Source organism: Lycium ferocissimum, chromosome 11 (genome assembly GCF_029784015.1).
Source record: "Lycium ferocissimum isolate CSIRO_LF1 chromosome 11, AGI_CSIRO_Lferr_CH_V1, whole genome shotgun sequence".
NCBI lineage: Eukaryota > Viridiplantae > Streptophyta > Magnoliopsida > Solanales > Solanaceae > Lycium > Lycium ferocissimum.
In genome coordinates, this window is record NC_081352.1 from 28,878,543 (window position 1) to 28,950,631 (window position 72,089).

The 72,089-nt window shown below is 35.6% G+C and overlaps 4 protein-coding genes and 1 long non-coding RNA gene across 10 annotated transcripts; 1 reads left to right on the forward strand and 4 right to left on the reverse strand.

The window, feature by feature from the left end:
• Nucleotides 1–12,735: 12,735 nt before the first annotated feature.
• On the reverse strand, nt 12,736–16,059 carry LOC132035884 (uncharacterized). Of its 3 annotated transcripts, none has more exons than XR_009409459.1 (2): nt 15,328–16,059; nt 12,736–13,854 (listed from the first exon to the last, which is right to left on the reverse strand). It is a non-coding gene; the product is annotated as an uncharacterized LOC132035884 (long non-coding RNA). The 3 variants fall into 3 exon arrangements; XR_009409461.1 differs by having other exon boundaries at nt 12,736–13,944; XR_009409460.1 differs by having other exon boundaries at nt 12,736–13,950.
• A 3,252-nt stretch (nt 16,060–19,311) lies between these two features.
• Nucleotides 19,312–23,902, reverse strand: LOC132035880 (G-type lectin S-receptor-like serine/threonine-protein kinase At1g61370). Of its 3 annotated transcripts, none has more exons than XM_059426030.1 (7): nt 22,217–23,902; nt 22,019–22,129; nt 21,014–21,238; nt 20,732–20,929; nt 20,130–20,364; nt 19,863–20,013; nt 19,312–19,769 (listed from the first exon to the last, which is right to left on the reverse strand). In XM_059426030.1, exons 1-7 carry the CDS (start codon nt 23,517–23,519, stop codon nt 19,476–19,478), a joined length of 2,517 nt encoding a protein of 838 aa, XP_059282013.1. In that variant the 5' UTR covers nt 23,520–23,902; the 3' UTR covers nt 19,312–19,475. The 3 variants fall into 3 exon arrangements, with proteins under 3 accessions (XP_059282013.1, XP_059282012.1, XP_059282011.1); XM_059426029.1 differs by having other exon boundaries at nt 19,312–19,778; nt 22,019–22,123; nt 22,217–23,901; XM_059426028.1 differs by having other exon boundaries at nt 19,312–19,778; nt 22,217–23,900.
• Nucleotides 23,903–23,935: 33 nt separating this feature from the next.
• On the reverse strand, nt 23,936–29,999 carry LOC132035883 (G-type lectin S-receptor-like serine/threonine-protein kinase SD1-29). Of its 2 annotated transcripts, XM_059426032.1 has the most exons (8): nt 29,549–29,999; nt 27,801–28,985; nt 27,595–27,705; nt 26,670–26,881; nt 26,386–26,596; nt 25,857–26,094; nt 25,589–25,739; nt 23,936–25,499 (listed from the first exon to the last, which is right to left on the reverse strand). In XM_059426032.1, exons 2-8 carry the CDS (start codon nt 28,261–28,263, stop codon nt 25,197–25,199), a joined length of 1,689 nt encoding a protein of 562 aa, XP_059282015.1. In that variant the 5' UTR covers nt 28,264–28,985; nt 29,549–29,999; the 3' UTR covers nt 23,936–25,196. The 2 variants fall into 2 exon arrangements, with proteins under 2 accessions (XP_059282015.1, XP_059282016.1); XM_059426033.1 differs by lacking the exon at nt 29,549–29,999 and having other exon boundaries at nt 23,936–25,490; nt 27,801–29,537.
• Nucleotides 30,000–32,836: 2,837 nt separating this feature from the next.
• Nucleotides 32,837–33,891, forward strand: LOC132036238 (calcium-binding protein KRP1-like). Its single transcript, XM_059426517.1, has one exon. The coding sequence runs from the start codon at nt 33,479–33,481 to the stop codon at nt 33,818–33,820; it is 342 nt and encodes a 113-aa protein (XP_059282500.1). The 5' UTR covers nt 32,837–33,478; the 3' UTR covers nt 33,821–33,891.
• Nucleotides 33,892–48,520: 14,629 nt separating this feature from the next.
• On the reverse strand, nt 48,521–51,381 carry LOC132037512 (uncharacterized). Its single transcript, XM_059428043.1, has 2 exons — nt 49,887–51,381; nt 48,521–49,565 (listed from the first exon to the last, which is right to left on the reverse strand). The coding sequence occupies exons 1-2, from the start codon at nt 50,653–50,655 to the stop codon at nt 49,555–49,557; spliced, it is 780 nt and encodes a 259-aa protein (XP_059284026.1). The 5' UTR covers nt 50,656–51,381; the 3' UTR covers nt 48,521–49,554.
• Nucleotides 51,382–72,089: the final 20,708 nt, after the last annotated feature.

A 72,089-nucleotide genomic window follows, 5' to 3' on the forward strand; every position in this document is an offset into this window, starting at 1 on the left:
GTTAGTTTTAGGCCCGGGCTTAGCATGAGCCAAATACCACTAGTTAGGGGTTACAAAGTAAATTGACAAACCGCACCAAACCGAGAAAACAACCCGACTAGCGGTTTGGTTTGACTTGGTTTGGTGTTGAAAAAAAAAAAAGTTTTATATTGACATTTCTTAAAATTTTTTCGTAGTTTTTTTTGTCTATTATCATATTATTTCAAGCTTGAACTTAGAATTTTGAATGTCAATAAGTTTTATATCCCATGGATATTAGTAACTCAAAGAAAGTCCAAACCAAAACCAACTCAACACTAATGCTAACAAAATAAATTCAATTTTACGACTAGGAATGACAATAATATTGAATATCTATTATTTAGTTTTGCATAATTGGTTTAGAGAGTGAAAATACATAACTTAATTTTTTCCTTTGTCTTGTAATTAAAACTTATTAGCTATACTTATTTTAGCATGACTTAGTATTTTTAGATTATGGTCATTTCCTTTATGGCTTATTAATTAGCAATATTTATTTTAACCGATTTTTTTTTTTTGTTGAATATTTTAATACAATGTCATCACTCATCTCACATTTTGTGTTATTTTCTTAAGAAACACCTTAATTATATAGTTGTATCTTACTAGAACTAAAGAAATATTTGAAGTAAAAGTTATATGTTTTGTATGAAGATTTTTATGGGAAAAAACCCGAAAAACCCGAGAAAATCCGAAGTTGAAAAACCCGAATTTTATTGGTTTGGTTTGGTGTATAAATTTAAAAACCCGACGCAATTGGTTTGATTTGGTATTTTAATTATGCGAACCAACCCGATCCATGTACACCCCTGCCACTAGTGTGTGTGTGTATATATATATATATATATATACACACACAAAATATATATACAAAATTTAAAAGTTCCGGTCAAAAGTTTTCCACACCGCTATTGCCATCATGGGAACTTTCAGGCCATAATGATCAAAGCTACCACCCGTAACCCACGAAAAAAGATTTAAGTTAGCGTAATTGTTTTTAATTATTAGTGCATTTTAATTTACAATAATAAGTTAGTTATTCCCTTCGTGTTTTATTCAGGTAGCATATTTGTTTTTTATAGTATGTTTCAGGAAAAAAATCACACTACTTCATTTAAAAATAATTTAGTTTAAACTTTTATTTTAAATCATAAAAAAATATTTATAAAATATTCTATACCACAAGTTTGAAAAACTTTTTCTGTCTATATATCTTAAATTCAGTATCCAATCAAACACTATTACAAAAAATAAGACGAGAGATCAGCATTCCTCTATTTTATGAATTACTTTAGTTATAATTACCTAATAAATATACTTAAGAAGTATCTACACCATCAATACAAAAATTAAAATCCCCAAAACTAGTAATTTTACATATATGGACTTTTCTGGGGAAGTTATCCGAAAGAAGTATAGTTCGCATGTATACACAAGACAAGAAAGATACAAAAAAGAAAATGAATTTTGCTATGAAGTTCATCGCAAATATGTCGCTAAATCGCTCATTGCCAACAGAAATCCGCCGCTAATAGGATTAGTGACGAATTTTACTTAACTACAAAATTTGTCAATTGTTAATTCCATTTTTTAGTAGTGGTATGAGGATGATTATATTGAAATTTTCAAAAAAATCTTTATAGATACTTTAAAATAAAATTAAAAAAATCTAGAAACATTCAAAAGTTTGTGGCTTATTGCGTATGTAAGATTGGTTTAGTTTTGTTTGATATAAAACAGAAAATAACCTCTCTTCTTTTTAAATTCTTGGAATTGTTTTAATTTAGAAGAAAATTAATGAATTTGGTAACCAAACATTTAATTTTAATGTTTTTAAAGATTCATTTTTTGAATGGAAAAAAAAAAGATCTTGTGGGCCAAAGATGACTTGGTCTTCTTCTTGATTTGTTTCTTGCTTGGGTATTAAACCATGTGCTATTTGATTACTCTCTTCTATGGCGTGTCTTAGCGGTGGTTTGTCAATTTTGAGATACGATGTTTAAAATTTCTTTCTACTATTTGAAATTGCTCATTATTATCGTGCGTTATAATATATTCTTGTTATTAACTTAATTCTAAGATAAAAGTGAGTGGACTCTGCATGTCAGAATACTTCAAGAAAAGTGCTCTAAATTTACCCCATTTATTTTTTACTATAGTTTAAAATTATACTCCAATCCGTTATACTTTAGATTGGAGCTTCACCAGAGGTCAAGTTAAAAAACGAGAATTTTTCCTAACGGCTGGGTGAGATAGACTCCACACGTATAATCGAGGACTAAGTTGCTCAATTTCAAATAATATAAGAACAAATTTAGCATTTCTCCCTTTTTATAATGTCTAGATAAAATTCATTTCAGTTACAATGTTGATTTCTACCTGTATAACTTTGTGTTGGTTAATCGTTCTTGAAGGATCAGATAAATTTAAAATAAGCCAACTCAACAAAGGCTTTAAAATATATGCCGGCTGTTAGCTAACTTTGTCTTTTAACAAGGTTAAGGCGTGATTTAGAAAACGAAAAAACGAGACTCGAGGTCTCATCAAATGAGAAGTTCAAAAATGAAGATCAGGTTCGACGCGAAATCATAAAAGCTTAAGGACCCTTTGGTCAAGGGAAAGGAAAGATACTACTTTCTATACGGAGTCGTATGACGCGAGAGTGTTGCGTACGATTCTTTTGAGATGGGATCACTTATCAGGCCCGACAGACTATCTAGGAAATTGCATTCCTACTCACATGGTCTATGCACATCAAACATCACTCTCTCCAAATAATTGTCTGTCTATGCTAGATCTTCCCAATTTCAAGAAAATAATTAGTGGTATTCTACCGTTTCTTTAATCCCTATAATCCAACTCCGATTGCTATTTCTAACAGTTCCATCAATTTTTCCTGGTCCAGAATTTGAATTAGCTGTTTGACATATGTTAGCTTAAAGTGGAGGCGACAAAATCAATTTATCATTGACTATATTTTTAAATACATATTGAGCATGGACCATAGAAGAATGAGCTGAAATTAGTTAAATTGCCATTAGTGGCACGTAGTATGAGCAGAACGCTGCGACTTTGACAATACGATTTCACAATTAGAAATTTACTGCAGTGATTTTGAATTTGTTTGACATATTTGATGTTTTTTTAAAAATGACGAGTCATTTATTAATTATTTATTTTTTGAATTTACTCTCACTACTTTCTAGTGAATTATTAAAGAATAGTTTAGACAAATATTCTTATAACTAAATCAATAAATTTAATTTCCTTTTTATACGTACAATAACCTTAAAAGACATAAAACTGACCAAGAAACCTATATTGCACGAAGGTAAACATACATTTTAACACCTTTTAAAGAAGGGGACGTGGTGAGAATCATGAATTGGTGAAGGTTCGGCCTTAATCAATACTCCTGTGGTCCCACAATAAGTGTCATCTTAAAAAAAAAAAATTCCAAAATAAGTGTCATATTAAGAATTTAAAAAAAAAAATTCCAACTATATCCTTAGCATTAAAGAAGTAGTTCTCTTTAATATTACTCAATTCTAAAAAAAAAAAAAAAATCAAATAAATAGGAGTAGTTTATTAAACTCCACATTATATTTATTAATTTCTTAATCAACGTGATTTTTCCTAAGGTGACACTTATTTTGGGCGGAGGGAGTAGCTTATCTAAAGCACAACCTACGGATTCACGAGCTCTATAATTTTTGCCACACCCTGAACTATTATTTTATACTCTCTCCATCCTAATTTAAGTATCTTGCTTTGCTTTTTGGTCTATCCCAAAAAAAGTGTCTTTTTCTATATTTAGTAGGTTGACAATGAAATATCTACATGACAAATTTATCACCACAAGATTCAAAAGACATTTTAGTACATTATACACATCTTTAATTTTAGGACCACAATATTCAAAAGTCTCTCTAAATTTCTTAAACTCCGTGTCTAGTCAAACTAAGAAACTTAAATTGGGACGGAGTGAGTATTAATTAACTTGAGATCGTTGTAATAACACATAAACTTCAAATTGTGGATTCACACCGGGCTTAACCCACGAACGCTTCAACCCCCTGTGCCTCGCAACCGGCCCCATTTAAGATGTCTTTAATTTGTTTCCTTTTTCATTTTAAGGAGTCGTTGTTCTTTTTCATGAGTTTGATTAAAATTTCACTTTAATTTATCAACAGTTTTGTTTCCTTTTAGCGACGGCAACTTTTATTTAAATAAAGGTCAACTTATTATCCATGAGTTTGGTGAGGCTTGCGTGGCCCTGTTTTCAAAGTCAGCTCAGTTTCCCAAGGAAACCTTTTTCTTTATTATGATTCTTGTGTTAAATGACACAAAAGTTGGGGATAGCTATCATTTGGGAGTTTGTTTGAGTTCATTTCTTAATTAGATGAATGTTTGGGCTGCCTTAAAATCCGAACGACTATTTGTATAAAAATTCCTATAATATATGGTGGTGGTTTATGTCCATCTTAATATTAGCCAACTTGACACTTCATGGAGACTGAATAATCCACTACATTATATCGTGGATGCTAATAATCCATTAACTACATCCTCATGCCTTTTGAAATACGTATTTAATGATGTACAATAAATCCTTGATTAGATAGGATATTAACTCTACTTTAGTGCAAACATGGAACACTCTGCTCAATTTGGGGAGAGGAGGGGAGGGGAGTTGAGATATCAGCTTTATACAAGTAAAATAAGAGTAATACAAAGTCTTCCTAATTAATATAAAATGATAAATTAAAATTTGTAAAATTTCATTATTTTCATGAACATGTAAGATTATTGTATCTAGAAAATGATTAGGTGAACAAGACGAGAAGTAATTTCATACGGTATCCATATAATCAGTGTTGTCAAACTTCAGACAAAAGCCTCATTCTCTTGGGAATGTTTTTCATATGCAATTCTTTATATACATAATGGTAAAATATTCCGCGCTTCGAGCGCATGTGAAAAAATACATTTGTTTTATTAAATAAAATACTTTGATTAATTTCTGATCTTGAACACACTAATTCTCACAAATAAAAATAGTTAAATAATTATTTGTCATATCCTGAAAAGCTAAACTTTGCGGAATGAAATACAAAATTTATTAGCAAAGGAAAAGTCATTAGGAAGACCAGCTCCTCATACTCTTATAAGATGAATTTTAAAGCTTTTATGTTGAAATCTTTTTTAGTTCTTTTGGGTCAAGTTGTGTTGAAATCATAATCTTGAATGATGTATAGCCTTGTATTTTAGATAAACAAAATCAAAATACGAAGATAAAAAATAGATTATGCTTGTATTTTTTTAAATGTAAAACTAATTGAATGATGGTGTTACGGTCACCAAACCTATCTCTCACGATGACTCTCCAATTAAGCTTCTTCTCTTGATTGAATTATACATCTTTTGCTACATGTGACAAAGTTAAAACGAAAGCCCTTTTTTTCTTTTTCTTTTTTTGGGTTTCTTGCGTATAAATAATAGTGAGAATGTGTGACAATATGCACCATCACAAAAGTAAACACACTCACCATGATTTGTCAGCTTCCTTAATTATTCGGAAAGAGGGAAGACATGAAGTAAAAGCCTTTTTCTCTTCTTTTACTAATGTAAAAGATCCTCTTGAATTCAAAAAGTATCACAGGTTAGAAAGAACAGACTGTTGAAATTCTTAAAATAAGATAATGAAAAAAATAAAAAAAAATAAAAATGAGAAAAAAGATAAATGTGTAGTAAATAAAGAAAATAAAGAATCGTTAATAATATATTGCATGATATATGTGTTACAAAGTGCAATTTTTAGAAATCTAGTAAGTTTAACAATTTGAGATAAGTTTACAATGTTGCACAAGTTATGTGCAAATTTGTTGCAACCTTTATACTTTTTTTCTTTTTCTTTTTCCTTTCTACTTTCTTGAATCAGTTTATAAATTTTTTTATATATTACAACTTGCAAATAATTAAACAAAGTTAAAGCTGCATAAGCTACTTATAATTAAGTTTTGCAATGACTTTTTTCGGATGGAATAATTGATGCTCCAGAAGGATAACTAAAGTCTAGCTCATTACTTCAGCTCGATGGAAGTCCTTTTTTTTTTTGCGCGGATTGGCCTTCATTTGGGGTGGTCTTTAATTTTTGTCCTTCAAATTGGTGGTCTTTAAGTTTTGCCCTTCACCTAACACCCCGAGGTTGTGGGTTCGAACCCCAGCTCAGTAAAAAAAAAAAAAAAAATAGCAAGGCAAAATTTCGCGAGACAGAGTTTTGCAAATCTACCCCTGCAATTTGGGCCTTAAGGCAGAATTTGCATGGACATAAATTTTGTTTATGCCTATGCAAATTCTGCTTAAAGGGCAAAATTTAAAGACCACCATTTTGAGGGGTAAAAATTAGGGTCAACTACGTATATGTACATCTTAAGGAGAAATATTTACGAAACGTGACAATAGTTTTATATTTACAAAACAAAACATTACAAACCCTATACAAAATATGCTTTTTTTTCTTTTCTTTTTTAAAATTATTTTTTTTTTTTTTTTAAAAATTATTTTTTTATTTTTTTAAAAAATTATTTTTTATAAAATATTTTTTATTTTTTTAAAAAAAAAAATTTAATATTTTTTTTTGCTCAAAAATTTATGTATGAAAGTTGTATGAAATGTGTATATCTCTCTCGAGGCTTAAAAAGTTCGCTCAAAATTTAGTGTATGAAAACGGTATAAAAAATGTATGAAATGTGTATATCTCGTTCAAGGCTTAAAAAATCCACTCAAAATTATGTGTATGAAAATAGTATGAAATTTGTATCTCGCTCAAGTCTTAAAATTTCGCTCATATTTTTGTATATAAAGTTCATGTTAGATTTCTGTAAAATAAATACAACTACAACAACATTGTATACAACATTCAAGACTTAAAATAATCGCTCAAATTTTTGTGTATGAAATGTGTATATTTTGCTCAAGGCTTAAAAAGTTCGCTCAAATTTTATGTATGAAGAACGTATGAAATGTGTATATCTCGAGCAAGGCTTAAACATTACGCTCAAAATTTTATGCATGAGAATGGTATGAAATGTGTATATCTCGCTCAAGACTTAGAATTTCATTCACATTTTTTGTATATAAAGTTCATATTAGGTTTCTGGAAAATTCATACAACTACAACAACATTGTAACAACTTTCATACAATATTCAAGGCGTAAAGTTTTCGCTCACAATTTTATGTATGAAAATTATATTAAAAATTTCGCTCACATATACACTTTCATACAGCTTTCATACACAAAAAATTGAGGTATTTTTTTAAGCCTTTGAGCAAAAAAAAAAAAATTTAATTTAAAAAATATATATATAAAAAAAATTTTAAAAAAAAAAACGAAATATATATGAAAATCTGTCATGTTTCGTAATATATCATTATGTTTTGTAAATAAGGAAAACTATCGCCACGTTTTGTAAATATTTCTCCTTAACATATATATAAATGTAGTTTTCCCTAAAAATTAAAGACCACCCCCAGCGAAGGGCAATCCTACAAATTGCCCGATGGAAGTCTGAACCCGAATAATTCAGATTTTGGTCCATCAAGTGTGTTTTTATCAATTATTTACTCTCGATAAGTCTGAAGCATTCAGATCTTTCACAACTTCAATTAAATTGCAAAAAGATCCTTCGCCCAAAGAGCATAGATATTTGGATTTCACTCATCTAGAGCCAAATTAACATGGGCAATACATTTCACGACTTCATGTAAACCTTGACGTGACTCGTGAGGTGCTCATTCTTAACTTAAACTAAGTTGTTGATTACGTTCACAAATCAAGACAAGAAAACAAAGTCCAGCGCCTAAATGACACCTTTTTTAAGCAAAAATTTCAAAAGGGGTCGTGGACTACACGATAAACCGAAACGGGTTTATCGTGTAGCTATCCTCGAGTTACTAATCTTAACGGTTAACTTACCGTCCGTCTATTGAGTCTTATATTTAAAAAAAGAAAAAAAAAAATCTTTTACAAATCGTGGAGCTATACACGATCTACAAAAGAAAGAATTTTCTTTTGCAAATCGTATACCTCTCCACGTTTTGCTATTTCAATTTTAAGAAAGGAATAATTATAGAGGTGGAAACAAGATCCGATTTTAATCGAAAACGTACCAACACTTAACACCAAATTTTACTGCTAGTGCAAATACTAAACCACTTATTCTTTTCCTCGTGGCATTTGCACAAATAATCTTTTTTTGAGGCCACTGTTTATATTCTGTCTTCATTAGTCAAATGGATATAAAAGCCGATGGATTTTTTTTTTTTTTTTAAATTGAAATAAAAAAATTTGTGTATTGTCCCGCTACACTTTTTGCTATTAATTTTTTTAAAAAAAATCTTTGCAAATCGTGTATAGCTCCACGATTTGCAAAGATTTTATTTTTTATTTTTTATAAATGTAAGACTCAATAGATGAATGGTAAGTTAATTGTAAATATTATTCGTGACTCATTGGAGAGCTACACGATAAACCCGTTTTGATTTATCGTGTGACCCACAACCCCTTTTGAAATTCTTGCTTAAAAAAGGTATCATTTAGGCGCCGGAAAAGAAAAGCATCAGCCCCGTGAAACATATTATTGGGCCGGAGAAGCAAATTAAGAAGGGCAAAGGACATACAATGGCCAACAGGCCAAAGTAATCCCACATTGGGCCTAATATCGTGAGCTAGCCGGCCGGCCCAAACTATTCCCAAGTGTTGGCCGGCCCAGCAGCCCAAGCGCCTTTAAAAAAAAAAAAAAGACTTTCTGCGGAAACTTTTTTTGTCGCCACTAAAGATCATTTTTTTTTTTTAGTGGCAATTCAAAAAGTCTCCGCTAAAGGTTAAAATTCATATTGGCCTTCAACAAATATTCCAAAACATGTATAATTTATGTATACTTATACAGTGATTGGTCTTTCAAAAAATATTCCAAAACATGTATAATATGTGTATATTTATACGTTGATTGAGCCTTCAAAAAATATCTCAAAACACTTTTGTGGCGACTTTAAGGTTCGCTGCAAACTTCCGTTTATTTTCTATCTTCTACTAGGGATTAAAAAGGAAGAACTAAATAAATAAACTAAAGTAACCATCATCGAAAACTTAACAAACTAAAATATATCAACTGCAAACTAATAAAATTAATAATTATACATTAATTATACATTTATTAAACATAAATTATACGTTAATTATACATTTATTAAACATAAATTATATGTTAATTATATATTTATTATACACATATTATACAATAATGATACAATTTCTATACGTATGATACATTTTCTATACATATACAGTAGTGATACATATTCTATACAACAACGATACAGTTTCTATACATATATGTATGATATATTTTTTATACGTATGATACACTTTCTATACAAGAATGATACAATTTATATACATATGCTGGAATTATATATACACTTTCTATACAAGAATGATACAGTTTATATACACTTTCTATACAAGAATGATACAATTTATATACATATCTTTGGAATTATATATACACTTTCTATACAAGAATGATACAGTTTATATATTGTATATGTATGATACATTGTCTAGACGTACGATACACTTTCTATACAAGAATGATACAGTTTATACATAAATTATACAACAGTGATACATTTTCTATACTTATGTATGATATGTGAATCATTAGTGTATAATCAATGTATAACTATTGTATAATATATGTACGATTAGTGAGTATACATTGATGATAGATTTATTATACACAAATTACACAACAATGATACAAACCTATGATACATTTTCTATAGATATACATTTTCGATACATATGTGAATCATTAGTGTATAATCAATGTATAATGTACATACTAATGTATAATATATGTATGATTAGTGAGTATACGTTGATGATACATATTATGTATGGAATATGTATAATATGTGAATCATTAGTGTATAATCAATGTATAATGTACATGCTAATGCATAATATATGCATGATTCGGGAGTATACGTTGATGATACATTTATTGTACACAAATTACACAACAATTATAAAAACCTATGATACATGTTCTATACATATACGGTAGGGATACATATTCTATACAACAATGATATATTTTTTATACGTATGATACATTTTCTATAGATAGTTGATCTTCAGTGGTTTTACCAAAAAAAAAAAAAAAGATCTTTAGTGGTGACTAAAGCCGCCACAAATAATCCTTTTTTTGCAGCGGACTTTTAGTGGCGACTAAAGTCGCCACAAAAGGCCGCACTGGCTACACTTTAGGGTTGGAGAAGCATGGGCCATCCGGTGGGAATAGTTTGGGCCGGACGGCCCTTTATGTTCTTTTCCCAATTAAGAAAAGTTAAGCAACAGGAAAACAATGCAAACGAAGAATATTTGAAGTAAATAAGTAGAGCCCTTAAACTTTGCGTAGGTAAGCATATTAACCTTTTAACTATTTGTAGCAAATTCTTACATTCCCTCTATTTATAGGATTATAATATGGATCTCCAAATGATACCATGAACATGGCTATCAATAATTTAGGGGTTATGACCAAAAGTTGCGAGGATAGTGGAAAGAAAGACCCTTAAGTTTTTACATTAAAAATATGAATAAATGGAGGAGTAGTAATTGACTCATTTATTTTCATACAATAACAAATGCGAAAAAAGATAAATATGATCCTTGGCCAAAGAGAGATGCCACATCACTCTTCTTTTGTCTAGCTTTATAATATATTGATACCCACACACATTTATATGACTGTCGCATATGTATAAGTTTCACACATATACATAGTATACACGATATGTCATTGGTTATATATGAAGCTTTATGAATCTGTTGAATATGATTGTTCAATTTTCTTTATGGGAAAATGACATAGAATTGCTTAAGACTCTTTATTACAAAATATAACGATACTTTTCTATTTACAAAATATAACGGATCTCCATTTTTCATACTTCAAAATATATATATATATATATATATATATATATATATTTTTTTTTAAAATAAATTCGCTCAATGCTTAAAAGATTCAATCAATTTTCTGTGTATAAAAACTATATGAAACATGTATGAAATGTGTATACGTGTGCAAATTTTTTAATACAATTTTTATAGACAAATTTTGAGTGAACTTTTTAAGCCTTAAGCGAGATATACACATTTCATACACAAAAATTTGAGCAATTTTTTTAAGTCTTAAATATTGTATGGATGTTGTATACAGTGTTGTTATAATTGTATTAATTTTCTAGAAACCTAACATGAACGTTATATACAAAATATGTGAGCGAAATTCTAAGCCTTGAGCAAGATATACATAACTCATGTTGTTTTTATACATAAAATGAGCGAAAGCTTTAAGCCTTGAACCAGATATACACATTTCTTATATTTTTCATATACAAAATTTTGAGCCAACTTTTTAAGCTTTGAGCGAGATATACACATTTCATACACAAAATTTTGAGCGATTTTTTTAAGCCTTGAGCAGAATTTAAAAAAAAAAAAAAATTAAAAAATGTTTTAATTTTTTTTTTAATTTCGTATATATTTTGTAAGAAATCTATTGCCATGTTTTGTAAACTGAAAAATTTCGTTATATTTTGTAAATACTTTTCTTATTATGTATATATACGTTAATCTTCCTTTCTTTATTGAGAGTTCTTTTTTTTCTTTTAAAAAGCATAGAATTTAAATCTTCATTTACATGGAGTATTGAGGTAATTGAGCTCCAATGTTATAACTTACGCCAACACTTGGAAAGTTGATAGTGAAAATTCCAGAGCTCTGCTTGGACTCTTAGCAACAATTAGTTCCAAGCAGCCATTTTTATTTGAAGCTAGATTCAGGAGTTCAAACTTCAAATAAAATATCTGAAATTTGGGACTGCCTGTTAAACTTAGATAAAAATGTTTGAAGTTTGCTTGTTTCTCAATTGTTTGAATTGGGACCCAAGTTGAGGCATATTTATTTATGTATGGAACCAAAAGAGGAATGAAACACCTTTAGGGCCTAATTAGCCCTTGAAAGCATGACCCGCTCAAGTTTGAGCTGATCATTGACCCGCCCAATTATTAGCTAAGCCCATTTCAGCATAACCCATTTCTGTCCATAAAAAGTTGGGGTGATACGCAACCCAAATTGAACCACGAGAAATTTTGTCAAAATATTTTCATAAGAACATAATTTTTATTTGATAGGTTATATATAATCATAATAACGTAAGAAAATATTTTTTAGGTACTAAAAAAATTATAAAAGAACAAATTGGGGGGGTTGAGTTATGACCCGCTTTTAACCCATTTTAGCCCAAGTAACTTTTGGACGGGTCAATAATCGGCCCATTTATTAACTCAACTAATTGAACCGCCCAAATTCAGCCCAACCCGCACATTTGACACCCCTAGTTAGGCCTATCTTGACGACCACAAGCAACTATCAATGGGTTTGGCCTAAATTTTATATATTTTACATAGGGGAGAAGGAAGGGAAATGGGGAGAGTTACTAGGTGGAGAACCAAACCTTCACCAACAAGGTGAAAGTTCAATACTCAATGTCAACTTCATTGCATATAGGGTTTCGGGGCAGAAAAAAAAATGTTTAAAAGGGTGATTACCTCAGAGACCTCTTAAAACTTGAAGTGAGATATGAACATTTACTTCAACAGAATTAAAATGACTATCTAGAACAATTGTTTTCTCAGTGTTGCATGTTAGTACTGTTTTTTGGCACAATATACCCTGTGTGGAAGAAATAGAATGTTGAAACACCAAGATCTTCTGAAAACTAAGCAATTAACCAGTGGCTTTAGAATGCTTCTTTAACTAAAATTTATGTTCTAGATATTATAGAAGAATTTCATGAGCCCCTAACCACCTTTGCACCATCTCCACAATATATATTCTCAATAGAACATAAAAGATCATCTAAGACTGTAACAACGCGAGGATATGACAGTAAGAATAAGAGGTAGTACTTCAGGTGAATGTGATCAGCCTTCGGCGACAAGAAGTTGGTGAAAAGGGCACTTGCTTCAGATTCAATATTTTCCTCGTATCATGTGATCAGCCTCAAGCTCAAGAGCATCAATCAATTAGTGTTAACTATATATGCAAGAGAAGAAGATTTGGAGTCCCATTTAGGAGGCTATATATATAGTGGCTCCTATTGTCATTCAGTAACAAGTAGTAATAGTATCACTAGCCATCAGAAACTAGAAAGTTCCAATGTCATTCTTTTCATTAAGGAGGAGGAAAGAAGCCGAGTTCTTCCTAGATTCATGATGAACATAATAGGCTTTAAGGTACATGTTGTGAATCGAAACGAGCAGTTTTCTCAAACTCACATAAACTGCTCGTGGTGATTCACTACATTTACCTTTTAAGCCTATTATGTTCATCTTGAATCTACAAGAACTCGGCCTCTTTCGTCCTCCTTATGAAAAGAATGATATTGGAACTTTCTGGTTTCTAATGGCTAGTGATACTATTACTACTTGCTACTCAATGATAATAGGAGTCACGAGATATATAACCTTCTAAATGGGACTCCAAGTCTTCTTCTCTTGCACATATAGTTTACACTATTGCTTGATGTTCTTGATCTTAAGGCTGATCGCATGCTATAAGGATTAATGTTGAATCTGAAGCAAGTTCCCTTTTCATCAATAGAGTACTATTTCCAATGAACTTTTTGACGAATGCTTGCTCATTCCACAAGTTGTCTGTGGATGTCTCGCTTGAATTCAGAAACCTACCAGCCTGAAAACCTATAAAGTTACCTTCACATTTTGCGTACACAAAAGTTGTAGTAGCGTGATTGGAGCTAGAGAAAATCCATCAGAATTCATTCTGTGTCTTTCATCACAGGGCCATTTCAATGTGGCGGAACAAACAATAAGTTAAAAGTGTTTTCCATCAAAGATGGGGAGATGCACTGTCTTGCAATGAAAATATATGATAAACCAAAAGAATAAATCAATGGCAGTGAGGACACTTGTAAAACTGTTAGATAATTTGTGAAATCATAAGGCAAAATAGAAGCTTCAAGCCATGATCTATAAGATAGTCTTTAAACTCTCATATTATAGTGATAACTACATAAGAAAAGAGGATTTTTGTATTCATTTAACCATGACATATTTGTAGGACTTCAAGTTTAATTCATCAAGGCACAAGATTTCAGACTGCATTGTACCATATAACCATCGCACAAAGATATTAAACCTTGTGCGATCAAACCAACTCTTGTTTCACACATTCCTTTCAACCCTCCATCTACTCTTCCAAATCCCTATCCACTCACAATCAACACATGTTAGAATCCTTGTCCACTTTATCTGAACCTAACTGTTTTTATGAAGCTGCAGCAGATCCAGGATGGCAAGCAGCCATGGATGCTGAGATAGAGGCACTCCAACTAAATCAGACATGGGGCATAGTTGAAATGCCTCAAGGAAAGAAAGCTTTTCCTTGTAAATGGTTGTACAAGGTGAAGCATAATTCAGATGGTACAATAGAGAGACTTAAATCTAGGTTGGTTGTGAGGGGGGACATTCAAAAGTAAGGAATAGACTATAATGAGAGATTTTAACCTGTTGTGAAAATGACAACAACAAGGTGTTTGTTAACAGTTGCAGCTAAGAAGGACTGGTCAGTTTCATAACTAGATGTGAACAATGCCTTTTTACATGGCACTTTGGATGAGGAGGTTTTTATGAAATTTCCTCCAGGTCTTGTCCCTCCACTCCTAAATCATGTTTGCATTTTGAATAAATCTCTCTATGGTTTGAAGCAGGCTTCAAGACAGTGGTATTCTAGACTTGCTGGTGCTCTAAGTTACAAAGGATACACTTCATCTCTAAATGATTACTCTTTGTTATTTAAGAGGAATGGGGATCTTATTTCTATCCTAGCAGTATATGTTGATGACATTTTGCTTACAGGAAATGATCTATGTGAAATTGCTGCAGTCAAACAGTTCCTCAATTCAGAATTCAAGGTTAAAGATTTAGGGGAAATTCATTATTTTCTTGGTATGGAGGTTATCAGGGAAAAACATGGTTTCATTGCCGGTCAACACAAGTTTACTTTAGACTTGCTCAAGGAATCCGATTGCTCACATATTTCCAAAGTCATCCCCCACTAGATCCTTCATTTATACTACAAGCAGAAATAGAGAGACCTATGTTTAATCCTACAGTTTTTAGGTATTTAGTGGGAAAATTGAATTACCTGACCCATACTCATCCGGATTTGGCTTTTCCAGTGTTGAAACTCAGTCAATTTATGCAGAATCTCAGCTCTTCTCATTTCTCTGCTGCTTTACGAGTCTTGAAGTACCTTCAATTGGACCCAGGACAGGGTATTCTCCTTTCTTCTAACCCATCTTTTTCCCTCTTGGCCTTTTGCGATGCTGACTGGGCATCTTGTTCGGATTTTCGCCAATCTCTTACTGTGATTGGGTTTTACATAACTCTTGGGGGTGCTCCTATATCATGGAAATCGTAGAAGCAAGCTTCGATTTCCCTTTCTTCTGCAGAAGTCGAGTATATATCGATGAGGAAGTTACTTCAGAGCTTACTTGGCTCATCAGATTACTCGAGGATCTCCAAGTACCACCATCGTTGCCGGTTCCCATTCACTCCGATAGTCAAGCTTCCATTCATATTACTCGTAACCCCGTCTTCCATGAAAGAACGAAACACATAGAGCTTGACTGTCACTTTGTTCGACAGTTATACCTCTCCGGCCTGATAACTTTGTGATTTGTTCCTTCGGAACACCAACTCGCTGATCTTTTCACTAAGTCTCTCTCTGGGGCTTCTCATCATGGAATACTTTCTAAGTTGGGGTTTCTATTAGCTCTTAAGTTTATCAGACAAAGATTGGGTTCGATTGGGTTCTTCGATCAATCCTAGGACCCGATTTTATAGTATTTGGAGCGGAGACACTTGGAGGCCATTAGACCATGGATTAAATGATAGACATCTGATGGCCACAGATCACAGCTGTACAACAGCATGTGTTCAGAATAGAAGGGAATAAGTTTGTTGATATTGTTAGGCTAGATTGTACAGATTTGGCACAAGTGTACAGAAAGTATAATTTTACTCAGTATTTTTCTTTTAATATTTTTGTACAAATACCTGTATAAATACATGCAGTGTTGATCAATAAAAATTACACCGAAATTTCCCAAACATTTCTCTTATTTTCCTACATATATGCAATTCATCAAGCAATTTTAACAATACTTAAGTAAGAAAATCCCAAAATAGAAGTTACATCCTTGCTAAGTACTGCATCATATGTAACTTCTAACATTACTAATATATCATATTCCGTACTATTCTTATACACCCTACCAAATGACTCCTAAAGGCATAACAGACCTCAGGCAACACAAAGCATGAATTAAAGATTTTTATTCTTACCTTTTCCAAATTGATTACTTTGATAGTACCTTCCTCAGAAACACGAACACCTATACCAGCCTACTCATTAATCTTATTAATCCTCAAGACACCCTGTTAGATTCACACATACACGAGAAGTTTTGTAAACTTCGTAAGAGAAGGCAATGTATAGATTAAGAGAATCCGTGAGATGAATTGAAGACTTGATAGCACCCAACAACATCTAAACAAATTTTGTTATTACTTTGCTTAAGATTCACTGAACCTACTTTAGATATAATTAAGAGGCAATGAATGTAAATCATTATTCCTAAACGCTATGTTTTGCTAAAAATCTGTTGGTTGCAAATAAAGTTAATGCTTGATGATTGGATGCCTATTAATGGTTTTACCTAATATTATTTGATAAAATATGATATTACATTATTGTGCATCAATGCCAAAAGAGTAATGCATGTCAAAGGGTTAAAAATGTCTGTCAAAGTTACAAGGGTCTTTTGCCTATCAACATTTGAACTTGGTCCTTCATGCTTATATAATAGTATGATGATAATATGACGATGACATGATGATGATATGACATACACATACACACACTCACACACAAATATATACATATATATTTGATCAATTAAGAGAGACAGATATCATGACAACAAAGTCCTGAAATGTCATGTGGAAAAAGTAGCAAAAGAATTTCCAGTCATGCATACACACAGTAGAAATCCAGAACATTGTAACTTAAATAAAACTGAATGATCTTGCAACTTCCATCCTTTATTTCTTCTGAAATTCATCCATGAATATTTTTCATCACATATAAACCTTCATAGAATGAAGTGATATTTGAATAAAAGGTCTGTCAAGAACAGAGAAAAACTAAAGAATGACTGTCTCAATTACTTGATTCAAATTTATCAGAATACATTGGTACTTATATACAAGAGAAATAAGAGATGAAAGGAAGTAATATCCTACACTAAAAGTAAATCCTACAAAATATTCTTCATAACATTCTACAACTAATGCTACACAATATTCTACACTAAATGTAGAATATCCCTAATAATTTCATATATCTAGAGTATCTCTTACATATTTACCATATCTAAAATATCTTAATGTACATCCTACAAGATATTCTACTATCTTTTCATCATACTAACAAGGTCAACATCAAGAAACCTTGATTTTCAGAATACTGGTAAGGGTAGAGGCTGATGGAGCATATAATCAACAGAGGAGGTCCATGATTTAAACTACTGGTCTACATATTAATTACAGTCTACAGTATAATCCAGAATTTAGAAGCATATTTACCACTTTGATTTGCTATCCTCCGGCAGAAAATGCCTGCAAAGATGGCCACTAGGAAACCGCTTGAAGTTATTATGACTACGATGATGAGGGATAACGCCTGTGTGTTGATGATGAGATGGATGATAAACTCAAAATATTGTTCAAAACAAGACATCTACTATATATGTGGTTCAGCTCAAAATGTTGTTCAATAAAATATCAAGTCAACATGACTTGATCAACCGCCTGTCCAATCACAAAGCAGAAAGCATGTCATCATATTCTCAATGCTAATACAAGAGATTACTTGAATGCTCAAATTTGCACCACCTGTCTCTTTTAAGGGTATAGTTAAAACAAACATTCAAAGGAAGACTTGATAAAAATAATTGGTGATAGAAACCAAGAAGCATAAAGAATTATTTACAATATTCAGATAAGAGCTTAGACCAAGACTAGTATAACCTGTACGGAATGGGCCAATATAAACCAACATCAAACATCAGTTTCACAAGAATTAAGGAAGAAAATGCAGATTACAATTAGGGAAGGAACTCTAACTGAACTTTGATTTCAATAGTAAAACTGAATTTTACAACTGATCCAATATGGTCATTTAACAAGGATTCTTCCTATATCTATGGCAGCAAAGCACATGTACAACTGCACAAGCTACAAGTATTTTTAAGTCCCACATTCCCAAGAGCTATATCTTCGCAAGGTATCAGAACCAGACCTATCAATCACTGTTGTGTTTCAATGTTGGAATCCCGTGATCCAAGTTCTAGATGAGTACGTCCTGGGGGTGTGGGGGACTGTTAAGTCCCACATTGAGGGAAATGGTATGCGATCTCCTTATATGGTATTGGGCAATCCTCCCCTCATAAGCTGTCTTTTGTGGTAGAGTTAGGTCTAAGAGCAATTTCTTCACAAAGTACGACCAACCATTACATCCCTCCCCCTTCCGTGCACCTTGACCTCAAGGTGTAAAGTCTTGGAATAGTGATTTGAGAAAGAGGTTGTCTTCACAGGTGACTTCTGCAAGTTTTACACAAGAACATGTACTGCAGGAAATTTCTCCTATCCAGTAAAGAATTGGCTACATTCGGAACAAATTTAAAGGCTCAACTTAAAGAACAACCTTATCTCCCACCTTATTCCGGAGCAGTGAAATGTTGGAATACATTATGAATCCCTTTGTCAATTGTAGCTTATAAGAAAGAAAATAAGCTCGTTAACATTCAAATCATGCCGTACAGGGACAGCATTACTATGGTTGATCCTGTAAAAATGGTTATTGCTTTTCTGATTAGATGCTTCTTTTCTGCAGATCATCTGCATGAAGCATCCTAAACTTGTTTGCTTAGGAAGGGAACTGTGACATATAAATCAAGTAAAGATCAAAGTTTTCACGTTATTATTGAATGCAGTGAGACTCAGAGTAAGCATATTTCTCTCCCCAAGTGAAGTTACATTTTGGCTTATACTGATAGACCGAATATACTGAAATAGATTACCTTGACCAAGTGCAGTGTTTATGTCTGAGTTCTATTGATAAAAATAACTATGTGATAAAACATAAACAAAGAAAATATCAGATGATAATAATAGCTTAGAAAAGCTGTATACACATATTAAAATGGTACATGCAACATATTGAATTGGTTATCGGCCTTCTGCCACAGAGACAGTAATATCATTAACTGACGGAACTTTGCTGATTTGTGATTGGGTAGAAGAATTCAACCGTCTTTGAAATATAAATGTAGGTTGCTTTGGTTGAGGCAGATCCATCTCACTACTTAGCATAAGAACTACAGATGACATTAATGGTCTATCCGCTGCATGGTCCTGGACACAGAGCAGGCCAATATGTATACATCTCAACACTGTTGTAGAGGAACGTGAGTCCGAAATTGATTTATCCATTAAGTCTAGTCCTTTGCTTTCAGTCCATAGCTGCCATGCCTAAATTGTTTCAAAATGGTAACGAGGAAATAAGTAGATGACATAGAATAACTGAATTCATCGCAAGAGGTACTGCTAACTTACATAACTAAGAAGGTTCAAATGCCTTTCATGGTCATAAATTCCTCTATTTCTCCTGCCACTGACAATCTCTAGTAGCAAAACGCCAAAGCTGTAGACATCAGATTTCTCAGAGAATACTCCTCCCATGGCGTATTCAGGTGACATATAACCGCTGCAACATATTTGTATAAAAAATGTGTCAGTATTTGCTATATGAACTATTCATAGTCTGAAGCTGCAAGAACGGCTAATAGAATATGTTTTGCTTGCAGAAAGAAAGGAATTTACAATGTTCCCGCAATTCTCTGAGTGTTTAGTTCGTGAGTCACTTGAAACGTTCTGGCCAAGCCGAAATCTGAGATTTTGGGAGTCATATCATCGTCCAAGAGGACATTGCTTGCCTTTAGATCTCGGTGAATGAGCAGTAAACAAGAATCGCGGTGCAGGTAAAGAAGTCCTCTAGCAATGCCATGAATCATGTCGAAACGTTTTGGCCAAGGCAGCTGATGGCTTTGTTTAGGATCTGACAGTGTGATTGACAACACATCAAAAATGGTTAAACAAATAAAGTTCTATGTCAATTTTTTTCAATGATGTTTATGTTAGCATACTAGCCTTATCTGTAAGAAACTTAAATGTTCAAACAGCAAGATTCTGTGAACACTAAGCAACTAGCCAGTGTCTTAATTTAGCATGCATCGTTTTCTAAAATTTCCATCCTAAGATTGTATAGAAGAATTGCATGAGCTCCTAACCAGGGCATGGTAATAAATTATAATTTTGAAGCAGGGCACAGTTTCCATTTCCAATATATACAAACTGTTAATGGGGAATCTGAGGATAAGAAGTAAATTATGTTCGTTGGTGAAATTACAGTTGGAACCACTTACCAAACAACAAAGTATCTAAGCTTCTTTTAGCCATGTACTCATAAACTCGTAACTTCTCTTTCCCGTGAACGCAATAGGCCAATATTCTAACGAGATTCCTGTGCTGCAGTTTGGAGATTAGCAAGACTTCATTCTTGAACTCTTCAATTCCTTGTCCAGAGTAACTAGATAATCTTTTCACAGCTATTAATTGTCCATCTTCCAGTTTTTCTTGTATGATATCCATAATGATGGCTTTAGTTTTCGCATCTGCAATAGTAATTTATCGGTAATTCAATCGACAGATTGGTATTACCTTGTAAACAGGGCCAAATCCTCCCGCTCCAATCTTATTTATTTCACTGAAGTTATCAGTTGCAGTAGCCAGTTTAGCAAAGTCAAGAAGCGGTAGTTCTGATGAATCGTTTGGCAATGCTTGTCCTTCCCACAAATTGTCTGTGGACATTTCCCTTGAACTCTGACCCTTATCAGCCAAAATGAGGTCTTTAATCCTATTTTTTCTGTATCCTAGTTTTATATTGGATCCACATGTGAGAAGCATGAGCACAAATTGTATGTCAAACACTAATATAAGAAAGCAATTTAAAAGTTTTACAATGAAAATCAGTCATGTCAAAGAAGAAATTTGGAATGTTAAACTTGTGTAAAAATGATGATCTTTAGACAGAAAAATGTGACATAGCTATGCTGTGGATAGTATCTGATTACTTGGTGATTAATGCAATATTTAGCTACCAAAAGAAATGGATCATCTTGCCAATAAGAAGCTTTATTACTTCTGAAATTCATTCATGAATCATATAGTATTTCCAATTTGATTTGATATATTACACTAAAGAATTGTAGAGATAGAAAGGTAAATATATAATTTTGTTAGAAAGTTTGCTGATAAATTTGCATTTTGGTCTCACTTATCAAAAGCAATCTTAATACTTCATCTTTTCCATGTGAATATATCTACAGAAGCCAGCCTAATAATTTTCAGTTTTTGCAATGATTTGAACAGAAAGCTTGATAGGAATGGAATGAGATTTGAACAAGTCAACATTATGTTTTAAAATACAAACTCAGCATCAAAATTAGGAAAAAAATAGTTTTAAAGTACCTTTAAGGGGAATGGCCATGAAGGTTGAACGGTTAATGACAAACTCACTTCAATGAAGAAAAGAAAGGGAAAAGGCTTTTCAGTTATGCCAATCAAAAGGATTTTACAGTGAAGCTCAACACTACTGGTGTACATAATTACTATGCTGACGATAAAATCTTGAAATCAGGGGAATAGTTTGCCTCTTTGATTTGCTTTCCACCTGCAGAAGATGCATCCAAATATGCCCAATATGAGAATGCTTGAAACGGTTGTGAAGCCGATGACAAGTTTTTTCTTCCTTTTATCTTCATCTAAAAATATGTTATGTTATAATACAGAAAGGTGACAACATAAAACAATTTTAATCATCTAAGCATAATGGTGAGAACTAAATTTACCTAGTTCAGAATAAGGAAGACGAAGAAACAAATCCATGCCATCAGATGGAAACTGCTGAACATCCATTAGTTCTGAAGTCCAAACCATGCAGTTAATTGTATCTGGATACGCATAGGCTACACAGGAACAGTTATTTAGGCACCACTCTTTGCAGTTCTGAACGCTGTATTGATCACGCAAATATGTGTAGTGATCTGGAAGTTTCATCTCAGTTAGTTGCAAGAACGTGTCATTTTTCAATGCCTTTGGGGCTATGCCACTTGTACTGATTTCGCAAAGAAGTTTAGTTTGCCTCACACAGCCATCGGTCCAATTTCCTCTGTTCCATTCCTTAGTTGGCTTTAGTGCAAATCCTCTCAAGCAATCACAGACTGGAGACTTATTCTTATCGCAAACACCGTTAGGACCACAAGTTCTATAAACATCGCATGGATTCTCTGGTGCCACCCAACTTCCCTTCCATGCATTCAGTTCTTCTACCCATACCATCATTTGCAATAGCCCTGATGGTTTTAGGACCATGATTACTAAATCAGAATCATAGAAATTATTGAAACTGAGAAAGGCAGATTCCTGTTGCTTATTTGATATTACATCTATACCACTTGCAAACCCCTTGTCATCATCGGGTATGCCTATGAAGTCCCCTCCGTCCCATGGGCCACCTCTCCAGTAAGGCCTCGAGTAATTAGTCCAAGTGAAGCCTTGAGGTGGCATTTCTACCGAAAGTCCAGTAGCAAACTTTCCAGGCGACGGGTCATCTTCAGCCTGCCAGGATGATAAGACAAACTTCTCCCCGGTCCTGGTGCTGTATCCAATATTCATTCCTGATAACAAGGTATCACAAGGATACTTAAAACTATCCCATAAAGATATTCCTGACACACTGTCTTTCAGAATGAATTCCCATTTATCTGTAAGTACAACAATCGTGTTATTAGACTGGAGAGAGGCACTGGTTGACCAAATAGTATTTAGGTTACCATTCACAATTTTGAGGTTCCCATCAGTTGCAATCTTCAAGATTACAGCAGAGTCAGAAGCTGGGAGTGGATCTTCTCTGTTTGCTACCCATAAAATCCTCTGACTAGGAATATTCTTGAACCACAAACCGAGATATAGTCTGCTCGAATTACCTAGACTGAAAAAGCCTAGCTTAAATATTTTTCCAGCAGAGACAAGCGTCTGATTCAATGAAAGTTGTTGTGATTGAGTTAAGGTATCAGTTTCAGCATTCACTTGTGGTAAGAGCATCATTCTGAACATCAGAAAAAGAAAAGTTTCCCATCTTGGCCACACCATTTTAGTTTTTTTTTTTTTTGGTTCATTCCCAGCCTGAGCTTCTCTAGAAATTCAACCAATTAGGTTTTCTAACAGCTCCCTCTAAACAACTCTTTTGGGTGTACACTCCCATTTCTTTTCTTCAGGAAGCATGAATCCTTGGACAAATTCTATTATAGGAAATAGTTTAAGTTATTTGTTCAACGGTATACCTTGTCGTTTGACATTGTCCTTGTTTCAGTTGTCACAGAACCTCCTACTCTTAGTACTTATTTCATTATTGTTTATTCAAGATCCATCAATGACCCTCATTGATGTGTTAATAAAAATAAAGGATGAAAATGACATTTTTTCCCTTGACTTCAAAATCTCTAGCATTTTCTAAAGCTATTGTAGCTTTGACAAGAGTTTCTTTTTTTATTTGTTTTATTATTATTATTTTTTTTTTTGAAAAAACTCCCTCAGAGTAAGAATTAATACAAAGACAACATGTTCCAGTAATCAGAACCAATAAGTTTTGCTTGCAGATAATGAAAAATGAGATTAAAAACTATCCGGGTGGGGTAATTCTAAACTAAAGAATAAACATCTTATATGTTTGTCAATTACTAAAGCACTATTATATTAAATATCAAAGTCAACATAACTTGATTATCAACTCATCCAGTAGCAGAGTAGAAAACACATCCTTGTGTTCGTCATCGCTGATCACTCCACTTAAAATCAAAGGTTTAATCCTTCAAAATTGCTGCCAACCCATCTCTTTTCAAGAGATTTGACAAATTTAGGTTGATTGCAGTTTACACCATCATATTTGCTTGGAAACTCTGATGTGGGGAAAAGTTTACCTTTCTTTAAGAAAAATATAAGCCACAGGTAGACCATAGAGTTCAGAGTTTACTCCTTTTTCTTTATTGTTTCATATTCTTGTTTCATCCACAAGTAACTTTAAGAGATGTCCATAGTTCCCCATGTAGAGTTTCTCAAGGTTAATCTCTTTATACTCCTAACTTTATTCGCGGTTATTAAGAAAAACAAAATCACATTTTATCACATTAATGTAATACAACTTTACCAGCTATAACAGTAAATTAAAACAGCTATACCTCAATCTCAAACAAGTTGGGGTGGCTATGTAAACCCTCACTTCTCCATTAAGCTCAACTCATGTCATCATCATATCAAATAAAACTAAATGTGAAAAATAATTTAAATATATATATAAACAATACTCCCATCAAGTGATGAAAATAACAAAAAGAGAAAAGAAGTATTGGATCCTTTATATCATGCTATACATATACTACACTTGATGCGGAAGATCATCTTAAAATGGGATTATTTGTGCACCGGGCTACCCTTTTTTAATCTTCAGGCCTTCCACAAATCATCTGTCCCCTAAACTTGTCTACATAGCAGGACCTATTATCTAAGGAAGACTTACAAGTAAGCAGATTGCTTTCTGGGAGAAATCATATTTAGGCTAAATCTGACAAACCAAGCGTAGGGAAATCATCCATTTTGAGAAAGTGCATTTGTTTATTTCTGAAACCTACTGACAAAGAATAGTGAAAACGAAAAGAGAAACAACAGATCAGATTAATAGAATAGCTCAGACAAGCTGTGTACACATATTAAAACAGAAGAGCTAAAATATTGAAACTCAATCACATAATTCTTAGTATTTTTTTCAATTGGTTATCGCCCTTCTGCCGAAGATATAGTAATACCATTAATGGACCGTGCTTTGCTGCTTTGTGATTGGGCATCAGAATTCAACCATCTCTTAAATATAAATTTAGGTTGTTTTGGTTGACGCAGATCCATCTCACTACTTAGCATAAGAACTACAGATGACATTAATGGTCTATCCGCTGCATGGTCCTGGACACAGAGCAGGCCAATATGTATGCATTTCAACACTGTTGCAGAGGAACGTGAGTCGAAAATTGATTTATCCATTAAGTCTAGTCCTTTGCTCTCAGTCCATAGCTGCCATGCCTAAAATTGTTTCAGAATTAAAATATGGAAATAAGTGGATACCGTTGTTATGAAGTTGTGGCAAGAGATCATGCTGATTTTGCACTTACATAACTCAAAAGGCTGAAATGCCTGTCATTGTCATAAAATTCGTTGTTTTTCCTGCCACTGACAATATCTAATAGCAAAACGCCAAAGCTGTAGACATCACATTTCTCAGAGAACAGTCCTCCCATTGCGTACTCAGGTGACATATAGCCGCTGCAATATATTTGAATAAGAAAGAGTCAGATTTATTATTATGAACATATTTATTGTCAGAAACTTTAAGAACAACTTAAATGACAATATTTGTCTTGCAGAAGTAGAGGTATTTACAATGTTCCCACTATCCTGTGAGTGTTTGCTAGCTCCTGAGTCACTTGAAAGGTTCTGGCCAAGCCGAAATCTGAGATTTTTGGATTCAAATCACCATCCAAAAGAACATTGCTTGCCTTCAGATCTCGGTGAATGACCCTTAAACAAGAATCATGGTGAAGGTAAAGAAGTCCTCTAGCAATGCCATGAATCATGTCAAAACATTTTGACCAAGGAAGCTGATGACTTTTTCTTGGATCTAACAGTGTGATTAACAGTAAATCAAGAAAATTTCAGAATTGAAGATAACAATGAAGCTTCTTAGCATAATATATACATTGGTTTTTAAGTATTAAATGTTACCATGTTTGCGTGGTATACCCTATCTTGAAGAAACTAGAATGTTCAAACAGCAAGATTTTCTGAAACCTAAGCAACTAGACAGTGGCTTTAGCATGCTTCCTTTGAAGAAAAAAATATCCTAGTTCATATAGAAGAATTGTATGAGCTCCTCAACGCCATTGCAGAGACTATAGTTGGAACCACTTACCAAACAACAAAGTGTCTAAGCTTCTGTTAGCCATGTACTCATAAACTAGCAACTTCTCTTTCCGGTGAAGGCAATAGGCCAATATTCTTATGAGATTCCTGTGCTGCAGTTTGGAAATTTGCAGGACTTCATTATTGAACTCTTCAATTCCTTGTCCAGACAAACTAGATAATCTTTTGACAGCGATCACTTGTCCATTTTCTATTTTTCCCTGTATGATTGCAAGGGTTTTCACATTATCAGCATTATTTTTGTGTGTGAATCACTTCAGAGACTGGTATTACCTTGTAAACAGGGCCAAATCCTCCTTCTCCAATCTTATTTATTTGACTGAAGTTATCAGTTGCGACGGTCAATTTAGCAAAGTGAAGAAGTGGTAGTTCTGATGAATCTTTTAGCAATACTTGCTCTTCCCACAAATTGTCTGAAGATATATCTCTTGAATTCTGACACCTATTAGCTGGAATGAGGCATTTAACACTGTTTCTCCTATTTCCTGGTTTTATTTTTTATCCACATGTGAGAAAATCCAGACAATTTTTCTCAAACTATAATAGAAGAGGTCAATTTTAAAAGTTTTATCTGTAAATTCGCTTCCTAATGCCATTGAGAAAGTGTTAACTTACCTTCACACACACACACACACACGGATAAACTAGCAAAAATGATAGTCGGTCATATCAGAAAAGAAATCCAGAACATGTAAGTTTATAAAACTGCATGAATCATAGAATCTGTTTGATTTGAGCTGATCTATTAGATTAAAATTTTGGAGAAAGAGAGAGAGAGGTAAAATATGTGACTTGAAAAGCCTGCTGATAATTTTGCATTTCGGTCTTCTAAAGAAGCTCATTTTTTTAATATTTTACATGAGAAGTATAGCCAGAAGCTTGCCTAATCATTTTAAATTTTCGTATGATTTTAACACAAAGCTTAATTGGAATGGAGTGAGATCCGGAAACAGGTCAACATCCTTAGTTTTGAATAAAATCTGAGCATCAAAGTTAGGAATATATGATTTTAAAGTACCTATAAGGGGAATGGCCAAGAAACGTGAATGGTTAATGACAAACTCATTTCAAAGAAGAAAAAAAAGGAAGGCATTTCCAGTTACACCAATCAAAAGGATTTTATGGTGAAGCTTGACACTATTGGTGTACATAATTACTATGTTGGTGATAGAATCTTGAAATTAGAAGAATAGTTTACCTCTTTGATTTGCGTTCCACCTGCAGAAAATGCATCCAAAGATGCCCAATATGAGAATGATTGAAACGGTTGTGAAGACGATGATAAGTTTTGTCTTCCTTTTATCTTTACCTAAAACTATCATGTTACAACACAAATCCAAAAGAAAAGAGACCACACAATGCAACTTTAGTCTTCTAAGTGTCATGTCGGGAACTGAATTATACCTTGTTCAGAATAAGCAAGACGAAGAAACAAATTTACGCCATTATATGGGAACTGCTGAACATCTACAAGTTCTGATGTCCAAACCATGCAGTTAATTCCATCTGGATACGCGTAGGCTGCACAGGAACAGTTATTCATGCACCACTCTTTGCAGTTCTGAGCGCCATAGTGATCATACAAGCATGTGTAATGATCTGGCAGTTTCATCTCACTCTGTTGCAAGAACTTGTCATTTTTCGATCCCTTTGGAGCCATGCCACTTTTACTGATTTCACATAAAAGTTTAGTTCGCCTCACACAGCCACCAGTCCAATTTCCTCTTATCCATTCATCAGTTGACTTTGGTACAAATCCTCTTAAGCAATCACAAACTGGAGACTTATTCTTATCACAAACACCATAAGGACCACAAGTTCCATAAACATCGCATGGATTATCTGTCCCTCCCAAGTGACTTTCCATGCATTTAGTTCTTCTTCCCAAAGTATAATCTGCAATATACCTGATGGTTTTAGTACCACAATCGTAACATAGGAATTGTTGAATGTATTGAAACTGAGAATGGCAGATCCCTGAAGCTTATCTGATACTATATTTATACCACTTGCATACCCCTTGTCGGGATCACGTATACCTATGAAACTCCCTCCATCCCATGGTCCACCTCTCCAGTAAGGCTTTGAGTAATTAGTCCATGTGAAGCCTTGAGGTGGCATATCTACAGAAAGTCCAGCAATAAACTTCCCAGGCGATGGGTCGTCTTCAGCCTGCCAGGATGATAAGACAAGTTTCGCCCCTGTCCTGGTGCTGTATCCCATATTCATTCCTGATAACAAAGTATCACATGGATACTTAAAACTATCCCATCAAGATGTTCCTGAGACAGGGTCTTTAAGAATAAATTGCCTTTCATCTGTTAGCACAGCAATCGTGTTATTAGAATAGACAGAGACATTGGTAGACCAAACCGTATTTTGATCGCCATCCAAAATTCTGAGGTTCCCCTCAGCTCCAATCATCAAGATTGCAGCAGAGACAGAAGCTAGTAGCGGATCTTCTCTGTTTGCTACCCATACAATCCTCTGACCAGGAATATTCTTGAATCAAATACCGAGATATAGTCTGCTCGAGTTACTTTGACTGAAGAAGCCTAGCTCAAATATGTTGCCAGCAGAGACAAGCGTCTGATTCAGTGACAGTTGTTGCGATTGAGTTAAGGTATCATTTTCAGCAGACTAGTGGAAAAAGCATCATTCTAAATATCAGAAACAAAAACATATCCCATCTTGGCCATGCCATTTTCTTTTTTATTTCGATCATTTTTCTGGAGAACTTTTTGTTTATAGTATGAATCCTTAGTTTCAGTTGTTACTGAACCTCCTAGTCTTGCTGCTTACATATAGTTCACTTCATTATCATAGATAGGATCCATCAATGAGCCTCATTGGCTATTACGAAATAAATGAAAATGACATTTCTTTTCTTGACTTCAAACTCTCCAGTACTATCTTAAGCTATTATAATTTTGTCAAAATTAAAGGAAAATAGGCATTCCATCAGAGAGTAAGAAATAAAACTAGACAGCATGTTCCATGGCAACCTGAACAAATAAGCTCACTTCCAGGACATGCACAAAGATATTAAAAACTATCCAAGTGGGGTCACATCAGAAATTATTCTAAGCTAAAGAAACAAAGTCAACGTAACTTGATTATCTACTAATTTTATATCAAAGTAGAGAACATACCGTTCACCAAAGTTTCTTTTTCCCCTGTTTAACCATCTGGTATCCGAAATCCACTAAGGGACTAATCCAGATTCGCACTAGGTATGACCACTCAGGTGGTAAAGTGACCCCATTAAAAGATTCTCTATTCTCATGGCTCGAACCTGATATTTTTTACCAAGGGAGTTTCTCCGCTTTGACCATGTATGCCCACTCAGGGGCAAAGTGTCCCCACGAAAAGATTCTCTATTCTTATGGCTCGAACATGATATTTTTTATGAAGGGCGGTTCTCTGGTTTAATCATGATGCCCACTCAGGGGTAAAGTGTCCCCACAAAAAGATTCTCTGTTCCCATGGCTGTAACTCAACATTTCTGATTAAGGCGTTTCTTCAATTTAACCATCCGGCACTCAAAACTCATTGTCTACTAATCCAGATTCACACCTGGTATGCCCACTTAGGGGTAAGGTGCCCCTACTCAAAGATTTTCTATTCTCATGGCTCGAACCAACTTTTCTGATTAAGGGCATTTCTCTGATTTAACCATCCGGTACGCAAACCCACTGATCGGCTAATCCAAATTTGAACCAGCTATGCCCACTCAGGGTAAATTGGGGCCCCACTGAATGATTCTCTATTCTCATAGCTCGAACCCGACATTTATAATTAAGGATGTTTCTCATGTTTAACCATCCAGTACCCAAAACCTTGATGACTAATCCAAATCCGCACCAGGTATGCCCACTCAGAGGTAAGGTGGCCCCACTGAATGATTGTCTATTCTCATGGCTCGAACCCGACATTTCTAACTAAGGGTGTTTTTCCGATTTAACCATCTGGTGCCCGAAAACTACTAGCCCTCTGTCCCAATTTATAAGATATTTTTTTTTTAGTACGTCCAAAAAGAATAATACCTTTCTATATTTACAAAAAAAATAACTTTAAAAATTCACTTTTTTACCCTTGATGAGATGATTCACAGCCCCGCAAATAGCTAAACCTTATTTTAAACCATAAATTTGAAAAGTCTTCTTTTCTTTCTCAAACTCCATGCATAGTCAAACGGTGCTACATAAATTGAGACGAAAGGAGTAATTGACCAATCCAGATTCACAAATAGGTATGTCCACTTTGGGACTAAAGTGCCCCCTCCGAAAGATTTTCTATTCTCATGTTCAAACCCGACATTTCTAATTAAGGGCGAAAAAACCCAACTTGGTAGATGGGCCTCAACTTTATTGGTGATCAACCCGTCTCTTTTCAAGGGTAAACAATAATTAAAATGCAATTACATTTGAATGAAACAAAGGAGCATAAGAAGTTGTATGGAATTTTATAAATTAAGAGCTTGGTAGATGTTCAGTATAATGTCATTTAAGTATTAAGTTTTACTTTCCTCCGAAACATAAATTAAAATTGCTCCAATTGGAATAGTTGAGGGTACATTTGACCCAAATAATGGGGAAAAATAATAGAGTTTCTGACATTATTTCAATTGGAAAATTATGAACTTTTTTTACGCTGGACAACGGTTAGTGAAGAGGGGTATTTTCAGAACTTTAGATAACATCAGGAGCTTTTTTGTTTGGATAATTTTAAGGCATGATACATAAACAGGGCCTCATACGCGGTTTCAGCTAGCAAGTATGCCCTCCAATTTTGGGTGTGCATAAGTAGGCATTTAATTTGTATAAAGTTGAACACGTAAAAACTAATGGTGACGTGATACATAAATTTTGAACGTGTCGAGATGATCATTTTGTAAGTTGAAGTGTTCAACTGACAAAATGAAGATAAGTTGAGGTGCTTACTTGTGCACACCCAAAGTTGAAGGCATAATTGTCAACTGAGGCCAAGTTTGAAGGTCTGTTAATGTAATATGCCTATTTAAAGGATGATAAATTTACAGTTAATGTATTATGCCTAATTTAAAGGATGATAAATTTACACCTTTCCGAATAGTAGAGTAAATTGAACTCTACTGCTTTTTACTAGTGGAAAACCAAATTAATATACAATAGGAAGTGAAAGCCCCTTGTGAATGTGAGACTACTTTAGTGCTCTTTTGAAATTTGAATAGCAATTTCCTGTTTCAAACGTTGAATTGTTTTGAGTGTATGCTCAAAACTCCGACCACTGGCGCATTGAACCCAATATTTTTGGCACGGGACATAAATATATAACTATATATGTGAAAATTATAAACATCAACTCCGATAACAATCTTTTTTGCTTACTTAGTGGGTTCTGAATAAATTATTTATACATATTAAATAAATTTTAATACAAATAGTACAATATTTAAGCTAAAATTATTGGGTCTTGATGAACCCTCACTAAAACGGTGGCTCTGCCATTACTTTTAAACCCATAATTTCAAATGTAATGAATTTAGCATTATAGACTGAATTTATAAATTTAAATATTGGATCCACCTCTGACTCCGAAGTCCAATGACTTGTTTTAGACACGCTAAAACTTATAAGATAATCTTTGGGCATGCTTTCAAATGTGAAAGTCATATATATGGCTTACATTTTTTTTAAAAAAATGTTAACCTTTTGACTTCGTAATTGTAATTTTCCTGGTTGGCCATATAAGAAGCGGAAGAAACTTCTTAATATCCTTTCAATTTATATGATCAATCATGAAAAAGAAAATTAATTCTTATGAAAAGGAACTATATGTCTAGGAAGAAAATGATTTGGAAGATGAGCAGGCCACTAAACAACATTAAGATTCGAGATTTTATGATATTGGTTGAAACAGAATAATTAAGTACGTTACTAATCATTAGCTTACTATTTAATTATAGTGAAGAATTTTCATTAGCTGGCATTTCTTGTTGGTTCATAGTTTAGTAGATTTTCATGATATATAAGAAAGAAAAGGACAAAAGAAATGAGAAAAAGCCATAAGTTTTGTATAATCTCACAGATCCTGTTATTTAATAATATGTGGATTTCAAGAGTACTTATTCTTGATGGAATTTGTTTAGTCTTAACTAGATATTTGAACGGATACTTTTTTTTGGTATTATAACAATAGCATTGTATACTCGATTTATTAATTTATAAAATCTTATCCGTCAGACAATATAGACGCAATAACCTGGCAATTTCATTTAGAGTTTAAAAAAAAAAAAAGTATTCCTAATGAAAGAAAGCTTGAAGATCAATGAAAACTGTTTTTTCGACGACGTGTGCCTAAAGAAAGAGTGCATTTAAGCATTTTTGCCATGTCAACATCTAAGGGGTCAAGGCTATCAAACTACCAAATTCAGGAGTAATTAAGACCAAAAATAGTTCAGATATACACTGAATAAAACGTGTCAAGTTTAGAGAATCCCAAATATTCTACCTAAATAAAACATAAAAAATACCTAGATGGTGACCATACCAAATGAATAACCTACATATATATTAGGAAACTCTACTTCAATATCTAAAACTTTATTATTATTTTGTAAGGGAAGATGCTCTCCATGACATATAGAATCCTCCCAAAAGAAAAAATAAAATAAAATAAAATTAGCGTGGTACCCTCCATGCAACTTCCAGGAAATGTTGCCTCAACTGTTATTTGCCAGCAACCACAATTCTATCCTCATTCTCCCTCAGCTTCCTTCTCTTTTATGTACCTTCCTTCAATTTGCATCTTCTTGGGCTCTTTCCACCAAAATTTCCTCTAGATTCTTCTCCTATTTATATATAAATATCCCTTTGTATCCATCACAATTCATCATCATCTTTTCTATAATTATCTATATCCATCCTAAGTCTACATCCAAGAATACTTTGCTTCAACAGGATAGTAAGGAGGTTCAATTGAATTCCTTTCGTTGAAAATTTTTACTGGGATTCAAATCCTAGTGGAGGCATTCTTATATTTGTATTTTAAAACCCCTTGTTAAAATTCCTGACTCCACCACCTTCCAAGTTATAATATCAATGGCTAAATTGGGGCGCGACGTCGTGTTTGAGGATTTATTTCCTTCAATGGTGGAGAAACTTGGAGCTGAAGGATTCTTGAAAGAGCTAAGCAATGGGTTTAGAATGCTAATGGATGAGAAGAGGGAAGTCATCACATTTGAAAGCTTGAAGAAGAATTCAGAGTTGTTGGGATTGAAGGACATGAGTGATGATGAGGTGATGTGCATGTTGAGAGAAGGGGATTTGGATGGAGATGGTTGCTTGAATGAGATGGAGTTTTGTGTACTCATGGTTCGTTTGAGTCCTGATTTAATGGACATATCAAGAATGTGGTTGGAGGAAACTCTTGCCAAGTTGTAGCTGGGCTTTATTTAATATATCCATTTTGATTCTTGTTATATATCTACAAATCTATCTAGCTTATCCATATAGTTATTGGTTCTTTTGAAATTGTTCATGAATCTTTGTTTCCCACTCAGTGTCCGCTATCCGTTTATTGGGGCCTGAATGATTTGGATTAGTATCGGAAAAATCCAACTTTTGGGGTAAAGCACTTCTTACCAGAGCCTAGAGGCAACTTTTATTCTTAGAGCTCGAACACGAGACCTCTAATTAAAGATAGAAAGACGATATTTATCACCCACCGTAAACTTTGGTATATATATATGTGTTATCTCAAAATAGAATGTCCATTAGTGGTTTGTAAATTTTTCTAATATTATTTACATTTATTTATTGTTTAGTAAATTATTCTATTTATATTTAATGCAGTCAAACTAGCCGTTAACTAGCCATTGGAGAGAAACTTATATATTGTGCGGCGTGCGTGCGTGCAGATAATAAACAACAATAAATTCAGGTCTTACATTACATATATCATCATAAAAAAACAACACACTAAAATTTTGTTTAAATTTATTGTATAAGATTTTCACTTAAAGACTCAACCCATTATAGTATGGTTGAAAATTTTGTTACTTTCAATTTCCAGTACAAATTTGGGATCTTTCACACAAAATTTTGATTGCAATTTGTCAATTTCCTTAACCAACTCTCTTTCAACTTCATCGTTCTGCTGCGTTAATTTCTCAAGTCCTTCCAGACTATTTGCTTGAAAATATTCAATGTAGAGCAGCATGCAAAATTACCTTCAATAGCCTTTTCTTTTCCCTTATCGTCGATTGTTTTCTTTTTTGTCATCATCTCACGTTTTTTATGACTATTAATCCTTTCAAGTGTCATCCTACAACTTAGCGAACACTCAATTGCTTAATTTGCCTGCAAAAATTGGTCACCACCGATCCAACATCTAGTTTACCAACTAGAGACGGTTTACATAAACTGAAAATGTACTAATTAATTAATTGCTATATTTATGTCGTATTGAAACATTGTATTTCTATTGTAATTATTATGGATCATCTACACAACCAATCTTCTGCAATTTCAAATCCACATAAAACAAAGAAAGATGTGTTGCTTTTTTACAAAGAGCTTTCTGCTTATTAGAGAACGTGACCTCCTTAGAACACTTATCTTTCATAGACTTCATTTTATTTTTTCTTTTGATTCGAGAGTTCTTCCTTGCATGATTACAACATAAGAGATGACAAGATAAATATTTCTTATTGAATGAGTGTGTGAATCTCAAATTAGATTTAATATGTAAATAACACAATTAATTACATATAGTATATAGCGGATGTTTGTGCTGAATGTGAAAAATTCTGAAAATAATGTTGTAAAAGTAGTACTTTATGGAGAATGGAATTAGCTTGAGGCATGTCAAGAACACAATCCTTAAGTATATTTCGCCCACACTGTGAATAAGATAATTAGACATATGTCCGAGTATTCTACAAGCACATCTAGAAATAAATTGGGAAGAGAGACAACAGAAAATCAAGAAAGAAAACTCAGCTTTTTAAGATTGGGGGAAAGAAGAGAGTAGATTGAGAATTTTTATCTTCACTTGTATACACCAAAGAAGTGTATATATAGGTGTTTCTCCAACGGCTAGTTATCGGCTAGTAACGACTAGCTTGACTGCATTAAATATATAAATAGAATAATTTACTAAATAATAAATAATTGTAAATAATATTAGAAAATATTTTTACAAACCAATGATGAACATTCTATTTTTAGATAACACTGATTCTTCAACAAATAAGAAGCTATACAAATGTGCGACTTGCGGATTGCGGTGAGCGACGTGTGGTGTGTGTGTGCAGTGCATGTGTGTGTAGATAATAAACAACAATAAAGTCATTCTCTTATATTACAACACATGATCATAAAAAGATAGAACAACATACTAAATTTATTATATCGAAATTATCGCTTAAAGACTCAACCAATTAGACGGTATAGTTGAAAAATTTGTTACATTCATTTCAATTACAAATTCAGGATCTTTTGCACCATATTTGATTGTAATTCATCAATTTCATTAACCAAATCTCTTTCAACTTCTTCGATCACTTGTTTTAATTTCTCGATTCCTTCCAAACTAATCGCCTTAAAAAAATTCAATGTAGAAAAACATGTATAATTACTTTCGATGACCTTTCCTTTTCCTTATCATTGATTGCTTTATTTTTCTTTATTGCCATCTTTTCCCCTTTTTATGACTATAAAGTGTCATTCTAGAACTTGGTGAACTGTTAGTTGCTTGTTTTGCCTGTAAAAATCGGTCGACGACTGACCCAAAATCTGGTTTACCAAATAAAAACCATTCACCTCTAATTGAAAAAAAAAAATTACAATTTCAATTCCACATAGAACAGAAAGGTTTGTTGCTCTCTCACAAAGAGCTTTCTGCTTATTGGAGAACCTGACCTCCTCAGTACGCTTATCTTTCATAACCTTCATTTTATATTTTCTTTTCATCCGAGAACTCCTCCTTGTCATGATTTTGACAATAAGAGATGACAAGATAAATAGTTCTTATTGAATGAGTGTGCGAATCTCAATTAGATTTAATATGTAAATTACACAATCAATTGCATATAGCGAATGTATGTGCTAAATGTGAACAATTGTAAAAAGAATGTTGTAAAAATAGTTCTTTATGGCGAATAAAATTAGCTTGAGGCTTGTTAAGAACACCGTCCTTCACTATATTTCGCCCACACGGTGAATAAGATAATAAGACACATCCTTGGATATTCAAAAAGCACATCCATTTCCAAACTGGGAACAAAAACTCAAGAAAGAAAACTCAGCGTTTTTCGATAGGACGAAAGAAGAGAGTCGATAGAATTTTTTTTATCTTCACATATATATTCACTGCTAGTTAAGGGCTAGGGGGGGGGGGGGGGGTGGTTAACTAACTGTTGGCAACGGCTAATTTGACTGCATTAAATATACATAAATAGAATAATATACAAAATAATAAACAGATGTGAAGAATATTATAAAATATTTTTATAAACAAATGATGAACTTTCTATTTTGAGCTACCACTAATTTTTCAACAAATAAGGAGCTACATAATGTGCGGCGTGCGACGTGTGTGTGGCGTGCTTGCGTATGTGTAGATAATAATCAACAATAAATTCATCTCTTATATTAGAGCACATCATAATAAAAAGATAGAACATACTAAAATTTATTTAGATTTATTATATCGAAATTTTCACTTAAAGACTCAACCAATTAGACGGTATGGTTGAAGAATTTGTTACATTCATTTCAAGTAAAAAATTTAGGATCTTTTACACCATAATTTGATTGTAATTCGTCAATTTCATTAACCAAATCTCTTTCAACTTCGTCGATCATTTGCTTTAATTTCTTGAGTCCTTCCCAACCAATCGCCTTAAAATGTTTCAATGTAGAACAGCATCGGGGAAAGAAGAGAGTAGATAGAAATTTTTTATCTTCACTTGTATTCACCAAAGAAGTTTATATATAGGTGTTTCTTCAACTGCTAGTTAACGGCTAGTTTTTTTTTTTTTTTTTTTAACAAACTGTTGGCAATGGCTAGTTTGATTGCATTAAACATATATAAATAAAATAATTTACCAAATAATAAATAGATGTAAATAATTTTATAAAATTATTGTACAAACCAATGATGAACATTCTATTTTGAGATAACACTAATTTTTCAACAAATAAGAAGTTATATAAATGTACGACATGCGGCGTGCAATGTGCGTGCGTGTGTGTAGATAATAATCAACAATAAATTCATCTCTTATATTTGAGAACATCATTGTAAACAGATAAAACACATTAAAATTTATTTAGATTTATTATATCAAAATTTTCACTCAAAGATTCAGCCAATTAGACGGTACAGTTGAAGAATTTGTTACATTCATTTCAAGTACAAATTCTGGATCTTTTACACCATAATTTGATTGTAATTAGTCAATTTTATTAACCAAATCTCTTTCAACTTCGCCGATCATTTGCTTTAATTTCTCGAGTCCTTCCAAACCAATCGCCTTAAAATTTTCGATGTACAACAACAACATGCAGAGTTACTTTCGATATCCTTTCTTTTTCCCTTATCATTGATTGTTTTATTTTTCTTTATTGCCATATTTTTGTGTTTTTATGACTATTAAAGTGTCATCCTACAGCTCGGCGAACAATGAGTTGCTTGTTTTGCCTGTAAAAATCGATCGACTACTGATCCAAAATCTGGTTGACCATATAGAAACGGTCACCTCTAATTTTTTTAAAAAAAATTGCAATTTCAATTCCACGTAGAACAGAAAGGTTTCTTGCACTTTTACAAAGAGCTTTTTGCTTATTGGAGAACGTGACCTCCTCAGTATGCTTATCTTTTATAAACTTCATTTTATTTTTTCTTTTCATCCGAGAGCTCTTCCTTGTCATCATTATGACAATAAGAGATGAAAAGATAAATATTTGTTATTGAATTAATGTTCGTATCTTGATTTAGATGTAATATTTAAATTACACAATTAATTACATATTGTATATAGCGGATGTATGTGTTTAATGTTAAAAATTGTGAAAATAAAGGTTTAAAAATAGTTCTTTATGGAGGACAGAATTAGTTTGAGACATGTCAAGAACAGTATCATTAAGAATATTTTGCTCACACAGTGAATAAGATAACTAGGCGTTTCCCTCAAAATTCAACAAGTTGATCTAATTATAAACTGGGAATAGAAACTCAAGAAAGAATTCTCCGCTTTATTAGATAGGGAGAAAAGAAGAGAGTAGATAGGATTTTTTTTTTTCATTTGTATTCACCAAGAAGTGTATAAATAGGTGTTTTCCAACGGCTAGTAATGGCTAATTTGACTGCAATTAGATATATAAATAGAATAATTTACTAAACAATAAATAAAAAAGCAATATTGGGAAATATTTTTAGAAACCAATCAACAAATAACAGTTATATATATATATATATATATATATATATATGAACATTCTATTTTGAGTATATATAACACTAATTTTTCAACAAATAAGGAAGCTATATATATATATATATATATAATATATATATATATATAGAGAGAGAGAGAGAGAGAGAGAGAGTATCTCTAAAAGTCATAGATGACTTTTTAAACACCAAACCAAACCAACGTGTGTGTATGGTGTGCGTGCGTGTATATATATAGGTACGTGAAAGAAATCTTTATCTTCATTTGTATTCTTCAAAGAAGTGTATATGTAGGTGTTTCTCCAACAGCTAGTTAACAACTAGTTATCGGCTATTTTGACTGCATTAGTGATATAAATAGAATAAATTACTAAATAATACATAGATGTAAATAATATTAGAAAATAATTTTACAAACCAATGATGAACATTCTATTTTGAGATAACACTAATTTTTCAACAAATAAGAAGCTATATTAATGTGTATCGTGTGTGGGGGGCGTTCGTGTGTGTGTGGATAATAAACAACAATAAATTCATCTCTTATTTTACAACAGATTGACCCTTACCGATGAACATAAAAATCATACCAACCACCCAAACTTCATCCCTATCACCATACACCTCCTGGGAACAAGCTTTAATCATAAAATTAGTTGGAAAACACATGGGGTACAATCAATTCCAATCCCGAACCCAAAAAATGTGGTTAACAACTGAACACATAAATCTTATAGAGATGGGCAATGACTACTACCTGATACACTTTTCTAACCCAGATCTATGTCACAAAGCTTTTAATAATGGACCTTTATTTGTTGGGTCACAATTCCTTACTATTATACAACGGACCCCTAGATTCAACCCAAACCAAAACCCCATTTAATTCGCAGAATTGCCCTTCTCCCCACCACCGCGGGGTGGTTTTAAATCCCATTTCTATAAATTTTACTTTGTAATTGTTAAATTCTTTAAATTTTTCTTCGTAAATTAAACCCTATATCGTAAGTTTTTTTTTTCCTGGTTCGAACCCCATTGCTTAAAATTTAATGAGTCAAAATTTTATATGTGGGTTTAAAAAAAAATTCGCAAATGGCAAAGTTTAAATTTGATTTATGTTTCTTTTCCCCAACTAAGATACACTTGTGAAAGGATTGGGTAACATTTGTTATCTCATTTTGGACTCCGTTAACAATACTTATGCCTTATGACCGGACATTGGCATAAGTATCAAAGGCTTAGGTCATGGTGCTTACATTGCTTAACACTAGCTTTGGTAATTCTTTCACAAGTTTATGCCGGTCAGAGATTTGTTTGTTTAAGCAATTCAGTTAAATGGTGCTTAGATAAACTTGTTAAGGAATTACCAAACTTACATATGAACTAAAGTATTCGGACCGAATGGATACTTATGATCCATTATGAGGGGAATTTATAGCGGTTTGGCATAAGTATGAGGGTCAGATGTCTCGTGTTACGTAACGTAATTCCTTCACAAGCTTTTTATGCAAACTGGGGTCCGGGAAACACACATAAAAGTTTGCCCGTTAAAAAATGCACTTTACCCACATAAACTTGTTAAGGAATTACCAAAGTTATGCGGACCAAAACGCATCTTAGCCAAATCATTGACATGCATGAATTAGTTGCATGAGTATCTTGGTCCGGCAAGGAAAATGGCCGCATGTTAAAATTTAGTAATTCCTTCACAAGTATATGTCGGGTCCGGCATACACGCGACCCAAATCTTGCCTTGCAATTTTTTTTAATTTATGCTTGAGCGGGGGTTCGAATTCAGAACCTTATAATTTCTGCGTGAACGCTCAAAATTGCAATGCGAAGGGTAAAAATTAAAAGCATTTCGCGCAAGAATGACGATATAGAGGCGTAATTTAAAGCCACGGAGAAATATCACTTTAAAATATGGAAAATTTAAAGGCATCACCCAAAAGAAGGGCAATCCGCGCAGAAAAATGTTCCTTCACCATAACTTGGGTTAGACTGCTAGAACTACCCACAGAATACTTACTACGACATAGAAATTCTAAAAAAGATAGGAGAAACCATAGGAAAGGTACTGAAAATTGATAATCACACCAACAACGCGACGAGGAGAAGATATGCTAGACTGTGCTTTTGTGCACAGTTGGGGAATACGTACAAAAACATGTTATGATCGTCGACCACCTACAGAAACTTCAGTACGAAGGAGCAACACAAATTTGCACAACTTGTGGAACTTTGTAACACACCGTGCATATATGCCCCTCAGGATAGCTGGAGCTCTCGTGCACTATAACAAAAAAGGACGCTGCAGAGCAGGAACAAGAAATGCTACAAAAGTGGAACATTCAACGAAAAAGGCAGATTGTAACACATCATAAATCCAGGTATGCTCGGAATAATTTTCACAAAGGAGAAACATCTCAGGTTGATCATACATTGCAGGAAAAAAAAAGGACAAGAAAAAGAAAAAAATGAAAAAGAAGAAAAAGGGAAAAGCCAAGAAAAAACAAAAAAGGCAAAGCAGGAAAAACAGAATAGGAAAAAAAGAACACGGGACAGAAGTTTTTATGCAGGATCAAGAAATGTACACGTCTACTACATAAGCAATACAAGGAAAGCAGCAAAACTCTCCCCCTAACACACCTATTAAAACCACAGAGTTGACCTCTACAACCATCCATTCAGCAGGTGCTCAATCATACCTTACTGTTAACAACTTCCAAGTTTGACTACGACAACAACTCTCTTTCCACACAAATTAATACTACAACCACAACACCACAACAAAACAAAAGTACCAAAAATAGGATAATACCAGTCCAAACAAAAACCAATATTAAATGCAAAGAATGTCCTCCGGCCACATCCTCATCACTGGACCCACCCCAATCCAAAACAATGCAACACGCCTTATTCCGCCTATGTCACCACTATAGTTCTCCGCAACAAAAAATGAAACTGAAAAGACCAAGAAAAGAACAAGTTCAGCAAAATCGAAGGGGACCCACAAAACCCATACGGCGACATTGAATGATTCTACAGATTTGTACCCTACAAAGACGCACCTGGAAAACAATGAAAAGACTTGATCAAGGAGCTCAACATTGAAACCCCAGCGAAGAAAAACAATCCACAAAAGTATTACTCCCCCTGTTTCAAAAGGATTGTCCTCATTTACTTTTTAATCTGTTTCAAAAAGATTGTTTCCTTTCTATATTTAGAAACAATTTAACTTTATGAGATGTAAGTCACACAAATATCTAAAGCTTGTTTTACATCATACATTTCAAAAGTCTTTCTTTATTTTTTAAACTTTATGCCAAGTCAAAAAAAAATAATTTTTTTGGAACGGGGAGAGTACCCGAACACAATTACCCAAAAATGTATTCTGCAAACTCCATCACTTCAACATTAAATGACCTAAAAAGGGAGTATGATTATACCTATCTTATCACTCTACCCAAAACAATACAACCAGCTGAACCGTCACTCAGTGATGGGATGACTTCGATTAAACCAAACCCATCCCCTTTAAAAACTCCAATCCCTTCAGCTTCTTCCATCACTAACACAGTCAAACCATTCTATTTTGAGATAACACTAATTTTTCAACAAATAAGAAGCTACACAAATGTGCGGCGTGCGGCGTGTGTGTAGCGTGCGTGGGTGTGTAGATAATAAACAACAATAAATTCATCTCTTCTATTACAACACATCATCATAAAAGGATATAACATACTAAAATAAATAATATAACATACTAAAATTTATTTATTTTTATTATATCGAAATTTTTACTTGAAGACTCAACCAATTAGACGGTATGGTTGAAGAATTTATTACATTCATTTCAAGTATTGGGATTTTTTAAACCAAAATTTGATTGTAATTCGTCAATCTGATTCCCGCCTGTCACGCGGGTGACCCGGGTTCGATCCCCGGCAACGGCGCCAAAAACTTATTGCTCCCAAACGCACACGCAAGTATACGTGGTCGTACAAGTAATATAGCGTGGGTGTTAAGTCAGGATATCGATCCAACGAGACTTAGATTCTACTATTAAGCTAATTCAAGTTCGGATGAAACTATTCAAGAAAGTGAAAATCAAGATGTTTATTGTACTAAACTAAACCGAAAAGTAAACAATTTGTGATGGGTGTTTGTGTGAAACTCGGGAATATCTTGAAAAAGATTGTAAGAATTATCGATGAGAGAAAGATAGGGTCATGGCTTTCGACAATCCGGTTGATCTTCGGACAATTCCACCTATTTTATTTCTGGGTTACTTAGTTGACGTGTTAATTATACTTTATGATGTTCTCTCGAACTACTCACAAGCTTTGTAGATGTTACTATAACGCCTATATCTCTATGGTCATAGAGGTAACAAGAACGCATTTATTTCTCCGTATTCAACTAAGTAGGGCTAAAGGGTATATCTCTATCCTCGCAGCGAAACGATTAAATCGAACAAACTCTATTTATTCTTATTACGTACGTGAATTCCTTTCTCAAGTCCATTCGCACACCACAAATAGTGTCTAACTATTGGCCGTATAATCAAACAATTAAGATCAAGAATAAATAAGCAACCCAAAATATGAAAAATCAATAGATAATAATTGTCATCAAATCAACTTTCAAGTCTTTCGCCACAACCCTAGAGTTAAGAAGTTTAGCTACTCATGATTCGATCATAGACAAAAGAATTCATGAATAATTTAGGGTTGAAAAAGATGAAAAATAAAATAAACCTAGAGAGAAAAAAAGAGAATGGTGGCTTACAAGTCTTTGAATAATCCCAGCACACGTTCTCAGCAAAATAAAACGTCTATATATATTCTAGGGTAAAAATAAAAAATAAGGAAACCAAATCCTAGTCGAATCGGGAGAACCGCGCAGAGTTCCGCTTTCCTTCCGCATCGCGGAAGGATCGCGCAAGGTTCTGGGGGTTCAAGCTTTTCTTCCGCGATGCGGAAGGATCGCGTGGCTCTGATGCCTGGTCTTGTGTCCGCTTTCTTCACGCGATGCGGATGAAAAGCGGGCCTTCGCCCGCCTTTCTTTCTCTTTTTGTTCATCGATCTTCAACTCACCTTGTCACCTTGTCTCACTTTAAGCACCGTTTTCCATCATTTGTCATCTTCGTACCTATGCACATGGAATACGACGACATAAGTTCCCTCACGATAAAAAGTCATTAGGATGTAAAATGACGCAAAAACACGATATTTCCAAATATCATAATAAAAAAAAAAAAAAAAAAACCAACTTAGAGTAGCATGCATAATTACCTTCGATAACCTTCCCTTTTCCCTTATAAAATATTTAACATAGAGCAGCATGCATAATTACCTTCGACAACCTTTCTTTTTCCCTTATAATTGATTGTTTTCTTTTTCTTTATTTCGATCATATCATGTTTCTACGACTATTAATTCTTTCAAGTGTCATCCTACAGCTTGGCGAACAATCAATTGCTTATTTTGCTTGTAAAAATAGGTCGACGATTGATCCAACATCTAGTTTACCAAAAAAATTCAACGTAGAGCAGCATGCATAATTACCTTCGATAACCTTTCCTTTTCCCTTATAATTGTTTGTTTTCTTTTTCTTTATTTCCATCATATCATGTTTTTATGACTCTTAATTCTTTCAAGTGCCATCCTACAGCTTGGCGAACAGTCAGTTGCTTATTTTGCCTGTGAAAATCGGTCGACGACTGATCCAAAATCTGGTCTACCAAATAGAAACAGTTCACCTTCAATCGAAAATAATAATAATTTCAATTTCAATTCCACATAGAACCGAAAGGTTTGTTGCTCTCTTACAGAGAGGTTTCTGCTTATTGGAGAACGTGACCTCCCCAACACACTTATGTTTCACAAACTTCATTTACCTTTTTGTTTTCATCCGAGAGCTCTTCCTTGTCATGATTACAACAGTAAGAGATGACATGATAAATATTTCTATTGAATGAGTGTGCGAATCTCGATTTAGATTTAATATGTAAATTACACAATTAATTACCTTTAGTATATAGCAGATGATATGTGCTGAATGTGAAAACTTGTGAAAATAATGTTGTAAAATTAGTTTTTTATGGAGAATAGAATCAGCATAAGGCGTGTCAAGAACATTATCCTTAAGAATATTTTGCCCACACAATGGATAACATAACTATTTGTTCCCCCGAGTTCAATAAACTCATCAAATTATCAAATGGGAACGAAAAATAGAAATTCATAAAAGAAAACCCAGCTTTTTTGAGATAGGGGAAAGAAGAGAGTGGATAGAAATTTTGTATCTTCACTTGTATTCACCAAAGAAGTGTGTATATAGGCGTATCTCCCACGGCTAGTTACTTATCAGCTAGTAATAACTAGTTTGACTGCAATAAATATAAATAGAATAATTTGCTCAATAATAAATAGATATAAATAATATTTGAAAACACATTTACAAACTAATGGTGGACATTCACTTTTGAGATAACACTAAATTTTCCAACAAATAAGAAGCTATATATATGTGTGGCGTGCGGCGTGCGTATCTGTGGTCGTGCGTGTAGATAATAAAAAACAATAAACTTATGTCTTACATTACAACACATCATCATAAAAAAGAAAAATAAATAGAACATACTAAAATTTCGTTTAGATTTATAATATTCAATTTTTTTACTTAAAAACTCAACCAATTAGACAGTATGGTTGAGTATTTGTTACAGTCACTTCAAGTACCAATTAGGGATTTAGTAGCTCAGTTGGTTGACTACCTGGACTTTCACCTTGTTGGTGAGGGTTCGAATCTCCACATTATAGTCCCCTACCCCCATTTCCCTTTCCCCTACCCTCTATGTAATATTTTTTTTTTTTAAAGTACAAATTCGAGATTTTTTTATACCAAATTTTGATTGTTATTCGTCAATTTCCTTAACTAAATCTCTTTCAACTTCGTCAATCTTTTGCTTTAATTTCTCATGTCCTTCCAAATGAATACTCCTTGAAAAAAAATTCAATGTAGAGAAGCTTGCAAAATTACGTTCGACAACCTTTTCTTTTCCCTTATCACCGATTGTTTCTTTCACATGTTCATCCTACAGCTTGACGGACACTCAGTTGCTTGTTCTGCTTGCAAAAATCGGTAGATGATCGATCTAGCATCCTGTTTACCAAATTGAAATGGTTCACCTTCAATTGAGAAAATAATAATTGCAATTTCAATTCCACATAGAACAGAAAGATTTGTTGCTCTCTTACAAAGACCTTTCTGCTTATTGGAGAACGTGACCTTCTCAAAACGCTTATCTTTCAGAAACTTCATTTCAATTTTTCTGTTCATTCGAGAGCTCTTCCTTGCTATGAATACGACAATAAGAGATTGCAATACACAAATTTACTGAATGAGTGTGTGAATCTCGAATTAAAGTGAGTACTCTACCATTTAGAAGACCTATTTTTAAACACCAAATCAAACTAATTGCGGGTTTTTAAATTTATACACCAACCAAACCAATAAAATCCGGGTTTTTCAACCTCGGATTTTTGCGAGTTACCTTCCTTGTAATTTAACAATACATATAACTTTTACTTCCTCTTGCTACTTTATATAAATTAGGTACTTAAGAAAATAACATTGCCTAATTCTTTTTAAAATATTCAACAAAAAAACTAATAATGGTTAAAATAAATATTGCTAATTCCATAAAGAAAAGCTTTCCATAATCTAAAAATTTTAAAAAAAGCTAATAAGTATTAGTTGAAAAAGAAAAAAAAACTTAAGTTATGTATTTTCACTTTCTAAAAATTATGCAAAACTAAAGAATAGATATCCAACATTTTGCCAAATTTTCTTTGTTACTTTTTTTTTATTTTTGAACTTTATTTGAGTTACAAATATCCATGGATATAAAACTTATTGACATTAATCAATCACTCAATTATTGCGAAAAAATAAAAGAAATATCTATAAATTCCATTACAAATAAATATTTTTATGTATAAGATATTTTAAACATCAACGAGTTTGTATTCACATTAAAACTAAAGAGTCAACCAAAAATAACAATAAGCAAGGAGGAACACAACATTTAACAAGTTTTGAGAGTTACCTTCCTTGTAATTTTAATAAATTATTTTTGGATCTACTTTATTAAAAATAAAGCCTAATTCTTTTTAGTTTAATATCCTAAAGCTTTCCAAATTTTAAAAAGAATTAGTTGCTAAAGTCTTGAAAAGTTATATGGCATTTTTAAATTTACCGTTACTTTTTTTTAAAAAAAGTATGGATTGCATAATCAATCACTCTGAGATTATCATAGATAAACATCAACGAGTTTGTATTCACATTGTAAAGAGTACCAAAATAACCTAAGCAAGGAAGAACACAACGTTAACACTTAAGCAAAGATCTCAAAATAAAAGTTTTCTTATCCTAAACCCCCCACCTCATTAATTCCTAGTCCCCTGAGGCATGGCCAGCTGTGCGACCTCTTTGACAGAATCGATGTAGTCTAAGTGTTGGAATATATGATGAGTAATTAACTCCCTCATATTAGTGTCATAGGAGCAGAAAGATTTCTTGTCTTTCCATTTAAAGAACAAGATAGAATTGTCAGCAAAAGTACTAGAGAATGTTATTAGCTCCTTATGATCCCGTTTCAAGAATGGCAGCTTGACGATCCGCTTACTTTCAGCCCATTTCAACTTTTGGTAATCATCTAATACCAAGACATGGAGCTCACTATTTCTTAGTTGAGTGAATGAGAGCCGGCCATTCCAATACAAGATATTAGTGTTGCTAAACTTTGAGAAGAAGCCACCACCTCTAGGGAAAGTAGTATGACCAATGTAGGTCTCGTTAACCATATCCAAAACATCAACTTCTATATCAAGATCATCATCCTCCGTATCAACATACCAAATGCAATAAACAACCCCCATTCTAAAAAAAACCTGAATTCTCTCTCTGCCGTGTCATTCTCAGTTCAATATGTTCGGTGGTGGTACCTTAATGGCTCGCCAACAATAAGTAGTTTGATCACTCCCAATCCCAAGAGCGAGAATTTCATAACCGAGTGAATATTAATTTTTATCATCTTCATGAATAGAAACCAACGTGACTGCAGGTTGGTAAGATGGAACAAACTCCAAGGCCATGCATAAGCTAGGATTCTGTGGATTGGGGATTGCAAGCGTTTGGCGCTGTACAGGGCATGTTATGCTGTATCTCAAAAGGACAAGGAGGAGGAGGATCATACTTACGAGATTTTTTTTTTTTGACAAGCTTACGAGTGGTTTGCTCCAGAAGTAGGCCCCATTGACTACTCTGAGCAGTCATGTAGATCTCCTTTCCTCTTATCATATTTCATCTCCTTCTGAATGGTCACATCCTCCAAAACAAAACCACTGCAGATGGAATGTTTAAAAAAAAAAAAAAAAAAAAAAAAAAAAAAAAGAGGGAAAGATGAGCGTGCATAATGTAATGAACGGGAATTATATTGATAGGGAGAATTGTAATCATATGCATTAATATAAAAGTTCATGTTCAAACTATTACAAATACTTCAAATTATAACCAAATCAAAAAAAAAAAATCTTCCAAGGGAAGAAGAAATAAAAGGTAGAAAGGAGGGAGGTTCCAGGATCTAAACAATTTGAAAAAAATAAGTGACAACTTCATAGATAAACTAAGATGCCCTAATAGATTATGTTCCTTTTCTATATATAGGCATCTTTCCGGGGTCCCAAAGGTAATTTGCCAACTCCCCAAAAGTGTCTTCCACTGTAGCCACATTTGTTACAATACTCCCACCCCCAATAAGAACCTTGTCCTCAAGGTTCGAGTCAAGAACAACGTGGTTAATAGTCTCCCCACCCGTTGTCGCCAAACCGAAGTGTTCTGCATGGCCAAAGAAGAATATGTAACCACGTACATGTGCTAACATAATGGCAGTACAGACAAAAGCTTCAAATTTAACCATAGCTGCATCAGGCATTCCATACAAGTTGTTCCCATGTAAGATAGAAGGAGTTAATGCAAAATTTTGAGTCACAAGGCGAATCTGATTCCGTAAACAACTAAATTATAATGTCCTGATGTTCAAAATACAGAGAGAAACGTGTCACTCAGTTGGAAAACAAGGTCTTTCTTTCAGTGAGCCAACAAGGCTTATCCTCGAGCCACTGCCAGCAACAACGACAATTGTCTTCTTAGCAATTCGCTCACCAACTGTGAACATCATTGCATTAGGGGGAAACAGTTTTCTCACGAGATAGGATCCCACTAGATGGAACCTAGGTACAATCTCGAACTTGATAGTATCGACAACAATATCTCGGATGCAGTCCAATGTGCCTACAAAACCCGCAGGAACTGTCTCATTGTACATATCGAAAATCTCATAAGCAGAAATCATAGTAATGCACAAAATAATATCAGCTTCTCCAGTTTCTTCAAAATTCCTCGCAACTACATTAAAATATCCAAGGTTGAATACATGCTAAACAAGAGACTAACAATTGCAATCTCAGATATTGCTCCCGTGCTTATATCATTAGAATGAATCTGTTGCCTCTGTCTAAATGGAGCTAGCGCCGAACACGAATGGATCACGCTAACAAATGTTATGCCAAATGGTTGACACCCAGCGAGTTTCATCTAAATATATGGCCCCAATTCACCACCGAAACATTGTGCAATTAACACCACACTACTTGCCCCCTCACAAGACATCCGCGTTCTACTTAAGATAATAGGTTTACTGATAAAGTCCTTCCTCAGATCACTCTTAAAGTCCAACTCAAAGTGATTGGCCATTCTGCTATTAGAATCTATATTGCTAACATCATTGGACAGACCAAATGAAATTGCAACAGCTGTAAGCTCAGTGAAAATACTTGTGACATTCAAACCAACAATTACACCATAAAAAACAGTGTTAGAAATGGGCATTAAGCTTAGTAGCTGCACCAATGAGACACTTTGTAGCTTGGACATTAGCAAAAAGTAAGGTAACAGGGACGTCTCCGAACCATGAATGACTTTCAATTAAGCCCTGTTTTGTCATGCCATCTTCAGAAACCCGCAAATAGTCATCAAATAGAAAGAAGATAGATACGTACTTCAGTTGGAAATAGGAATAGAATTTGGCTATAGCATAAAGATTTAGTGATGGAGCAATGTAAACCAAATACTCCATAGCTCCAATACTGACATACAAATATGCAAATGCTCTTTTAGCACTTTTCTCAAACCGTTCATGTGCAACTAAAGTCAGCATCAAATGACCAAAAGATGAGAGTTCTTGAGGTGAGAGCTCACATTCTACAGAAACCCAACTATATCTACCTCTGTCAAAGGTGTTAAGAATGACTGGGTATAATGAGGGACCAAGATGGGTGGACACGTAGATAAAGCCAATCGCCAATCTCTGGCCGCTATCTATCCAGTTACAGGCATGAATCCATAGTGCAGTAATCTCTAACAAACGGGGTATAATAGGCTCAACACTCGCAAAAATCTCACTAATATCAAAGGGAGATAACTGCACTTGAATTTGAGGAAATTTGGCAACCTGAATTTCGCCTCTCCAATCATCATCACAAACAACTTGATTTGTAAAATACACTTGAAATGTAATGGCCGAACCTAGAATTCCAGATTCAACCAGTTGAGGACATTTATCGTACAAGTGGTCCTCTTCTGAATGTCCATCTGCAAAATAAAGTAGCATTGCCACGAGAATGACAGTTGTAGCCGAAGGTCCCAGATCGAACACATTGGAGCAGTAAGGAGGCATTTCGTCGAGCATCTGATCCACAAAGTTTGACTATCCCGCTTCTACAGCTGATGTAAGGGCAGCAACAAAGACCTCTACAGTTGCTGTTTCACTATCAAGACATTTGAGCCAACTTGGAACAGCTCCTGGCAGTGTCATTGATAAGGTGTTTGCTCAGTATCAGGCCAACGACCGTGGTACATGGAAAATTGATGTCCATATCCAAGTTTTAGGATGCTTTTTGAAGGAAAGCTACATTTCTACTCAATGGCTCTGTCTCAATAGGCATTCGATAATCGTGGTAACAAGGAGGAATTAAAATCGACTCCTTGTTTGCAAACGGGAAAATACACTCAGGGTTGTTTCTTTGGGAATTTCCATCAAACAGTTGGTATGCAAAAGCCCCTGATCGATCTCCAATTCCAATCACGAATACCTCACCAAACATACTATACTGAAGATTCCATAAAGACTATTATCAAACACCAATGCGACACCTTCGAATATAAGTCCATTTGCTGAACCAGGATCAAACGAAAAATGAAGTATCATATGTTGGGCAGTCGCATTTTTACGCATCATCCCATACCTGTACAGTCCATTATATTCAGGCATTTGATCGAACAGGTTGTAAGCAACTCTAGGCCTCTCAACATGTAAATAAAATTCCATCCCATTGTTGAAGGAAACAATACCCAAATCAGGTTCTCGAAAGCAAGTACGGCAGCCTGAATCAAATTATACCTCAAAGTATGTGATAATAGGAGCAAGGTGGCAGAACTTTGAAAACCTCTAGTCTGACAATGTTTAGCAACTTTAATAACAAGAGATTGTGGATCAATAGCTGTTGAGGTTTCAAGGTTCTAGATCTAAAAACAACTAAGTGGTCGTTTGGTAGATATCATAAAATTATAGTGATGGAGCAATGTAAACCAAATACTCCATAGCTCCAATACTGACATACAAATTGCAAAGATTATTTTATCAAATGTTCATGTGCAACTAAAGTGGGATAAAATAACCAAAAGATGAGAGTTCTGGGTGAGATATCCATCTTTTAACCCAACTATATAACTCTGTCAAAGGCGTTGTTTGGTACAAAATATAAGATAAAGTCAATCGCCAATCTCTGGCCGTATCTATCCAGTTAGGCATGAATCCACAGTGCAGTATATTCTCTAACAAACGGGGTATAATAGGCTCAACACTCGCAAAATCTCACTAATATCATAAGTGGAGATAACTGCACTTGAATTTGAGGAAATTTGGCATCCCTGAGATTTTGTTCCTCTTCTCATCATATAACTTATTTGTAAAATCCTTGAAATGCAATGGCCGAACTCCCAAGAGTGTCTTCCATTAGCCACATAAGGACAAGATATCCAAGGCTTGCGAATTCTGAATTTGAAAAATTAAGATGATTGCAGCAAGTAGCTCATGATATGCAACATTATTTCGTCGAGCATCCGATCTGGAAATGTTTGACTCAATATTCTCCATGAATCTCGAGTTAATTTATGTAAATGGTTCCCAGAACAAGTTTAGTTTTGTTTGCTTCGTTGACAGATACCAAGTAGAGACAGATCAAACCATAGATAGATACCAGAAATAATTAAAAGTGGGGGATGCGTGAAGGAAAGACATTTCGACTTTTTTTTATATATAGGTTTTTTAATTTATACACAAAAGGAATTTTCCTTTTTCAACCTCGGAAGGGTTATTCGGTTCAGGTTGTTTCTTTTTTTTTTTGAAATAAACTTGATACAAAAATATATCAAACACCAATGCGACATTTCGAATATAAGTCCATTTGCTGAACCAGGATCAAAGATAGTAACATATAATTAAGGTGTTTTATAAGAAAATAACATAAAATGCGATTATATTCAGTGCATTTGATGAACAGGTTGTAATAAAATATTCAACATGTAAACAAAAATCCATTGTTAAAATAAATATTACTAATTAATAAGCCTGAATAAAGAAAATGACCATAATCTAAAAATACTGAAAATTTGACTAAAATAAGTACGGATCAATAAGTATTGATTTCATGACTAGATCTAAAAAAAAACTTAAGTTATGGTATTTTCACTCTCTAAAAAGTACAAAAGCTCGAAGAATAGATATGCAACATTATTTTTCATCTGGTAAATGAATTTCTTTTGTTAGTATTAGTGTTGAGTTAGTTTTGGTGGACTTTAATATTAACATAAAAATCCATTCAAATTCTCGAGACATAATATGATAATAGATAAAAAAAACTACGAAAAAATTAAGAAATATTTATAAATTCATTATAAATGAATATTTTTATGTATAAAATATTTTAAAAATTGAATTTTGTTGAAAAATGATTGCGGTAAGTAATGTCGGGTTGGTTTGGTTCGGTTTAGAATTTGAATTATGAAACCAAGTAGAGACAGATCAAACCATGAATCGGGTTGTTTTCTAAATGGTTGACTCAGGTTTATCGGTTTAGATAGATACCAGAAATAATTAAAAGTAAGGGCATACTTATAATGGCTTTTGCTATTCCAACTCCAAAACCAAAAAGGTTTACAAAATCCAAGATCTATTTGAACTTTCACAAAAACCAAATCCTAAATTTGTGCTCCATCTGTTCACTTTTCGTGCATCCTACAAGAAGCAATTTGGGCCTAAAAAATATATCAGATCATTTGACCGACTTACTTATAAAGTTATAAAACCACCGTAGTGAAGTTAATGCTTTCTTGTTTTTCTACCAAAACCAAAAATTGGATTTTAAGCAGTACTTGCTTTTAAGCCAAATAACGAAACTAAATCAAAAGCCATAAGTTAGGATCCTAATTCATGGATTATGCTTATAAGCCATAACTAATAAGCTCATCTAAATAGGCTCGTAATATAGTGATTATGGCTTTAATTTATTAAGAATACTGATATATATTACATAAAAAGACATACTTCCAATTGTTCGCTCTAATATGTTTCAAAAGATAAAACAAGGAACGTTTATCTTGAATTATTTTCTATTTTATTACAAATTTTATGAAATTTACCCTCTATTATTATTATATACTTTTAATTAATTATAAGGAAAAAAATAGTAGTTGCCAATAAACAATAATAAAAAAAGAGATATTTGTGGTATGAAGTTGGTGAGCGAACTGGCTAAATCAGCATAATAATTGCTAAATAGCTCACAGCTAATGGAACTTTTGAATGGCGCTATCGTGCTAAATAGGATTAATAATGAATTTTGCTATTTAACTACATAATTTATCTGTTGCTAATTCATGTTTTGCTTCTTTGCCGGTTACTTCTTGTCATGTTACTCTTGATTGCATTCAGAGGTAAGTAATATCATTTGAGATTTTAGACATAGTACGTAGGAGTTGAACTGTTGAAGGGTGATTCTTTGGGCCTTTAGCAGTTAATCTCTTTCATGGAAGTGGTTGCTATGGATTAGGCTATGATTACGAGACACCACAACTAAAACCCAGTTTAATGTAAAGATTTTTAGTATGTGTTGACTTATGGGATTAACCTTTAGAGAAAGCTAGAGACCGAGTTTTGCATTAACTTAATACTAGAAAAATAAGACTTTGTAGTTGATGTTGAATTTTCTTTAGTTTCTTTATATGTTTACTTATTATATTTTAAATTTTCTTATTGAAAAATTCTAAATCCACCGCAGACACAATTGAACAGAGTCACTATTTGCAACAAGTGTTGTTGCCTACAGATAACTTGTTTGACAAGTTACGTACAATACTATTCATTTCTCCAAGATTGATTTAAGATGATGTTATCACCAATTGAGGATCATGGGTGAGAGTATACACATTATCTCGCAATATAACTTCAAGATCAGATCGATACTGGTATTTTTTTGCGCCGATTACACTTCAAAGGCACTGGTCTTTAATTTTTGACCCTCAAATTCTTTGGAATTTAATTTTTGTCCTTCGCTTAAAAAGGTAGCCGAAAATATCCTGAGTTTCTGGGTTCGAACCCCCGCTCAGTGTAAAAAAAAAATAAAAAAAATCGCAAGGCAAGGCTTTGCAAAAAGTCTGTCTTATGCGGTAGAGTTTGCCTTAACGCATAACTAAAGTTTGCCGCATAAGGCAGACTATTCACGAAGCCTTGACTTGTGAATTTTTATTTTATTTTTATGACTTAGCCGGGGTTCGAACATAGAACCCAGTATTTTAGGCGAAGGTTAAAAATTAAAGACCAATAACTTGAGGGGCAAACATTAAAGACCACCCCAAAGAAGGACAATCGTGCAAATTGCCCATAAGTGTGATATTTTTTGGGCTGACTAATGACCTAATCATAAAACTTTAGTGCTAGTATATCAGATATACATTTCAACACCCAGTAAAATATTGAGCACGTTTGTCCTCCTAGCCTCATGCTTGAATTTTCTTTTAGTTTTGACACCATAGCCAAGTCGATATCAAACAATGGGCGACAATTTCCACAAATTACTATGAGCGAATTGGGCTTTGTTATGTGTAAATTCTGTGGGAAAAGCACAACTATACCATCAGTAAAGGTCTTTACATAATATGTCCTAAATATAATTACGTGCAGTTCAATCATCCAGGAAAGCTTAAGGGAATTGAGTATGAATATTCAATCCCGCAAAAACATCGATAAAGCCTTCAAATCTATACAATTACTAATCAATAAAGGTTTTTTTATAGAAGAAAGAAAAGATTAGCGTTAGTACTATTGAATGCTTTTAACCATTCAACCTCTTAAGTTTAGTTTTAACGCCTCATTTTATGATTTGAGACTTTGTACAGGTCAAGTTGACCATTTAGGACTTGTTAGTATGGTTTGGATTGAGACCTAAGGGGTTTTGGGTGGATTGCGAAAAAGGAAAATCAAATTTGAACTGTTAAGATTTTTTTTTCTGGTGTCGTCGTGATCGCGTTGGAAGAGCGCAATTGCGCTGAAGGGAATTTTCGGAAAGCACCATCGCGCCCATGGAACACTATCGCTCTGAAGGGGTCGGGCGCTGGGCAACGCTATCGAGCACATCGGGCAATATCACAATTTCTGGGTCTAGAGAGCTTGAATTAGCAAGGGGAGATTTACCTTCAATTGTATATGGCGATTACCCTTCGAATCTAACGCCTAAACATATGAAATCGAAAAGGTGAAATTGGAAGAATTTGATCTAAGGTTTTTGTATACGGGTAAAACCGAGGATATGGACATACTCGGTTTCCCGATGTCAAGGTGAGGCTCGGCTAGGATACGACCCGCTTATCGGGTATAAGGCTTCAAGCTCGATCTGTAACGAGGCGTTAAAGCAGGTAGAAGAGGCGGTTACCACCATGAGGAGAAAATCGGAATATCCGCCCTCGCCGGATATTTCGGCACCAATCTCGGCAGCTGTCCAACGACGCATTTCTTTCCTTACTTAGAATTGTACTAGGGTTAGGACTCCTCTATTATATAAAGAGGAGGCCCTCATTCATGGAAGGGGTTCTGTGACAGAGAAAAAGAGAGCATTCATATACTAAAAAAGCAATAGTATCGTTTGAGTTCATTTATCTTTTCTAAGGTTGCCTTTTGTTATTCATTGTGTAAACACCCGGTCAGAAGGGTTCGACCTCGGTTCCTGATACCCGAGGCCAGTCATCATTTCACACCTGGTCAGACCTGCATATTTTATTTACTTATTCATTTATCGTGTAATCTAATCTCGAATTGAATTAAGCCACATATCTTTGGCAGCATACATAAATTTAATTGTTCTCCATTTTAAGGTTAAACAGTTTGGCGCCCACTGTGGGGCCAGAGATAGTAGTGGCAGTTCAGTACAAAATTCTGGTTACACTCGATATTTTACATTAGTTCTTTAAGGTTTCATTTCAGGTCTACCAGACATGTCAGACTCCCATTCCGTCAACTTTCAAGTCGAGCCAAGCCATCACAAGAATAACGACGGGGCGTACCTAATAACAACGTACCCCCTGTTAATCCTGTTCAAGCCGGATCATCGATCGGCAATGTACCGGCCAGCGGGGATAACGGAGCCATGCTGCAACAGCTCCAAAACCAGTTAGACATGGCTATGGCTTAATTGCAGGCCCAGCAAGAGATCACAGCGCAATTGCAGAACCGAAATCAAGCACCCGATATTGCTCCATCGGAACAGACCGAGGATACGAAAGAAAGGCACGTTACTCGGAATAACGAGAACCATCTCGGGCAGAATGGCGAGCTGATAAGAATGCTCGAAGAATTGACGAAACGAGTCGAGTCCGGTGAAAAGAAGATAAAGGCGAACAATAAGAAGGTGGAAAACTACAACTCAAGGGTCGATCAGATTTCGAGGGCCCCACCGGTGTTAAAGGGACCGGATTCGAAGAAATTCATTCAAATGCCATTTCCGCCGAGTGCGGCGCCGATGAAAATCCCAAAGAGATTCCGCATGCTCGATATCCCGAAGTATAATGGGACAACGGACCCAAATGAACATGTGACTGCATATACGTGTGCTATTAAGGGCAACGATTTCGCCGATGATGAAAGGAAATCAGTGCTGCTTAAGAAATTCGGGGAAAACCTGTCAAAGGGGCCAATGATTTGGTATCATAAATTGCCCGAGCATTCAATTGATTCGTTTGCCATGCTCGCTGATGCTTTTGTCAAAGCCCATGCTGGGGCCATCAAGGTCGAAACCCAAAAATCAGACTTGTTCAACGTCAAGCAGCGAGATGACGAGACCCTCCGCGAGTTTGTGGCCCGATTTCAAATGGAGTGCATGGACTTACCTCCGACCACTGACGATTGGGCCGTTCAGGCTTTCACTCAAGGGCTCAATTCAAGAAGCTCGATCACATCTATGGAGCTAAAGCAAAATCTGATAGAATACCCGGCAATCGCCAGGGCTGATGTACACAACAGGTATCTATCAAAGATCAGGGTCGAAGATGATAAGATACTGAGGGCCGCTTCAGTATCATGGCATTCTGGCAAAGGATATGATCGATCGAAAAGAACAACAGATCGGGATTCCAGATCATCATATGACAGATATCAACCTTACCCACCCGATCGAAGGGGGAATGGGCGCAACAGCGAATCGGGCAAAAATGATAGGAGGAATGATCAAGGCCCAAGTAGTCATGGATTGATGAACAGAAATGCTGTCGATAGAGCCGCGGGAAATAAAGAAATTCCAAGGCTATCCGAGTACAATTTCTGCGTCGATGTAGCGACCATAGCAGCGGCCGTTATCCGTAACAGAGAAACGAGGCACCCAAGGCCAATCCAATCTGATCCAGAGAAGCGAGATAAGAGCCTTATTTGCAAGTACCATCACACTCACGGCCATCGAACCGAAGATTATCGGTAGCTGAGAGAGGAGGTTGCCCGTTTGTTTAATTTGGGACACCTTCGAGAATTTCTAAGTGAACGAGCAAAAACTCACTTCAAGAACGTGGATTCCAACAAGCAAGATAGGCCGGAAGAGCCTCAGCAAGTGATACACATGATCATGGGAGGAAGGGACGTTCCCATTGGGCCGGTTGTAAAATGCACCAAAATTTTCATAACAAGAGAAAAGCGTATTCGGAATGATGACCCTGACGGTCCCATCTCGTTCAGTGACGAGGAAATGGAAGGCATTGCTCAGCCTCATAACGACGCGCTGGTAATATCTGTCCTTGTCAATAAATTTAGAATTAAACGTGTGCTAATTGATCCAGGTAGCTTAGCTAATATCATCCAATGGAGAGTCATCGAGCAGCTGGGACTACTAGATCAGATCGTGCAGCAATACTGGTCCTCAGCGGATTAAACATGGCCTGCGAAACGACGAAGGGTGAGATCACCTTACCGATCAACAGGGCAGGAACTACGCAGCAAATAAAATTTTATGTGATAGAGGGAGACATGGGATACAATGCATTGCTGGGAAGACTGTGGATTCACCTCATGAAAGCGGTCCCCTCAACTATGCATCAGGCATTGAAATTCTCGACCCCAGAGGGGATCAAAACCATTCATGGTGAATAACAGGCCGCAAAGGAAATGTTCGCGATCGAACAATCTATTACAAAGATACCAGATCGGAATGAAGGGGAAAGTGCCAAATAGAAATCACAGATTTCGATCTCGGAGTCCTCGAAAGATCGGAATAGAGACACACCAGACGAAGAGTTAGAGTTCGGAGTGCCGAGGACCTTTGTGGTGCCCGATGATTCAGATGCCACTAAATCTACAGTCGAAGAACTCGAGCAAATCATACTGTTCGCGCATCCACCAGATAAGAAGGTATACCTGGGCACGGGGTTAATACCCGAGCTCAAGAAATTTTTTATTGAATTTCTTAAAAATAACTCAGATTGCTTTGCCTGGTCCCATTTAGACATGACAGGTATCCCACCGGATGTGACAACACACAAGTTGAGTCTGGATCCAAGTTTTCCTCCCATCAAACAAAAGCGGAGGCCGTAGCCCGAGGTAAAACATGCATTCGTCAAAGACGAGGTAACCAAGCTCCTTAACATAGGGTCCATTCGAGAGGTTAAATACCCAGATTGGTTAGCTAACGTCATAGTAGTGCCTAAAAAGGGAAATAAATTTAGAATGTGCGTAGATTATAAAGATTTAAACAAGGCTTGCCCAAAGAATTCATTTTCTTTACCCAGCATCGATCGCATGATCAACGCTACTGCGGGTCACGATACACTGAGTTTTCTCGATGCCTACTCCGGGTACAACCAAATACAGATGGACCCGGAGGATCGAGAAAAAACCTCTTTCATAACTAGGTCTGGCACGTATTGTTATAATGTAATGCCCTTCGGCTTAAAAAATGCCGGTGCCACCTATCAGCGGCTAGTCAACCGCATGTTTGAGCACCAAATAGGGAAATCAATGGAAGTTTATATAGATGACATGGTCGTTAAGTCCCTGCGAGCAGAGGACCATTTGAAATATTTGCAGGAAACTTTCAGCATATTAAGGAAGTACAACATGAAGCTGAACCCGAAAAAATGTGCCTTCGGTGTTGGTTAGGGTAAGTTTCTCAGATTCATGGTATCGAATCGAGGGATCAAAATCAACGCGGATAAGGTAAAGGCAATTGAAGATATCACCGTGATAAACGACATCAAAGGGGTACAAAGATTGACAGGACGGATAGCTGTCCTAAGCCGATTCATCTCCAAATCTTCGAACAAAAGTCATCGATTTTTCTCGTTGCTCAAGAAAAAGACTGACTTTGCATGGACCCCTGAATGTCAGATGGCCTTAGTAGAACTCAAGAAGTACTTATCAAGTCCGCCTACTCCACACGCCAAAAGCGAACAAGCAACAGTTGTATACTTAGCGGTGTCTGAGATAGCGGTAAGCGGTGTCCTGGTTCGAGAGGAGAAAGGTACGCAATACCCGATTTACTATGTAAGTAGAACCCTCGGTGACGCTGAAACCAGGTACCCGCATTTGGAAAAACTTGCTTTGGCATTATTAAGCGCATCTAGAAAATTAAAACCTTACTTTCAGTGTCATCCCATATGTCATACCCCTTAAGGAATGTCATGCATAAACCCGAACTCTCAGGCCGATTAGCAAAGTGGGCTGTAGAGATTAGCGGATACAATATTGAATATAAACCCCGAACTACTATCAAATCCCAAATACTGGAGGACTTCGTGGTCGATTTTGCACCGCCAAGATCCCCGAGGTTGATAAAGAAATGCTTCTTGCCTCGGGGACTAGTACGGAGTCTGGACTCTTTACACGGATGGTGCGTCTAATGTAAAAGGGTTCGGGTTAGGGATCGTTCTCAAACCTCCCTCGGGTGACGTAATAAGACAATCTATTAGATCTGCTGATTTAACTAACAACGAAACTGAGTATGAGGCTATAATTGTAGGTTTAGAACTGGCTAAAGGCTTGGAAGCCGAGATCATAGAGGCCAAATACGATTCTCTCCTGGTGGTCAACCAAGTGAATGGAACCTTCGAAGTCAAGGATGATCGAATGCGGAGATACCAAGAAAAACTGCAGGTTGTGCTTCGCCGGTTCAAGCAGTGGACGTTGGAACACGTGCCTCGGGATCAAAATAATGAGGCGGATACCCTAGCAAATCTGGGATCCTCGGTAGTATAAGATGGGTTCAATTTCGGAGCTGTGGTGCAGTTGACAAAATCGGTCATTGAGACCGGCCACGCCGAGATAAACGCGACCAGCCTCACTTGGGATTGGAGGAACAAATACATAAACTATCTTCAAACAGGAAAGCTACCATCCCATGCCAAGGAATCGAGGGCCTTCCGAACTAAAGCAGCTAGATTTTGTTTGGTCGATGGCCAGTTATACCGAAGGTCGTTCCACGGCCCCTTGGTGAGATGTCTAGGACCAGGAGAAATCGACTACGTTCTGAGGGAAGTTCATGAGGGGACTTGCGGAAACCATTCGGGAGCCGACTCATTGGTCCGCAAGCTGATCAGAGCGGGATAATACTGGAACGAGATGGAGGAAGACGCCAAAACCTTCATTCGAAAGTGCAACGAATGTCAAAGGCACGCCCCGTTAATACACCAACCCGAGGAAGAACTCCATCCGGTCCTTTTCCCATGGTCATTCATGAAATGGGGTATGGACATAGTAGGGCCTTTGCCATGGGCCCCAGGTAAGACACAATTTATTTTGCTTATGACTGATTATTTCTCTAAATGGGTTGAAGCACAGGCACTCGAGAAAGTCAGGGAAAAAGAAGTTATTGATTTCATTTATGACCATATAATCTGTCGATTCGGGGTACCCGCAGAGATCGCGTGTGATAATGGGAAGCAGTTCATAAGCAGCAAGGTCAGTAGGTTTTTCGAAGAATACAAGATCAAGAAGATCTTGTCCACCCCATATCACTCGAGCACGAACGACCAGACTGAATCTACCAATAAAACTATACTACAAAATCTAAAGAAGAGATTGGCCGACTCTAAGCACCGGTGGAAGGAGGTTCTGCCTGAGGTTTTATGGGCCTACCGCACAACGGTGAGATCAAGCACCGGGAAAACTCCGTTCTCTTTGGTATACGGAGCCGAGGCCTAATACCCGTTGAAATTGGTGAACCAAGCTTAAGATTCCAATATGCCACTGAGGACTCGAATCGTGAAGCAATGTCCGCTAGCTTGAATCTCGTGGACGAAAAGAGGGAAGCTGCTCATATCCGGATAGCCACACAAAAACAAAGGATGCAAAGATATTATAATCAAAGGGACAACTTCAGACACTTTCAAATTGGGGACTTGGTACTAAGGAAAGTCACACTTCACATCAAGAACCCTCATGAAGGAAAACTAGCCCCGAATTGGAAAGGACCGTATCGAGTAACCGGGAAAGGTTCCTATCAGCTCGAGAACGAAGACAGACAATAGTCAAAAAACAACTGGAACGTGGCACACCTAAAAAGGTATTATTGTTAAAGGTACGAATAACTTTTCCTTTTTGTTTTTCTTCCCTCTTGATCTAACCACGCAGGGATACAACCCAAGAAACATCGTGAGCAGCACAGTGGAAACTAGAAAGTCATAAACTTAGGACTGAAAGCACGTGCTGCACTCTTTTTCCCTTCGACCGTTTTATCCCGAAGTGGATTTTTGGCAAGGTTCTTAATGAGGCAAGCGTGCTATCCGAATAAAAGCGGGGATCGATCAAAGATCGGGGACTAGAGACGGCACATATCGGGCTAATAGTACACGAGACCTCATATCTCGGACTCGAGTACTAGGGGACTACTATACCAGGGGCTAAATGATAACTATGTAAAGCCATGGCTTGAATGATAGGACCAGATGTAAGGACCAAAAGATCGATTGAATCCTGTCCAATTAGTTTGTTCTTGCCACGGCAACGATAGCAGTCTCATCGATATTATGTAAAGCCAAAGCTTGAATGATAGGACCAGATGTAAGGACCAAACGATCGATTGAATCGTGTCCAATTAGTTTGTTCTTGCCACGGCAACGATAGCAGTTACATCTCCGGTCGGTTTATCAATAAAAATCTTGCTTCGATCAAAATGATCCAGTATTGCCGAATACTAAAAGACTATGGTCTAAACGGTTAAAGACTACGGCTAGAAAATATACACAAACCTAAAATACTATAGTCTAAGCGATTAAAGATTACGGACTAAAAACACAAAAATATATCGTGATCCGATCTGTCTTGCAATTTATAAATAAAGCAACGATTAAAGTCAACACGAACGGAAACCAAGCCATTACCACTTGAATTTTATTCTGGCCGTGTTACACCTTGGAAAAATTCCCCGTTAGCTTACAGTGAGTAGACGAGCGAGAGGTATGATGTATACGAGGTTTGAAAAAGTAAGAAATAGTATTTGATGATCCTAATGAATATTTCCAAAGACATTCGGATTGAAGAGAGAAAGTTGTTAAGGAAAGCGAGTTATAAGTTGAGTGTATCGAGTAAGAATTTCGAGTATTAAGTTAATGGTGTATTAATGATGCCCTAAGGAAGAGCTATAACGTCCCTTAGAATGGTATTGAAGAAAGGAACAAGTGTTAAGAAGGCTCCATAAGGATCGGAGATCAAACGAGTCGACAAAACAACTCTCGGAAAACCGGGTAAAACATACGGCCGGACTTTATGGCCGTATAAAATCTATGGACCGTATGTCCAACCGTAGATTCAGCCCGGAGAATACCACGTCATGGACCGCATCTATCCCTACGGCCGGACATACGGCCGTAGAAAACGTACGGACCGTATGTTGGTCCGTATATCACACAAAGATGATCTTTGAGCTCATTTTATATAAGGGACCCCTTTTCATTTTCATTTCATTTCATACTTCACCCCCACACTTTAAGAAACCTCTAGAGTGTTCCAAACACTTCATCCATAAGAAAACAAGAGAAATCAAGGATCAACAACAAGAAAGCAAGTGAATCAAGTGAAGGAAACCCATTAAAAGTCATACAAATCAAGAAATCCTAAGAAAGAGGAAGTAGGGTTTTGGTGGATTAAAGATTTATTGTCATCTAAGGCTTGTTCCTCCATCAACTAAGGTAAGTTTTATGGTCTTTCTATGTTAATTGAAGTATTATTAAGTTGAAACAAAGATTGGAGAGATGAGATATATTCTAATGGGTCATCAAATGTGTGAATAGTATTATTATGGAGTAGTAGTTGGATTGAATCATGGAAATGAATATGTTGATGTTATGAATGTGTTATAAATGATATTTAGAAATGAAATAAGCATTGGATACGAAAGAATGGGGCAAGAAAATAAACTAAGTGAAAAAACAAAGGAATTGGGATGTAATTGTGAAATGCGAATCGTGTGAATGAATGACGATGTTGTTAGTGATATTGTGGGATTGTCGTTATGAATGTTGGGAGTTGATATGGAATATGGAGGAAAGTTCATATTAAACAAAAGATTAATCTGCCCAAATTTCTATAGCCTTAGTAAGTATGTTTTCACGATGGTATAGCTAATGTCGACCGAAATTCTCAAGGTATAGACAAGTGCATTAAAGGCCCAACATGCTAGCGCGAGATAGAATAGCTAAACGAAGGTATGTTGTCTCTTTCTAAGGCATGAGTCCTATGGCATGTCATTTTGCTTTTCTTATGAATGTTGGGGAAATATCCCCCAATTCGAGCTATGAGTCCTTGTTCATAATTGTATCGCCGAAGCCACGAATTGTATCGGAAGGATAGAACCAATACTATACAAATTATGAATGTTAATACCTTTGAACTAAGTACGAGGGAGCCGTCTATGATATGATGCGATTGGGAGCTATCCCGAACCTAATGAAGCTATCCATAGTCATTGCGTTTTTGGACATCTCGATCTTCAACCTGACGCGCCCTACATCCGTCGATATCGGGATATCCCTCGAACCCGCTGGCATCGGACTTGAGCTTTCCACCAGGGGTGGAGTAATCTCGCAGATAAAGTACGATTCTTGATGAGGCCCTTATGCGGTAAATCGGTGCTCGCCAAAGACCAGTCCTTATCATCGGAGTTACGATAACCGACCAATGACATATGACTATGGCCCGGGCCGAGACATCTTTTGCAGGGGTCTCTATGATTGTGAGCCTCGATCTCTTCCTGGCCTCGGAAGGAGCTCGAGAAGACTCGGAGGACCGTCTTTTCCTCCTGGCTCGCCTTGTCTTCCGGGGGAGCTTGATATTTTATATCGGCGCGAGGCCTCAACAACCTCTTGTCCTCAAATTTTGGTGGCCTTTGAAAGACCTGTAAAGGAAAGAAGAACTATGTATTTAAACTTGTTACACCTCAAAAAAATTTTCGTTGATGCACAATGAATAGACTAACGAAGAGCATGAAGAGTATGGTATATTAATACGTAAGTAATGACATTTGATGACCTTAAGTAAGGTTTTAAAGACATTCGATGTTAGACGAGAATGTTGCCAAGAGAAGGCAATGTATACGATAAGTATCAGACGAGAACTACGAGTAACAAGTCGATGATGACCTAATGATGTTTTGGAAAAGAGTTATAATGCCCTTAGATTGTTAATGAAGTGATAAACAAGTGCTAAAAAGGTTCCATAAGGATTGGAGATCAAATGAGACGACGGGAGCAACGATTTGAGAATTTTTCGGAGGTGCCATTGATTTTCTTTTGGTACATCCATGACCGTGATATACCATGTACGGATCGTGGAATGGTCCGTGGAACTGTACAGAGATGGTGGCTGGCTGGTGATAACCGCGATGTGGGTAACCATGGACAAGATCATGTTATGGACCGTATATATATATGGAACTTTTGATGGGCCGAACTCTTCCAAGTTTATAAAAGTGATCCCAACTTCATTTATTTCATTCCACACACTTCTTCATCTCTCTCAAGACCTCTAGAACATTCTATACACTTCATCCACAAGAATTCAAGGAAAGTTGATGATCAACTTCATCAAATCAACAAGAATCAAGGTTGTAAAGCACTTCAAAGTCATCTAAGTCAAGGGATTCCAAGAGAAAGTGAATTAGGGACGTGCAAAAGAAGAGTATCCCAATCAAGACTTATTCTACCATTATCTAAGGTAAGTTTCATGGTAATCTCATGATGTTTGAAGTATTAATAAGTTGAAACACTTGGATTCTACTAAACATAAAAATGGGAAATGTGGGAAAAAAATAAGTGTTTGAGTAGTAGTTTGGATTGAATCATGAATATGGATATGTTGTGACTATGAATACGTTATAAATGACATTTAAAACATGAAATAAGTATTATATGTGAAGAAACATGATTTTGGAGAATTAAAGGTAAATCACGAAATGTGAATATTGTGAACGAATGACGATTGTTAGTTATGATATTGTGATTGTTGTTATGAATGGTTGGGAGTTGATATGGAATATGGAGGAAGTTGTATAAACAAACGAAATGCTGCCCAATTTTCTCTAGCTTTAAGAAGCACGTCCTTATAATTGTTTAACTAATGTCGATACGAATTCCCTTGAAGGTAAAGACGTGAGCACTAAAGGAGAACGAGCAATAGAGTAATTAAACGACAAAGGTATGTAAGGCTAAACCTTTCTTTCTAAGGCATGAATCTTATGACATGAATTTCTTCTTCATATTGAGCCTTCTGATCCCTCAAGAGAAACTAAGAGTCTATGTTCATGAATAGCCATTCGAGACAAGAGATACATTACAAGTACGATAAAGATGATGATGAGCCTAAGTCTAAAAATCCTAAAGTTCATGATATGCTAGTTCCATAAAGTTCTCGCTATGAATACGATACGAGGTACCCCTAAAGTTAATGATGTTGATTACGAATTATTGATGTTTTCCTTATGTGCACTCACCTTAAAACATTAGTCCCTCCAAGGTGAGATATGACGCTTACGATTACTCCATAACGTGATTGGGGGTTCACGACCTTATGTCCCCGACATAGCTATAGTTGAATGATCTAATGTATGTTACGAGGATAAATGTATAATGATGTTAAATTATGATAAATCCATGATCTACCTAAGATGAATAATAATGGTAAGTATACGGACATATTTGTTATGAAGTTCATGCCATCGAATATGATATTATTTTCAATAGATTGTCCTTAATCCAAATACATGCTTTACGGAAAGTTATGATAAGATTATGAGATGTATGTGATGATGATGAGATATACCGAGGCTCGTTATGGTCGGGTACAGGAGACATGTATGTGATATTGTCGAACCACTACGTGAAAGACTTTCGAATGGGATATTGTGAGCCACTACGTGGCCGGCCACGGATAACGTTTAAATGTGTCGAAGCGACATCGTACTATGATATGTATACGTATGTGTTATGATGAATGCAAGATGACGATAAGGTTATGATTAGGTATGCTAAGGTCATGATATGCTTATGCGACGTATAATAATGTTAAGGATAATACCGAGCCTATATGGCCGGGTACGAGGTTGTATTGCATTGTAAATTACTGCACATGTAAGTATGTGGATGTAACAAGTGTATCTTTAGAGGAATAAAGGGGTAAGTACGTACGACGATTGTTAAAAAGGTATTATGAGAAATGGACAGTTCCTTTATTTTATGCTATCCCTTATGTTCCTATTATGTATTATTATTGTTCATCTTTGGACATACTCGGACAATGTTCGTACCGACGTTCGTTTTCTTTGGACGTCTCGTGATATCCCTCGTGTAGACGAGGAGGCGACCCGTATTCGTAGAAATTCGGTCGGCTCTTGATTGAGAGCCTTCTTTATTCGGAGGTGCTATCTTGAGACAACATTTTTGTGTACATATATTTTGGAGTGACCGACGGTCCCGTCCGTCTACATGTCTAGACGTCCGTAGAGGCTCGGCCGAGATGCATGTGTGGGTAGTAAGGTCTCTCGATTCTTATGTATGTATATATCTTATTTTGATAGCCGAAAGGGCCCATGTTTATAAAGTGAATTTGTTTTAATGAAAATAGTTTTCTATGCTTATGAGTATGAATAATCGGACGAGTAATAGAGCCGAGTGGTGCTCGGTGGTTAGCCCCGGGTTTTGGTGGCCTTTGATAGACTATCGGGTCGTGACAAAACTTATCCAATATAGCATAGCATATAGGGAAGACGGAGCAGCGCTCTGGGGAAAGGACTTACCGTGATTTTCAGCCTCCCACCGGGACCGAGACAATTATCGCCAAGTGTGGTCGGCATAGGTAAGTTGGGAACAGATCTTCCTGATTCATTGATCAATGTTCGAAATCGCATTGAGGGTTCGAATGAGTGCTATGTACATACGAGCAAATCAAAGGGTCAGTGTAGGTTCAGACATATGATCATACCATACCAAAGTAAAGTTACTTACGAGTTGGGTTCCATTTCTCAGGAAATGGCAACTTTTCAGCAGGAATCAGATCCTTCATTCTGATTCGGACAAATCTGCCCTGCCAACCTCAGTCTCTATCTTCATCAAGACCGGAGAAGGGTGCCTTTTTCGCTCTTTTGGAAAGTTTAATCGTGCCTTTTTCGCTCTTTTGGAAAGTTTAATCATTCTCCCTCGGAAGATACGAGGACTGTACAAGGTAGATGGTGAACCGTGAAGGGAATATTCACGTTTGTAGTGAAGTAACGGAGAAGCACAACGATCCTCCAAAATGACGAATGAATTTGGCCGAGGCAAATATCATACCGTTTGCAAAAACCTACTACCACGGGATCGAGTGTGCTAAATGTGAAAAGGTAGGTATAAACGCTTAAATACCCTTCCACGCAGGTCGTTAAAGTTTCGTTCTGCTCGGGAATAACGACCTCTATACCCTTTCACCTACAGTCTTCCTTGACCTGTTCGAGTTTACTTGGGGGTATCATGCACAAATAGTCTGATATATCGACACCTCGATCCCCTTGTTGAAAAGGTCTTTCGACCTTGAAATCCCGGATGGTCGTATAATCTTGTGGAATGAAATCCGTCAGTACAAGCTCCGATTTTGGAACCGAGGAGGTCTCGCCGGTTTTAGCTTTGGAAGATTTGCTCGCCATTACTGAAATATGAAGGTATAAAGGCTTGTATGAAGGTTTGAAGATTGGGTAAAGAACTGATAAGGAGATATGAAGATATGAAGATTTGAAGATATGAAAGTTAGCGTATCCAAAGCACACGAAGGTAAAAATTCCTTTGGTAAAAATCAGAAAAGTGAAAAGTGAAAGGAGAAGCTTGTTTTTATAGTGTGGGGCCGAGACGGTTCGCATTCCGTAACCGTCTTCGGAACCAACCGGGTCTCGACACGTGCCAATATCAGAATGATGTGATGGATGTGACCTTGATCTTATCTACCCATGAGAAGCGTACACGAGAAGGAACCGGATCGCCCCTCTCGATCATCGGGGCATACATGAGCAAACCGGCCTCCCGATGAGACCTAGGTCGGGCTTTCACACCGATACTGCTATGATCAAGTAAAGCTGCCATATCGATTACAAAGGATGCGGTCCCGAACCAGTTACAGTCGAGTACAAAAAGTAAAATGTTCAAACATGGCGGCCGGTAGCGAAGCATTTCGAATTTTGGTGAGCTATAGAACAAATGACAATTGATCAAATATCGCAAAGACATATACAAGAGTGCAGGTTCAAACAACACAAATGGAGTGTTCAATAAAGTCCGATAAGAACCGATCCGCAAATTTCTACTAAAGTTGTTCCACTTCACAAAATCTCAACTATTTCGGATACATTGGTCCATCAGAAAAAACAGAAAAGGCCCTACTCTACAACCGTAAGCTGAAAAAGAAAAGTAAAACAACAACACCCTTAACCGACGTAGTAAGCCGAAGGTTGAGAACTCCGGCCTATCCTGTGGAATGCTACGATGGTACGTGATACCGACTAGGTATCCCCATGACCTGCGCCGGAAACGGACGAACCGGGGATATTTGGCGCCGATAAATCTTCTTCATCAAGTACTATTGTCGGCGGGTTTTCGCCAAAAGGCATTTCCCGACGGGTCTCCATGATATGACAGGTTCGAACCCGAGAGCCAACCCCCGAATGTCTAACTGGGAAGCTTCCGGTCTCGCGTCCGGTGTTCCCCGGCGGCCCCGGATGTTCTTCTTCCCCGAACGACATCCTCGACTACGGTCTTTCCCTTAGAAGCTCTTCTCGTCGGAAGTCCTGAAAATCAAATATATTGGGTTGAGACATAATATAGAGAAATAAGGGTCGAAGTGATCGAATTAAGAAATTACTATGGATTTTGCCTTTCCACCCTTCAGGTGCCATTCTCCTCCAAGAACGGCCTATGCTACGAGAAGCTCGGAGAAGGGCAACCACCCCTTCAAAGATAGCTGTATCGAGGCTCAACCGGATTTGGCGAAGGGTTCCATACCTCAGGAAAATCGGTAGACGATGGACGATGAAGTTGAGCTGTGCGTATCATCACAAACCGATGAAGCCACCATCGGTCATAATCATCTTCACGGTCAATCAAGCTTCGATTTCCCCGAGGAAGCAGATGAACGATTCCCCCTCGGATCACCTGAGGTATGTATATATGAAGTAAATGGTCAAGGGTGAAGGCCACCCCGGCTATATTAGCCAACTTCTCAATACAGTAACACAAGTCTCCAAATCAAGGCTTATCCGTCCGATACATATCCGATACCGACGATAAAAGTCCTCGATCACTCGAGGAACAGAGAGAGTAAACCTAATGGCGAAAGGGTAAGTGTATGACGACGAGTAGCCGACAACATGATGATTTATTTTCACACCATTCCCAACAGGGCGAATGTCAACATCTGCGCCTAAGTTACAATCTTCCCTGACTACAATAATGGTGCCATCATCGATATAGGATTCGAAATTCTCCACCGAATCAAAATGGTAAGAAAGTTTGCAGTCGTTCGTATAGTTAAATCCCGACGGGAGGATATCGGCAGCGAGAGATTCTATCTCCTTATCAGAACCGGCGGCTCCCGTTGGCGGCAAGAACGAAGATTGATCTTCACCTTGGGTCAATAATGGAACGTAAGCCATATTCGTGATAGGTTTACCCTAACAATGGATGATCACATCCTGATGGAAGAAGATTCAAAGTCCGAGAAGGGTTATGGGCTCAATACGGAAATCACAACAAGGTTTTTTTAGGAGAAGCAAAGTTTAGATTCGAAGAAGCGCAGATGCATGAGAAAGGAGAATACACGGGCTATATATAGAAAGGAAATCAGGTGTCCCGTAGCGTATCAAAGACTCGACATAAGGAGGTCTTCCAAAAGATTTAGCGACTAAGTAATAATGACCTAGCATCGGGCGAGTGAAGTGTTGACTAGAAAGTCTTGTCCTAGGTAGATGTATGTAGGCGCTCGCCTTTATTTTGTCCATTTCCCTACCAAAATTTCACCTCGGAAATGGGAGGACTATCTCAGTATACGGTAAAACCGAGGATATAGACATACTCGGTTTCCCGATGTCAAGGCGAGGGCTCGGCTAGATACGACCGGCTTATCGAGGATAAGGCTTCAAGCTCGATCTGTAACGAGGCGTTAAAGCAGGTAGAAGAGGCGGTTACCACCATGAGGAAAAGACCAGAATATCCGCCCTCAGCCAGATATTTCGGCACTAATCTCAGCAACAGCTGTCAACATATTTCTTTTCTTTACTTAGAATTGTACTAGTGTTAGGACTCCTCTATTATATAAAGAGGAGGCCCTCATTCGTGGAAGGGTTCTCAGTGAGAAAAAGAGAGCATTCATATACTAAAAAAGCAATAGTATCGTTTGAGTTCATTTATCTTTTCTAAGGTTGCCTTTTGTTATTCATTGTGTAAACACCCGGTTAGAAGGGTTCGACCTTGGTTCCCGATACCCGAGGCCAGTCATCATTTCACACTTGGTCAGATCTACATATTTTATTTACTTATTCATTTATCGTGTAATCTAGTCTCGAATTGAATTAAGCCACATATTTTTAGCACCACGCATAAATTTAATTGCTCTCCATTTTAAGGTTAAACAGTTTTAAGAGAGAATATATTAAGGATTTGCATATTAATTCGAGGTCTTACAAAATAAATTATAGAAAACTTAAGCATAATATCTAAATTAAAAGGGATGTAACTATAAAAATCTATGTGAAGAGAGATATATAAGATTGTAGTACTCAACAAGAAAAGAAAACCCCATAAAAGTCAAAGCATGATTTATGGATAGTAGTAGTATTGTGTGGTCCAAGAAATCTGAGACGCGGCAGACCATAAAAAATTACTTCCTCCGTCTCCCTTTATATGATATTTTTTCCTTTTGTTCTATATTAACACCTTTTTATTTGCAGTAATAATTTAACTTTAAAATTTTCATTTATCTTTAATGAAATAATTTATAACCACAATTTTTTTTACTTGTTTTAAAGCATAAAATTTAAAATTCGTCCATTCTTTCTTAAAATTCGTGTTCAATCAAACACATTCATA

Excerpts from the sequence above, each read along its gene's own strand:
- LOC132035880 (XM_059426028.1), bottom strand. The coding sequence starts at position 23,519 with ATGGTGTGGCCAAGATGGGAAACTTTTCTTTTTCTGATGTTCAGAATG. Across the intron at positions 21,239-22,018 it reads GTGGAAAGCAAATCAAAGAG|GATACAGAAAAAATAGGATT; the intron begins GCAAACTATTCC and ends ATATAAAACTAG. Across the intron at positions 20,365-20,731 it reads CTTAGATACTTTGTTGTTTG|ATCCTAAACAAAGCCATCAG; the intron begins GTAAGTGGTTCC and ends TCACACTGTCAG.
- LOC132035883 (XM_059426032.1), bottom strand. The coding sequence starts at position 28,263 with ATGGAAAGTCACTTGGGAGGGACAGATAATCCATGCGATGTTTATGGA. Across the intron at positions 27,706-27,800 it reads TCTTGCTTATTCTGAACAAG|GTAAAGATAAAAGGAAGACA; the intron begins GTATAATTCAGT and ends TGATAGTTTTAG. Across the intron at positions 26,095-26,385 it reads CTTAGACACTTTGTTGTTTG|ATCCAAGAAAAAGTCATCAG; the intron begins GTAAGTGGTTCC and ends TCACACTGTTAG.
- LOC132036238 (XM_059426517.1), top strand. The coding sequence starts at position 33,479 with ATGGCTAAATTGGGGCGCGACGTCGTGTTTGAGGATTTATTTCCTTCA.
- LOC132037512 (XM_059428043.1), bottom strand. The coding sequence starts at position 50,655 with ATGCTCGACGAAATGCCTCCTTACTGCTCCAATGTGTTCGATCTGGGA.